This window comes from Erithacus rubecula, assembly GCF_903797595.1.
Source record: "Erithacus rubecula genome assembly, chromosome: 3".
In the NCBI taxonomy this organism is placed as follows: domain Eukaryota; kingdom Metazoa; phylum Chordata; class Aves; order Passeriformes; family Muscicapidae; genus Erithacus; species Erithacus rubecula.
This window is the reverse complement of record NC_136689.1, coordinates 46,631,210-46,703,298: the sequence shown is the minus strand read 5'-3', so window position 1 is coordinate 46,703,298 and position 72,089 is coordinate 46,631,210. Positions and strand designations below refer to the sequence as shown.

At 40.6% G+C, this 72,089-nt stretch overlaps 2 protein-coding genes across 2 annotated transcripts; one reads left to right on the top strand and one right to left on the bottom strand.

Annotated features, from left to right (window-relative positions):
• Positions 1-20,005: 20,005 nt before the first annotated feature.
• On the bottom strand, positions 20,006-54,534 carry EPDR1 (ependymin related 1). The gene is made up of 3 exons (XM_079302682.1): positions 54,206-54,534; positions 24,855-25,063; positions 20,006-22,828 (listed from the first exon to the last, which is right to left on the bottom strand). The coding sequence occupies exons 1-3, from the start codon at positions 54,511-54,513 to the stop codon at positions 22,638-22,640; spliced, it is 708 nt and encodes a 235-aa protein (XP_079158808.1). The 5' UTR covers positions 54,514-54,534; the 3' UTR covers positions 20,006-22,637.
• A 1,424-nt stretch (positions 54,535-55,958) lies between these two features.
• On the top strand, positions 55,959-66,941 carry SFRP4 (secreted frizzled related protein 4). Its single transcript, XM_079302659.1, has 6 exons — positions 55,959-56,589; positions 56,745-56,825; positions 56,917-56,982; positions 59,546-59,744; positions 63,009-63,072; positions 65,765-66,941. The coding sequence occupies exons 1-6, from the start codon at positions 55,998-56,000 to the stop codon at positions 65,951-65,953; spliced, it is 1,191 nt and encodes a 396-aa protein (XP_079158785.1). The 5' UTR covers positions 55,959-55,997; the 3' UTR covers positions 65,954-66,941.
• The last annotated feature ends 5,148 nt before the right edge of the window (positions 66,942-72,089 follow it).

Here is a 72,089-nt window from a genome sequence, read left to right as displayed (position 1 = left end):
CAACAGATGAGATTTGCATCAAGGCACATGCTAGTGTAAGGGGAGGGAAAACCCACCCGGTGAGTGGTGCAGCCCTGAGAGAAAGCTTCATCCTTGGAGATTAATTTTTTTTGGAGAAGCTCAAGACACAGCTGGATATGGCCCTGAGCAACTTGAATTCCTTTTGGAATTAGCCCTGAATTGAGCAAAACTTAACTTGAGGCCACCAGTAGTTGCTTCCAGCCTCAGCTATCCCATGGGAAAATGATTTTCATGTAAGACACCTAGGTAAGGGTGGATGTGCAAAGACTGAAAAAAACATCCTCATGCCCTTCAGGGAGATAAGGTGAAAAAAGAGAAATGCTTTCAAAAGAAAGGTAAATGACATAGAAATCTTGTTCTAATACTCCAGTTATAGAAAATAGCCTGTAAAGTTCTCTCAAGGATGCACATACAATGAGAAAACCATTGTCTTCTGAAAGGATTTAGTTCAAATCCTTAAGCCAGAAGCAAGCTGACAATAGTTAGTACCAAGCAGCTGAAAACTGTTGGATATTCTGGAAGGTAATCCTCTTCCAGTTCATTATGATATTGTGGATTTCATTTTCATTTAAGAGAAAGTTCTTGTTAGAAAACATTCACTATGTCTACAACAATGATACTGTAATAAGTTTAAATGAGTGCAGTTTTAAAAAATCCTCAAAAATGTACTACTTTTTTATTAGAGAAATTTTTCAAAAAAAAAAAAAGTAGCTTTGTCTTTACTTACTTTGTATGTTTTCTCACAGAGAAAAAAAGTCATTGTAGTGAAATAGAAAAACATAAATCTATTTTTAACTCCAGTGATGAACATTTTAAGGCTGAAAATATCTTGAAATCTTCTCCTAAGCAATACTATAAACAAAGCTGCCACAATCTTCAAATATAACAAAAGGTTAGGCTTTATGAACATCAGTGGAGGCTTTTTGCATATCTGCTAGATATGCAAACTTAAATTATCTGTTTTCTGAATTTAAAGTCTTACCTAGAAGACAATGCTTGGTAAAATCCTGACTTAAATGCAAATTAAAAACTTGACTCTATGGAAGAGTCCATGAGTAATGATTTTTTATACTGCTTAGATTTAAAATTCCTCAGAAACAGTGGTTAAAATGTTTTAAGTGCTAAATTACAAGATAGCTTTCCAATGTAAATCAACTGGATGGTACAGGAGATTGCAAATCAAAGTTTGCTTCTTTTGCTCGAGATACTGGTCTAAAGCCTATTGAAGTTAACTGGAATTTTTCAAGTAAATTCACTTTGGGCCTTGGAAGACAAACATTATGTAAACACTTTTGCCTTCACAGCCACCTTCTACTTCCATGTAAGATATGCAAACAAAGGGGGTAACTAATAATTGAATAAAAGCTTTTGAGTGTTGTGTCTGAGGGGAAGTAGTGACACATGCTAAATATCCCATTTCAGGGCTGTGGCAAACAAAAGTTCACAAAACCTGCAGACAAGCATGGACAGCCCACCTCTGCTGCTGTATGCATGGTCCACCCTTTCAGGCTGTAGATCTTACAGAGATACTGGGTCATCCTTTCAATAGTGAAGTCCTTCCTTGTGTCTGTCCCAAGCCTCCTGCAGCCCCCTCACTCCTACAGTTAGCATAGGAACATAGTTAACACAGTTAACACAGGAAATATCTGTGATGTGCCCAGGGTTTACTTTCTCTTACTGGTTCCTCTAGGTATCCGTGTGCTGAGTTTCATCTCTTTGCTTGGCATGTTTGCACTGCTAAACCTGATCCCAGTATTTCCAAGTCATTACAGTCCTACATCTTACCATAGAGCATGACATTCTTAGCTTCGTCTCATTCACCCACCTGCAATGTGCTTTAAAGTCAAAAGGCTACTTGAAATGAAGATATTTTTGGTGCTCATTTGTCTTGTAGGTACTGGTATCATACAACAATCAGCCAGACTTCCAATTCTTTTATTTTTGCACCAACACAGATCAATTTTCCACAGGCAAAATCATAAAGCATAAAGGGAAGCAGGACAGAACCTCTGGAGAAGCCAGATGCTGCTCTTGGGAGCAAGGAAGACAGGCAGGAGTGATGTTTATTGCTTTTGGGAGATGTTCTTCCTATCCACAGCCCAGGCACTGCAACCCCCACAGCTTGATCAGCACTTTGTATTTACACAGCAGTTTACATCAGGATGGAGCATGGTTGAGTGTACTTTGGGTGGCAAAGTCAGAATTTGGTGAAGAATTTGCATCAATTCCTGCCAAAACTTCGGCTAATCATTACAACCTCATAATGCTGAAAAGTGCATTAAATTGTTAAATATTTTGCAGGACTGGAGGCTACCAGACCCCATGCCAGGCATCTGAATCCTTTAATGGCAAATTTGCAAGTTTAGGCCTGTGCTCCTGTCTGCTCCTGTAACAATGAGATGGTTTCCCAATAGATTTCTAGGAATTTAGATCAAATTCAGTGGCAGTCTTGTTCAATAATTTTTGAAAACCTCTGCTGTGAAATGACTAGCTAAGGCACTGAAATACATGATACTGGTCCTGCTTCTTTCATAAGGAAACACTTGTGCAGCAAAGCCGGAGCCCTCCCTGCCACCTGCTGCTGAGCTAGCCCCTACTTGCTCTCTGTGAAAAACTTCTCCCCTCTTTCTTAATACAAAATTACTGGTTTGGTTCCTTTTGCTCACTTTGTTCTGAAGTTTAAACCAAGGGTTGGGGTGCAAAAGCACAAGAGTCCCTCAGAGCAAAATTTTGGTATAGTACTATTTGACTATTATCCATGATATCTAATTATTAAATACAATTCTTAGCTCAGTCTAAGGTTTATGGTTTTGTTATCATGGTTAACATTTTACTGTAGGAAACCTGAGCTTGGTACCTCAGTTGCAATGAAAGGATGTTTATGGCAAACTTCCCTTTCCCAGTTTCCTAATTTGCCCATTCTTAAAATGCCCAGACCTTTACAGACTAATGCTTTTGTGCAGACCTGGAAAAAATCTGTCACTGTAAAGCAACCTATATGATGAGAACTACGTAATTTATAGTTTGAAACTAAATTTATGTTGCTTAAAAAAACTATTTTCTAGCTTAGCTGTTGGAGAGGTAGAGGTGCTAATCTAACTACAGCCTAGTTTTGCTCATTATAAGAGGTTAAGACATGAGATAAACACAAGACTAATGTGGAAAAGTGCGGCTTTGACTTAACTAGAACTAGAAAGCTGGCCATAGTCAAGATGCTCTCTGGGCTAATAGCTCTTATGAGTTTCCTGTCATTGGACAAAATACCAAATCTAGATTAAAAGCTCCTCCTTGCTTCAGGAACACAGCCAGATATTAGGCTGTGTGTCAGGAACTACTCAACATCGCTCGAGGGAGCCACGTGGCAAATGCTCTTCTGCTGCAGGGTAAGATGTAGACCTCTCTGGGTAGAGATCAGTCTTTGGCAGTGAGACCTGGCCTAAATATTAGCTTAAGTATTAGCTATTTGCCAGTCATGCTCTTTGGAGCTGGCTTTTCAGGAAGATAAAGCATTCAAAGCACCAAAGAAAAATCTACACTCACTGACACTGGGCACATAGTCAGATGAATGCTGACTGGGCAAAATACAAAAAGCAGCAATAAAATGTCCTGCTGCTGTGAAAAGTTTTCCCATCTAGCCTCATGGAAACCAGCCTAAAGCCAGAGAACCCTGTCTGTGAAGGAGGTGGAAAATTTCACAAAGTGAGAAAAACTTGAACCTTTGTGAAGAATCTGGGTTTGTTCTCCCAAGCACTGCAATAGTTGATAGTCCTGCACATGGCATGGGACCTTGTCTCACTGATGTGGACCATGGGGTGTCTTGCAGCATCTTCACCACCCCACTTCCCTAGGCAAGTCTAAGGAAAGGAAAATCTGACCATGCATTGCAAAGAAACAATTGCATATCCACTGATAATCTAACACACTGTAATTTTAGGGGCGTTAACCCACTCTTATTATATCTAGGACCATTTTTCTTGACATTTAGATATTTGGGGCTGGTGAAACAGCCTCCGTGGATGATATTTGGCACATCCTGGATTTTCTATGCAAGGTAAGCCAACAATCCTGAAGCAGCTGGGGCTGGCCAAATCCTCTTCCCTGTTGTGCAGACTTATGATGTGCCAAGGAAGCTCCACAAGTGGAGGCTCAAAGGTGAGAAATCAGTGGGGGGAGATGAAGCTTTGGTTGCTCATTTCACATCACTTCAAATGACTCAACATCCAGCCTAAGAAAATACAGTGAAAATTTCTCCCTGCATGGGCAGGATGGTAAACACGAGACCTTTCTACTGAAGCCCCAACATGTGGTGGTCCTTTACTTGCAACTTATCTCCCACACCCTCACCACTGGTGATGAAATACCCTAAAATTTGTCCCTGAAGTGTTGTACCTGGCCATGCAGAAAAGGACAACTGTCTGCTGTGGAAAGAGCAGCAGACTGGGTTGTGGTTACTGATCCTGTCTGCAGCTGAGGGCTTGCTAATGGAGGAGCCTACATCCAGCCTTTAGCAATGCTCCTGCCTTCCAGAGGTGACTGGCAGAAGTTGCCAATCTCTTTGGCTGCCCTGCATGTCATTCAAGGTCCTGCATGGAATTCCCTCCTCTGCCAAGTGGAGAAAAAAAAGAAAAAAAAAAAAAGGAAAAAAGAAGAAAAAAATAATTAGATTTACACTTAAAAAAAAAACAGTTTGAAAAATATGTTGCTTAAAATCGATCCCCATTTAGGAAAATTATTCCAAGATGTTGTCACTTCCCAAGCCAGGAGACATTGGGAGCACAATTCAGGAAGCCTGTCCAGCCCCTACACTCCCGTCGGACAGGGACAAGTTATTACAGTGTGGGTGAGATTAAAAAAGGTTTTGAGCACCCAGACAAAATTTTCCTGTGCAGTGTGTGTGTAAGCCAGTCTGTGACCTGCACTGACCATGGGATGGAAAAGAGATTCCAGAGTTTTACCTCTATGAAGTCATTTGTTTCAGACAAATTGCAAACAGCAACACAGATCCATCTGTGGTCAAGACTATTTCTGCCATGTTGTCAGTGGGATGTTGCTAAACAGGGCTGCCCACCACAGACTTTCCTAACCCCACAAGCCAGGAGATAAAACTGCCAGGGAGAGATGCAGTACAATGCTGATGCCAAGCAATCACAGAATCACAGAATGCTTTTAGTTTGGAGGGGACATTAAAGATCATTTCATTCCAGTCCCCTACCTTGGGCAGAGAACCCCTTCCATTAGACAGGTTGCTCAAAGTCCCATCCAACCCAGTCTAGAACACTTCCAGTGATGGAGTGTCCACAGGTTCTCTGGCAACAGGTTCCAGAGTCCCAGCACTCTAACAGCAAAGAAATTCTTCCTAATATCTGACCTAAGTCTACCCTTACCCTAAAGCAGGAAGAGCATGAGTCAGCTATGAGAGACATAGGAATAATTAAATCATTTAAGTGAGCAAGAACTGTGCTAGGTGCGTCTATGTTTGTTAGGGTATGATACACACACTTAAAGCACTGAGGCATAAAGATACCTATTATCAGTTACTCTGTTACCACAGTATCTGTGTTCCTGCAATCACATGCAATCACATTCACAGTTTAGTTTAGAACTGGGAAAAGAGAGGAGGAATCACTTATTTTCTCTTTAGCACTTCAGGACCAGATCCAAATCTCTTTAAAATCAATGGGCACCTTTCCAATGATTTCAGTAGGTTTCAGCACACACCCTACCTACAGTAGAACAAATAGGGATCATTATTTAGGCTGACAAACCTTCCATTACCTTTAACTGTCAGTAAATTTCAGTGTGACAGAGACACATCATATTTGGGAGTCAATACATTGCTTGTTAACTAACAACACTGGGAGATGCATGTTTTTGGAATTGAACATTTCAAGGAGATATAAACTGGAATCTACAGTGCATCTACAATCTAGAGAAGCTGTTGCTTCCAGGAGCCCCTGAATTTACTTCTCTTTCTTTTTTTGTTCCTCATTTCTTTAGCTTCAGCTTCCCCTTTGTTAGATTTATCTTACACTCTTCACTTCAGTGATGCATTGCTCAGTGTACAGAAAGTGAACTCCAAATTGTGTTTCTTTAAGGCAACTATTAGAGTTATTATTTGACCTTTCTCCAAATTTTTAGCTTTGCAGCCCTTTTCAGCATCTTGTAAGTTAAAATATATGTTACTGTAGTGTGAAATAAAGGTTTAGAAGACACAAGAAAAAATTGAAAATTTCATATTCAATGTATATTATAGTAGACAGGATCACTGACAGTGGGATGCTAATGGCTGGATGCAATAATCTGAAGGTTTTTTCCGGCCTAAACAATTATCTGAGTCTATGAATAAGTTCAGTAAATATATCATTTAATACAATTTTGTAATTGCTTGTCTCTACAATCAGAATTTCCAGGATTTTTTTCTCAGTATACATTTCTGAAGAATAACAAAAAAGAAGTTTAAAGGGTCTAAAACATACTCTAAAGTATTTTCACCATAAAGTCTATCATAGCATTGAAGCTGGATCTTCTTGGATTGTCTGTAGAAAGCACTTTTTTCCTTTGATAAATGTTATCAAAGTCTTGACTCTAATTTTTGAAAGTGAATTTCAGAAGTTATGTTTCAAGAGAATTTACTAGCAATTGAAATTTTTTTTTTTGGTTTTTATTTCAGGGGTTGAATATTTAATAAACCAGTCTTTGGTAATATCTTTAAAGTGCTTAAATGTGAATTTAAGAAACTGAATTGTGAAAGTTGAGTTGGTTTTGTTTAACAATTTTTAAAGAATATTATTTTCTGTAAATTAAGATCTATACCTGTACACTGACAAGGTTTAATTTTATAAAGTGGCTTGAAAAAACAGAAGTATTTTTCTGCTCTCTCTTAGTGACAATACACTTCAGAGATTAGCAAATACATGTTATTTGCTTCCTCAGATTTTGGTAGAAAACATTTGTTTTTTCATCAAAGATATAGAAGTCCCATTTTATCATCAGCTGTAGGAGTATTTGATCCATATTTAAGTAAATGAAGAGCATGACTACAGATTTACAGGTCTGAATTCCAGATCCTTAATAATACTTAGTACTACTTAATAATCCTCCAAGAAATCAGTTATGTTATAAAGCAGAATAAAAAAATCTAGAAAATTATTCACTTCATTATATTTCTATCTAAAGGAAAAATTATAGCAACTTTTGTTAAAATTTGCAGTATAAGGCAATAATACTTGTAACAACAACAACTAAAATTTAGAAACCTGAATCTATGACTTCAGAGTTTTTCGGTTTTACAGATACTGAGTTTATTTTTTGTTTATTTTCATTAGAGAGATATGAAATGAGTCACTAAGTCTTTGGCATAAATGCCTGTTTGCCTGCATATGTTATTTCCAAAAGACAGAACAAAGTGTTATTGGGCTAGTTATTTTTCAATGTGTGGGTTACTTTCAAAATTAAATAAGAAAACATTTCTACTTGGTTATATATGTTCATTACCTAGTGTCACTTTGCCTTCTTTCATACATACATTTCTTACAACCAAATAAGATTCACTCCTGTCCAAAGTTTCTTCCTAAATTCAAAATATAAGAAAAGAAGGTCAGAAAATAGAGGTTAACCATAACTTCTAACACTATAAATTCATTCAAGCCATAAATAGAAAGACGATATAGTTTCTTAATGTTTACTCTGACTTTAAAACGAGCAGCAAGGAATTTCCAGTGCTGGAAAACTGAAGATTATTAAGGGTAATGAGTATCAACCAGAACTTAGATGTTAGAAATTGGGGCATAAAGCAGCCAAAGCTGTGCTGGCTCTGAAGAAGTAAGGGTTAGGAGCAAGACTCACTGAGTTTATGCCAGAGAAATTCTCATTTGAACAAAATACTCCACAAAATCCACTGTACCTTGTCTGTGTTCCAACAGCTTTCACAAAGGCAAGACGTCACAGTGAGCCATTTTCCTGGTCACCCCATGCAGCCTGATGCTAAGCATTTCAGACTTCCAGTTCAGACTTAGATGGTGGATGTTGGGTGTCACAATGCAAAAAAATGGATAGTCGTTACTTGATAAGGAGTTACCTTGATGGTCTTGAGTTAACCTTTGGGCTTGACTTTGAAAATGGCCATTTGCAGTCCTCCAGTGAGAGTTTGGGTCTTCTTTTGTGTTCATTTGCCTTGAATAGATGAGGAACTTGGTGTAATAATGTCCTGGAGTTAGCACAGCATTACACTGTGGATTTTTGAATAGTTTATCTCAGTTTTGCCCAGTTGTGTTCACATCTTCTCTTGGAATCCTTGCAAAGCCATGTGTGGCATAAATTTGAGTCCTCTCAAGGAATTTCATTCAAGTGGAACTGGCTATCCAGATTATTAGCAGAGGATGCCACAATCTACAATGTATGGAAACCTCAAGTAACAGGGACCTCTTGGAATTGCACACATGCTTGTATGTGTATTACAGCTTGGGAGGCCAAACCTTTAGTGTTCATCATGTCAGGACAACTTTTTGTGGTGCTCCAAGTGCACTGAGATTTGACCCATGAGCTCTGTGCATCAAACAGGACACCCAGACAACATCACAGAGCCTGTGAGTGAAGCTGACAAACACTGAGCTGGGCATGAGTAAAGAAAATCCAATTTGTGCTGAGGGCCTTATGAAATGCGCTTACTGGCAGAAGGCTGCTGTTTGCTTCCGCTTTCTTTTTCCCTGGAGCCAAGACTTTAATCTCAGTGAGTGTCACCCCTGAGCAGTCTGGCATGTGCTCTTTGGGGGCTGCTGAGATCCCAGCAGCCTCCTTCCAGTTCATTAATTACAAGAACAGGAGCGCTGCCTGTGTGCTGTGCCAGCATGTGGCTTCCAGGTCTTTGACGGTGTGGGTTTATGCAACTGCAGACAGTGCTGGCGTCTGCTGCGCCTTTCAGGGTGACAAGGAAATGACAGTAAATCCAAAACCATGCTCATTCATCACTTATGTGAAAATATGCTGCCTTCATCATGCCAGAAATGTGATGTCACTCCCCCAATATGATGTCACATGTTTCCTGGGGTACTTGCACAGACAGACCAGCAAAGTTGATGAGATTCACATTTTGTTTCAGAGGCAATTGACTATCACTCTGCTACTGAGGTCAGTGGAAATGAAGACAAGTCTGAGCCAGGCTGAGCCATGGAGCTCTCTTATATTGCCCTTGGAGCTGCCCAGCTCCAGAAGGGCTGCTTTCCTAGATTTCATAGACAGAAATTAGCATGCAGAAGTCAGTGACTCGCTCCGTGCCAAACAGAGTAGCTCCACTGGATGCTGTGGATTGACACTGTTTTGCACCACACTAAGATCTGGCACAAAGTCTTTTGCACTTCTCGATTGCTATGTGTCATCCAAATTCCAACTGAAATATAACCCCATTTTAAGACAGTTAAAAAATATAAAATTAATGCTTAGTTTCTTGATGGCTAGCATAAAATCTGGCCAAGGCAGCTATCTGTAATTTTAGAATATATCAAGAAGTTTTATAGATCTCATCAAAACATTCTTTTTAAACTCCCTGGTGATTTAGCATTCCACTTGTTTGCGTTGCTTGCACTTCAGTCCATCTTTAGATACTGTAGAAACAACACTAAATCTAAATGCAGAACAAAAATGAGCTCACACCATCTTTCTTGGAGAGGCTATGATTAACTTGAGAAGACCCCTACCAGGGTAGCCAGAGTTCAAATGAAAAGTTTTTTTGTAATGCATGTATTTTAAGGGTTTATACAGTGGTGCAGAGCATTACACTCTCTGATAACCTTGTCAGGATTTGCCATAAAGGAACATCAAAATAAAAATTAGTTTTGTGAGCAGATGTCAAGCCTTTTTGATGTTACACTGAAACAAAGAGTTTGAGGTATAGGAATAGCAGAAGATGAATAAGGCTGAAAAAACTTAATATAACAATTATAGAAGTGATGGAAACTTCCAAATATGGTGTTTTAACTATTGCATGTAAAATGAAGAGTAAATAAACACTGCAATTGTAACCAGTGTTTTTATATGTTATCCTTCTGTTGTGCATAAATGCATAACATACAAGTGAATACAATATGCCATTAAGAGCGAGGGGTGAGGTGTTCTCAATTTCCATCTGAAAAGGGATCAAGCATTCCATCAGGATGGAATAACTGGAAAAACAAAGTGATGTGAGAGAGCTTGGAGCAGAGGCCAGCCATAGGGCAGACAGAGGAGGAAAGACTTTTGACAGAAAAGTATAAGCAAAGCATAACTTAAATGGATGGCAGCTGACCCCTGCAGCTACTGCAGACAATTTGAAATAAAATACTAGGAGCTATAGAGTAAACTGGCCTGTGCTCTTCCAAGAACTGCATAAATTACAGACACTAATTTTCCTACTTAGAGTTTCTCAGTCTTTCATTAAGAAATTTCACAAGACGAACTAAAAAATGCAATGAACAATGAACAAATAAGGAGCCCAGATCATTGTCATACTGGACCTCGAACCAAAGATATTTGATAGGTTCTGTCATGATGCTCCTTCTTCTTCTATCTGCAGATTAGAGAAACATTGATGCCCCTGCTACTGAGCATTGCAATATCAGTCTTGAATTGTTTATTGGGATGCCTGCTTTCCTGTCATACTCCCAAAAAAAGTGTGGCTGAAAGTATGATCTGAAATGGAATACATTATTTCTGTTATCTGATGATATGCAAAGGGTGAGACTAATCTTTCATTGTCTGTCAGCAAAATAAAAATACGGACTCTCTGAGTACATCTCCCGCTGTCCTTGACTCCATATTTACAAACTCACAGAAAGTTTAAGTTTTCAGCTTTCTAAAAGATTAGTTGATGCAGTTGTGCAGATGTTCTTCACAGAAGGTTGTATTACAAGGACAGTGCCATTACAACCAATGAACAAGAATCTGTAGGCATTCTCAAGCGCCTTTTTTGTAGTGCAGTTGGTCAATTATGCTACTTCAGCAACTATGGTGATGGAACCTGCTGGTTTTGTTCAGCAGAGAATCTCACTGACTGGAAGGAAGACAATGTTATTCTGGTTTACAAGGGCACGAGGGAACAGTGGGAAACTACAGACATATTAGCCCAGCCTCAGTGCCTGGGAAAATTACAGAGAACATAATACTGGGTGCTATTGATAGGACATTAGAGGACAAGGCAATCATCAGGCACAGATAACATGCATTCACAAAGGGGAAATCCTGTATAACTTATTTCATAATGTTCTAGAATAAGGTCACCCACCTATTGGATGAAGGGAAGGCAATGGAGAAAAGTTTTTGGATTTAATTTTATTAAGGCTTTTGATTCTATCCCTCACAACATTCTTCTAGACAAGCGATCCAATTGAGAAGTGAACAGGTACGTGGTTCAGTGAGTGAAGAATTGAGTGAAGAGCAGGGGTCAAAATGTTGTAGGTAATCTGGCTGGAGGCCAGTCCGCAGCATTGCTCCTCAGGGCTCAGTTCTAAGGACAATCTGTTCAATATATTTATCAATGATCTGGAGATAGCAGTTGGAAGTTTGCTGGTGATGCTAAACTGGAATGTGCTGTTGACTCTTTTGAGGGACAAGAGGCCTTGCAGAGGGATCTGGATATATTGGAGCACTGAGAAATCATCAGTGGCATGAAACTGAACAAGAACAAACACTGGGATGGAGAAATACTTTCCCCAAGTATGAATTGGGACTGGCATGGCTGGAGAGCAGCCCCACAGGAAGGGGTCTGGGGCTGTAGGCTGAGAGCAGGCCCAACACAAATAAGCAGTGGCCTACTTGGGATGCATTAAATACACCACAACCAGCTGGTTAAAAGGGATGATTGTCCTGCTATATTCAGCACTAGTGCAGGGTCATCTTGAGTACTGTATCCCAAAATTTAACAGGGATGTGAAGGTCCTTGAATGTGTCCAGAGGAGGTCAACAAAATTGTGAAAGAGCTGGAAGCCACCTCCTCTGAGAAGCAGCAGAGGACAGGGGCTTAATCTAGTTTGAAGAGAAGGAGGTTGAGGCTCTCGGCAGTTTTATGAGAAGGGGAAGTGCAGAGGGTACCCATGGGTACCCAGCATGCAAGGGATGGTTAAAAAGCTGCTTCCAACAGAAAGGATATAACTGGAAACAGGATTTTAATTTATGTTTCTGACTCTCTTTTAGGGCAGAAGTTCACAAGCATTATCACAATGTAGCCAGGAGCAGGTTAATGTGATCCTCAGTTTAGCTTGATGTCACGGTGTGAATAAAGGGTTTGCCAATTTTAAATATTTAATTTTCTTTAGAAATAGGATTTAGGAGCAAAGACAATGCAGGCTCAAAACTTAAAAAGAAAGTACAACACAAGAAAAAAATTATTCAGAATAAGATTCCTAGATTATTCCCTCCTCCCTTCATTCCATATTTTTTACCAGCCACATACAGAGAACACTTCAGTCAGCTATCCACTCAAATAATAATTTCAGTTCACTTAAGAGAGAAAAGTTCCTTTTTCTGCTTTAGACTTAGAGTGTGTCTTCACCTTCACAGTCTGTATAAGCCAGGGAACTACAGAACTATGAATTTTCCTCGCATTCCCCACAGCCCTTCCAGAGCCATGTTATGGGTTACGATGCATACATGGGGTACTACTTTTAAAGGCAGGCTGCTGAAAAAACAAAATCCTCTTCATCTCCTTCTCTATCAAATGTCTCTGTTCATATTCCAGTCCCAAAACAGAGAGCTCAATTTCCCGAGGCAAGAAAGTCTTCAAGCACCCATCCTCCCCAAGTATATTTCACAGTTTAAAGGAATTTTAGTGAAGTCACAATCCCCTCATAGCCCCACAAAAAAAGGTTTTCTGCTACTTATCAGTTGCATCTTTTCAATCTCTTCCCATCAGGAACTTTATCTTCATTCCGCTGACTTCTGTGGACTCCATGCTTTATTCCTTCTCATAAAGGGGGTTCAGGAGATTGAGAATCTTATCCAGACATTAAGAAGTTAAAATTGTATCCAGATCGTGAAGAAGAAAGCATGCAGCCGGTGCCGGGCACCATGCGACCCCACCGAGCCAAGCCGGGGCTGGACTAAGAGCTCCCCACAGAGCCGGTGCTGGGCAGGGGTGCTGAGCCGGACCCTTCGCAGAGTCAGGGTCGGGCCCAGCTGGGGACCCCCACTCCTCCGGAGACTGGAAGCTGAAAGACCCACCAGAACTTCATCCACTGTGATTTGTGAAAGTGAAATAACTTTTCATTGGTTTCCCGAGCTGTCCATCACCAAATCAGCTCTCTGTTTGGTGCCAGCAGCTCACTGGAGAAGCCCCGGGAGACGGGACAGCCCCCTCCATTCCCGGACCACTTGGAGCTTTCCCTGAGGGGAAGCCAACCCTCCCCACAAGCACGTGAAACCAACACACTTGAAAAACCATCATTTGAAGTCTGGCAAAGTCAGAGCCAGAATTTTGCAAATCCCCTACATCCTGTGGAGAGCCATTTGCTGGTGGGACTGCATGGGGAGAACAGATTTATATCTCACTCATGTGTCTGTTGTGGCAAGGAGTTAATGGCACAGTTTGTATCCAACACAGCTGCTATTAACACGTCTCCAGGCAAATTTGCCCATAGAATTTCTCAGAATATTCTGAATTATGGGCTGACACCCAATGAGTGTCCTGCACCCAGGCTCTGCAGAAAATGAACATGCTGGTCTCTAAACATCACTTCTTCATATGTTGTGTTTGTTTTGACCACACATCCTTCCTGAATCCTACTGTATAGAATAACCCAAACTGCCTGGAGCTAAAAGGAGCCAGGTGAACCTAGTCTCCTTCAAATCAGAGGAAGACATTGGTCAAGCCACAGATAATATTACAGTCTTGAAAATATGTAACATATTGAAAAAAACCCTGAAAATTATCTAAAAACTATTAACCTTTACCAGAAACTTTTCTGTTGATAACTAACTGGTGAACAAAGAAGGCTCTTTCTAGGGAAAAAAAAAATCTCAAAAGTTTTAAGAAAGTGATTTTCTGTGTTTGGTAATGCATTTTTATACAAGAATTTGTATTTTGGCTTTCAAAAAAATCCAACCCCAAACATTCCTACTTTATTTTTTTTTTCTCTGTTTATAAATTATTTTGATTTTTAGTCTTTGAGGAGGAAGAAAAATAACCAAAGTCATGTGTTATTTTGGATGTAAAAGTTGAAACCATTTGGGTTTATGAATACAGGCCTAACAGTCCCTGTTTCCTGAAAAGCAAGAATAAGGATTGGTTACAGAGACACAGAAAAGAAGTAATGCTTGGTACTTTCCAACTTATGACACACCTTGATAACACACTTACAAACCACACTTTTTGCCTTCCTTTTTCTGCTGTGGTTCTTGAGTAGTGATGCATGAAAAGCACCCCTCTGCTTGCCTGTGCTTGCATTGCCCACATGGAGTGCTGAGAAGTGGCAGCTCCTCATGAGCCTGAAAGCCTGGAGCCCTTCCAAGCACAGGCTGCTTTGCATAAGCAAGAACCTCTGGAGAAACAGAGCCAAGGGAAGAGCAGAGCTCACTCCCACTCCAGGTTTAAAATGGACCAGAGAGAGCCAGGTCACGTGTAGTGCCTTGGAAACACAAGTGCAGCAGGAAGGAACAGAGTTGGAAAGGCCCAGAGAACCCTGGCAAAGGGCTTTGCCCAATGACCTACAGAACAAGAAACAACGCCAGGGGGCCACCCTCAGAGCCTAGAAAGTTGTCTTCTCCCAGATGTGAGACATGAGCATCAGGCAGCAACCTGGCCAAAAGGGACCCTAGAAGCCCTGACCAGTGGTCATGCTTTATGCTACAGAAGGCCAAAAAGCCATGGAACACTGTGCCAATCTCTCCTACAGGAAAACTCCTTCCTGATCTCAGCACTGCTATTCTCTACGCATGTGTCTATGACCTGTTTTGTTGTCTCACAGGTTGGTCAACACCTCCCAGAAGATGTCTAAACTCCTATTATCCTTCAGCCTGGAGCTATCTCAGGGCCTTGTGAAAGTGGTCACACTCAAATGGATGCTGAAATAACACATCCAGAACCAATTAGCTGTGGCTGTACTATTTGCATTCCCATACTGTGCTGTATCTAGCAATAATCTAGACAGGAAGTAACAACTTCCTATATAATTGGCACTTAGTGCCACATCAAAATAAAAAGTCACATCTTCTGGCCACCGTAGGTGGAATTTTTTTGGAAGTGCAAATGATACTTGGGTTTTTTCTTCTACTTTAGTTTTTAATTATGGCCACTGATGGCCTGATCAGAGGTTTATGTCTCATCCCAAACATTTTCCTATGGGCTGCTGTTACATAGCAGGGCACTTTAATGTGAGTGTTTTCAGTACAATGCCAGTGCTGCTTACAGCACTGGAGTGCAGCAATTCTGCTCATGCCCTCGGGTTCAGGTGGCCCAAAGTTCACTGTAGTGCTCAAGACACCTAATGAAATACACACCATGTATGTCTCCCTTCTCTACAGCCTTTTGCCATCCATGTTTCAGGCAGCCAGTGCAGAAATAAAGGAGCAAGTTTCAATGATGTATTGTACTTGCCCGCTCTTGCCTGGTGCTTTTGGTTGGTAGGCACGTTTCACCATCAAGGCAATATCCAACACTTTCTTCTGCACTTATAAAGATCCTCTGGAATGAGAGATTTTGTTAGTGAGCAACACATCTGACATCATGCCAGACCTGCTCTAATACAGCAACATTGAGCCCCAGTCTTTGAAGCACAATAATGCTTTGCTTGCTGTGACTTAGCTTTTGCAATTGCCTGTTTCATGACTCCAGCTCGGGGGGCTCTGTGATGGGAGAGGCAGCAGGTGTATGGGAACTTGTCCTGCCTTGCTTCATTCTGGACTTCGCCCTCTGATTATTACTCCTGATGTTTTCTGGGAGGATCATCAGTCTTTTTTATCCACATCTGTAAGACTGAGACTGTTGGAACAAATAATCCTAATAGCAATATCATTTTGGCAGTGTGAGCTAGCTCAAGGTGCAAATTAAATGGAAGGGAGTCAGGCACTTTCAGTGTCCAAATTCATCAGCTCTGTTAAGAAAACTTCTTGGAATTGAAAGAACAGGATTGTAAGTGCCAGCTGTTTATTTCCACCAGCTAGAGATTATTTCACACTTAATCTATTCACTTCAGTGGGAGGTGCAAATGTTTGGTACTTCCCTGAAGCAAGCATGAAAGGTCAAATCCATCCAAGGCCTCCTTCCTTCTGCAGGGCACCCAAAAGCCAATCACTGGTCCCTGCAGCACCATCAGACTAAGTGAACAGTGCTAGTGTGAGCAAACCACATGAGTGCTCTATGAGGCTGGTCTGGTCTTTCAGGGATTTGTATTGCCCAAAAATAAATGCTGATGTTTAGAAACGTTTTAATTTGGATTTGGGTCCCCATAATATCTTCCTCCCTTGCCCCCACTTCTTTTCTTTGGGGTGTGGTTGACTGGTTTTTTGACTACCACTTTGTTGGCATACTTTAATTCTGCCTTATCTTATTTATTTTTTCACCTTGCTCTATTATTGCTGTTTTTCTCCTCTTCTCACCTTCATGAAATATGAACTTCACAGATTTCTGAATGAGATTTCCAATCTAGGATGCCCCAGCAGGCTGGAAACAGGGGAAAATGTCATCATTTTAGGTAAGCTTTCTCCCATGGTAAGGGACACTGCCTGCTGCTCATAACCTTCTCTGTGTTCAAGCAAGAACATTTGACAAAACAAAAGATTCAGAACAGATCCTGTGCCAGCATAAAACATCACATTTCTTTGGAAATCTGCAGAGTACTAAGCCAACAGACAAGTAAAGAAACCTGATTCTTTGACAGGACTGGCTCTGCAGGAACAGGCAATGTCTTAAATTAGCTTAATTCGTATGCTTCCAAAAGTAGCCAGCTTTAGGCAAGAGCTTCAAGCCTACAACAGAAGCAGCTTCTTTCAAAGGTGAATGTCAGCTGAGAGGGATTATTCAGAGTTTAGTCCTTCTAACAAACTGTGTTATTTCTTCAAAGTTCTAAGTCTGAAAAACTTGAAAAAGCTACATATTGCTTTATAGATACAGCATTTGTTCCATGACAAATCTTTCTACGTACTGTATCTTTAATTCAAAAGTCTGAAAATTATTTTTACATCATTTCTGTAGAATGATGGGAGGAAACATCTTACTTTTTGTCTCTCTATGATGCAACTGCTCAAGAATGAATTATGGTCATGCATACAGGATTTAGTACAAGATCTTACTTTAATAAAATAAAAAGCAATGTGGGCTGCTCAGCATAGCTCCCCATCTCCTTTGGAGAAATGTGGTGTATTTCCTGGGGTTAAGTGTCTACAGACTGTGCAGAGCCCAGAGTTTTAACACTGTCGTCATAGTTGGTAATCACTTGGGCCACCAGTAAGGGTATCTCCACTGTCACTCATTATTTGCAGCACTTCCATCTCCTGTGCCCTTACCAGTGCAAACTGTTGCCATCATCAAGAGTGCCCTTTTTTATACAAGTCACTTGTTATGGAGTATTGCAGCATTAAACAGGGACTGCTACATGGTAAAAAATCTGTAGTAAAAGACCCCCAAACTTAACATCCATATGAAAAATTGCCCTATCAAATTAACAGAAGCAGGTCTCATACAAAAGTAAAGGAAATGGGTGAAGAAACCACATAAAAAATGAATTTCAAAACAGCATGGCAATGGAAAGACAGCAAAGGCTTTTCCCACAACTTTAAAAGCCCTATAGGAAAGCAGAGAAGATCTGCCTGCCCTGTGTGTGGGTACAGTGAGGTCCCTGACAGACCTGAAGAATGAAGATGGGACAGTGGGGACAGGCTAAAGGGCACTGTTTGGCCACACAGGGGGCTGTCACAAACTGCTGGACTGGGGCAGGAGGCATGAGCACAAACCCCTGCCAGACAGGCAGGAATGGCAGTGGCAGAGGTGATGAAAGCGGGCAGGCATTCTACATGGAAAACAAAACTGAGTCACTGGCCTGGCCTGAAAGATAATTTTAGTGCAGAGGGTGAAACCCAACCGTCTCTTTCAGTGTGACATGGGCTGTGATGTTGAGCTGGCAACTCAACTGCTGCTGTTTCAGGAACATCAAAGCTGTTTATCAGCCCTGAGCAAGTGTGGGAAAAACCTTGGCGGGGAGCAGGGTGAGTCCAGCAGGTTTTCCTTTCATTTCCTCTCCTTCCCTTTTGCTCACGAGCCCCTTTGCCTAGCATCATGGAAGCCAAATTAATGGTGATGGTCAGGTCTGAGGGCCTGAGCAACATCCCTGCACATAGAGTGAGTGTGCAGGGCACAAAGTGTAAGCCCAGATGTGTAACATGCACACATAATTTTATTCCATGTCTTAAAGCAGGGGCTGGGAACCCTCCATGACATTGGTACTATTGCCCCAATGCCTCCAGACCTTTGAGGGCCTCACTGGTGGAGGCAGTGATGTTGGCCCAGTATTATCACAATCAGGAAGGCAAAAGCAAGTGGAAAGCAGAATTACTGTTCCTACCTTGCAGGGTGAGAAAGAAAGGAGTCTGAAGTAGATTCCTACTGATGTAGTGGTGACAAGATTAATTCTTCAATCTTCAAAGACAGCACTCTTTTAAATACACACACATTCTTGTAGATAAACATGCAGGTCATCAGTCATGCACTCATGCCTGCAAAATGCACAGTGCTGGACGATTTGTCTTTGTTTCAAACAAAGTATCATAATGCAGCTATTTGCATCACTTCATCCAGGATGCAGTTTCAGGCTCTATGCTGAAATAACCATGCCAAACCACATGGATCTTTACCCTGGAGCATATTGAATCAGTAGGCACTGAAAGTAATGTTTGGAAATTTATGCTAACATCTTCAGAGCAGCATCTTGTCCTACCTTTCCAACAGTTTTCTGGGACTACTGACTGGACCATTAAGTTTTCTTTGTTCTCCTTTTACAAAGCAGTAAGTGCTCAGGATTGTTTAAAAAGTTTTCCAAGCTTGCTCCATTTGTTACTATAATTAACTGCAGATGTGAAGAACGAATCTGTGTCTGAGTCCATGCCATACATGCAAGCCTCCTGAAAAGACTGTGAACTCCAGATCCTTATAGCCAGGGACCTCTGTCTATTTGCGTGGGTACCCTTTTGAAATTTTTATTCCTTATAGTTGGGAATAAGCTACTGATGATCTTGTGATGTGCCTTTCTGTCATGTAGGAACATCCTGCAGTTTGCCTCCAGCATCAGTTTGTGGTCAAGATGTGATACAACAGACAGACAAGACCACTCATCAACTGGCATTTTGGGACATCAGCAATCGCACATGAGCCAACTCTGGCCTCGGTATTGGATACCCACATATAGTTCAGTGTATGTTGCTCACATATAGCTAGCATGCCCTTGCCCTTGAGAGAGAACTGCTGGGAAAATAAATAGGTCAAGTCTAGCTCACACCTATCAGGCATTTAGATGCTCAATTCTGACTGAAAAAAATGCAAGCGAGGGTTGCAAACACTGTTTGGAAGTGGACTTCACTGACGTTAAGAAGTAAAGGGTGGTGGGAAAAGAGATGCAAGTTTGCAAGGAGAAAATGTAAGCACTAAAATGAAATTAACTTCAAGGTGAGAAATACACTGATTTTATTAATGTCCCAAAATAAGAGTATCATACTGTTTATAGAGATTTCTTGACTAAAATTTACTTTGACAATGGATTATTGTGTTTCTTCCTATGTTCTTCATGATGGTTGGCATTCTCAGATAAACTTTCACAGTGTGCAGCATGGCTCAAAGCAAGAAAATCTGTCCCTAATACTAGAATGAAGCCAACTGTTAAAATAGGAACTGAACCAAATGCCCAGATCTCCTCCCCAAACCCAAATGAAACCTTCCTTTGAGGCTCAGGCATGTTTGGTTAATTTTATATTAAATAATGTTGTTTCTCTACACATCCTGCTTTCAGTGAAGAGTCCAAGCAGAAACACAAATATATGGCAGGCACATCTATGTTTACACTATTTCTAGACCAGCTGAAACCAGGAAACACTGGAAATCTCACAAAATCAGCTTTGCCTCACAGACTATTCAGCTACCAGGTTCTGTTGCTGTAATCGCACAGAATACAACATAATTCATGTACATACCAATTTATTATTAATTTTTCACCAAATAACTGTGATAAACAAGTTTCCCAGACTATCAGACATATGAACTCCCCATTTTTATTCAACTGCGGCAGCATACTATATAGCTACCTTATATTCCTTTTATGCTCCTTCTCATTGAGTCACTGGCTTAGTTGCCTAAAGACATACTGTCTCTTCTGGTACACAACAACAAACCAAACCACGTAACAAAGATAACAAGCCAGGCATATGCATGTTTGGCTTCATATTTGGTTTGTGGCTAATTCAAAATACATAAATCCTAAATTTTTTTGCTTGATATCTCTTGGACAACTCTCTGCATTGAATTTGTAGAGCACAAATATGAAGAAAACATTGTTTTAGAAGGAACATATTTAGACATATAAAATTGCCCTGAAAGTCAGGGCAAAATTTTTAAAGCTCTTTTGCATACCAGACTTTTACAAATTTTCAAATTCATATTTAAAGGAGTATTTAAGGTGATTGCTAGAAACTATATCACTATCAGCAGAACATAATACAGGGACCCTGATTACCCAGCTATCTGCTTGACCGCAATGCAGCCATCCCAAATGATTCAGTACCACAGCTTCATGCTTGTTAGCCAGACTGTTTTCCAGATTCTAACAAGACACATATTAAGAAATGCATGTTAATCATTGTCATAATGAGAACAATATGTAGTTAGCATTTAGAGTGTCACACAAGATACATATGCCTTCTTGACTACAGAAGGTGAGTACAGAATAAGGGCATTCTAAATTCAAGGAAACCCAATCCTTTTTTCCATCAGCGTGTTTCAGTGAAATGGCCATCTTCAAGAGAGATTTTTAATGAACTAGATAAATTTTAACCAGTATATATATATTCCTTCAGGCATGGGGCAAAGTAAAATGCCATTCTGAACCACGACTGTGAAAGAAAAACAACCACTGTCTCATTTGCTTATGTACAAAAAGCTATGAGTATGTAAAGCACTAAAAGCCTTCCCAGCACCTCTTCTCTGGAGAAACCAAACTTCTCAATGTTTACATCTGTTGACAGCCAGATGACTTCTGGAGCAAACAACTACTCAACATGTGTAAGAGGACAAGAATCTGCCTTTAAATTTATTTTCAAGTCATAAGCAAAATACATACCTTACAAAATAAATCAGTTAATCTAATTTGGTTAAAAGTGTAAAACTCATCACACTTCTGAGAGTCTCAAAGGTGCATGGTTTGGTTTGAATTTTCTAATGCAAAATATGTGCATTTCCTGTACTTTTTTGGTTATGTGATTATAATAAGATTGAGATGCTGATGAAACAGCAAATAAAACAGGCATCAATGGAGTGGGTGCAAAAGAAAGCAAGATTGTCACGTCTACTTAAATTTCGGTGTCTTAATGTCACACTGTACAGAGGACATCTAAAACCTGTCTCCCATTCCTCCCTCTCCCCTCTCTACACAGATCACAGGCTCTGTCTTTCCATCAGAACCAGCAGGCACTGTGTGAATGCTGATTCAGCCTTTACTAACTATGCATGAAGAACAGCTTTTCTTTTTTCAAACCTCCCTGGAACTATAAAGGTGTTTCCACACACTGACTTAAGACTGTTGAAAGTAGTTACAAAACATTAAAGCACTTTAGAGTGCAGTGCTGTTTAATCCCTTTGCATACTGCCTTGAAAAGTGAGTGCTGAACTAAAATGTGACTGAAAATTGTCTCATCGCACCCTACTGGAAGCCTTCTCCAAAAGGGAGATGCATAAAAACTTCAGCTTACTTCTTTTTGAGGATGTACCTCTCCCTCCTTCCCTTCCTTTCACACCATTCTCCCAAGAAACAGAAAAGTATTTCTTTTGCATGTCAGCAAGCATTACATGAAAGAACCTAGCTAAAAAATTGACTACCAGCTTCCTGAAGAGCAGAAAGAAAAAAACCAAAAACAACCAACCAACCAAAACAGAACACAAAGCAAAATAAAACCAAATGAACAAATTTACACAATTTTGATGCATGTAATTTAAAATTTTATTTTTTACTTAGAGATGAGGTTTTATGCAGGTCACCTTTCCCTTCAAGTCTCCAGAAGTAACAACAAAAAAGACAACAAAATTTAGCTTTTTTCTTCTAGACAGTTCCATTGCTGCTATCTGCTTATGCTTTGTCTTCTTGAAAAAATAAATGCAATCTTTGCAGAAGGAAAAATCAACCTTAAATAAATAGTATCTAGAAGTATTATCTTATTGGTAACTATATAATACTGCAAGTGCATCACTGAGCAGATTAATGTGATCAAAAGATATCTTTTGTTTTATATATTTAACTCAGTTATATGCTTATGTTCTCCCTCAAGTTTGTTCTCAAAACTTACAAATTCCAAAAAGAGCTACGATTAGCATGAAAAATCAGCTTAGATATCAACAACTGACTACTAATAACCATCCTCTTGGCTAATGTATGTTTGCATAGGGCAGCCAGTGTCCATAATCAGCATTCATCTTTCATCCTTGTCAGTTGGGCTGTCTGGCAGGTGCTGGGTGGGGTGAAGATGGAGGGGTCTGCAATGCCCAGATGGATGTCAAAGAAGCGAGTAGAGGTTGTCACGCTGTAGTTCTTGGTGTAGGTTTCCTGTACTGGGTAACAGTTTTTGACGGTGTAAATGCCGACCCAGGATTCCACTGCAACCAACCAGAAATGTGACAGCTTTAGGTGACAAGGTAAGATGAATGGGTCATGATGATGTTGCCTCTTTTAACTCATTTCTTCTCTTTAACATTGTTTAGATTCTCATTATATATATTTTTTTTTTAATTCTTATTCTTTTCAAGCACTTTTAGCAGTTCATTACCTCAAGAAAACACTCAATGCTGATCTCCTCCAGGACATGATGTAGCAAGTCTGTCCCTTTCTTAACTTCAGTTTAATTCCACAACATACTAACATCAGAGGTGTTCCTTTGCTCTCTTCCCCCCTTGCTCTCTGTAATCACTCTACCTTCTCCACTATGCTATTTAGGCAGTGGCACTAATACCATTGAAATGATTTCCTTTGAATACCCTTTGCTTTTATCTCTCTTTTAGTAACCTCACAGACACCTTTATCATTCTTTACCCATTCAACCATATTCCATCCTGTTTTTTTACACATTTCAGATCACTTGGTAGCAGAAACTCATGATGCTAAAATTACCTATCGTGATCATAAATCAGTTCCACTAAGGAATGCCTGTAACAAATTTTTCTAGTCCTGAGGACACTTATTTTCTCCCACCTAAGGCAATCACACACACTTATTTTCAGTACTTCTAGTTTTGTGTCATAGGCTGCACTAAAACCACATTATGAGAAATAAATAAATGATGACATGAAACATACATACACTGTATCCAAAGAAAGGGTGGCAAGCTAAGCAATATTTGAATATACCTCTTTTGAGCATGCTAATATACAAAAAACATTCTGACCTCAATTAACATGGTTTTGAGTACACAAAAATGAAGGCAACCTTTTACTGAACAAGTCTTCTCTCAGAATTTAAAATAAAAAATAATGGTTAAATATGATGCTACCAAAGTAGCCTGTATCTCCCCTAAAACTTTTATAATTGTAAAAGAAATATAAGGTTACAATCCAAACCAAATCTATCTGAAAAGTATATAGGTAGATAGTGACTTTCAGACATTATGTTGATGAATCATCATACAGAAAAGCACTGGAGATACAAAATAATACAGGATAAGAATCCAACATCACTAATAGAATGTATCTGGATATAAAGTTCCAAAAAAATTCCAAAAATATCAGATCTGAAAAAAAATTATTATTGGAGTGAGTGATAATTTGCCTTTTGCAGAACACCGGAGGATGTATCAACGTAGTTACAGAGGTCTAATGATCTTATCCTTTATTCTCATTTGTTCTACTTTTACTCAAGAAAGAAATATTTTCTTCTAGCTAAATGCTCAAGTTCGTAACCAGCCTATGTATTAGATGACCATAACCATAAGAGTTGCATTAGCAGAACAGTCCCATCAATTTCATGGAGGTTTTAAAATTATTTTTATAGTTTTCTGGGTCATTAATAAACCACAGATGAAGCTGAAGCCAAAGTGCTAATAAATTTATATGAATTCAAAATCTAACATACTATACCTTGGAAAATTCAATCTCCTTTCTTTTATGACGCAAGTGTTCAGCTGCCACATGCAGAACTAAGCCTTGTAAGCAGATATTTCTTACCAGTATAGAGGACAACAAAATATAGGCACATATTAAGGATTTCAGTGGCTGCAGGACTATGTGTAGATAAATACTGACAGAAAATCTGCTTTGTTTCTGTTACACAGACTCTAGTTTGAGTGTGCCCCTAAATATAGTACCAATTCTTCTCTAGATAAATTTGGGATACAGGCTGCCAGATTCAGACACAAAATTATGCTGTTCCATGCAAAACTGTGTATGATACCAAATACAACACAATCAAGTCCCCTGAACATATTTATACCTGCTGAAATATGACATTTTCCTAAAGAAATGCATTATTATTAAAATTATATTCTGTCCACAGGGCATTTCCATTACTTCTTCCAGAGAATTTTATAGAAATATGGAAAGCCAGGGGTGAAACACGAATAATTTTGTTTTTCCCTGTGCAGCAGAGACATTGATTATTATTACAATTAAACAAAAGCATGCATGCATGTACATTTCCTGGCTGGTTTTCTGTCAGACCATTCCTGTACCATAACTTCATCTCCAGGTCCCCCAATGTAGTACTGATCTTCATAAGTTGAATTGGCAGGAATATCATATGGATCCCATGGCTCTGTCAGAGCAATCTTCGAGCAAAGCTTTGTTACTTGCTCAATCTGAAACATCACCGCATCTTTGTAAAGCAATATATACTCAAAGAACCTGAAACATTAAGAAAAAGGAATTAATATATATAGTCTTTTCCTATCCTAAGAAAGGAACATTGCTGGTATGTAAGCTCGCCTTTGACTTCTCAGTATAAGAACATTTTCACTTGCATTAATGTTTGTCAAACTCTGAGAAACGCTAATCACTTGGGCTGAAATTTCCCATGCTGGAAGTGTGTTTCAGCTGATTCTTTCCAAAATAAATAAATCAGGCTGAACTGGTTCAGCTGTTTCTGAGAACAACAGAACAACTTTTCTGAGAACAACTGAGAGAAAAACATGTTATTATTCCTAGTTTTGGTTGGGGTTTTTTTGTTTGTTTGGTTGTTTTTTTCTTTAAATAGCTGTTTCATTAAAAAGCTCCAGTGCCTCCATGTTTTGCAAAAAGGAATTAAAGTTTTGGCAGGAGAAAAGTTTTTATTAAAAGTTGCCCAGATCTAGCTAAGTTATAAGCATTTTAAAGAAATCTGCTTGCATAGGCTGGATAGAATCACTTATCCACAAATGGGGTAGAGCCTCCCTCTGTACTGGTTAGATGTGGTATCTGCCATCCTCACAGATGTTTCTCCATGGCAACACACACAGCTTAAGTTGGACATGGTAATGAAGGGGGAAATACATGGTCCCAAGTGCAGAACTGAGAGGATCATCCTCATATGGCATGGTTTCTCTCTGGAAGCCACCAGACCCAAGAAGTAGTGAAAAGAAAAAGCAGAAGAGCAAATTAGTAAGGCAGAGATAAGAAGGGGTGTGGAACTCAATGAGCTTGAGAGGCTAGAAGATGAAGTCATCAGCACAAAAAATTAATAAGGATTTAAAACCGATCTTCTAATGAGTATGAAGTGTCCAAGCCATGCTCTGAGAAGAGATGATAAACATTTACATAGACACTTTCATCTAGTTTCTGTTTACAGTGGTCTGGTCTACCACCACTACTGTGACATTGCTTCCATACTTTGAAAAAGCAGGTGGTATGTCCTCACCTTTAAAATGGGCACAAAACCTGAGAGAAATAGAAAATCAAATTATCAGAAGCATCAGCTTGTCTTGAATACTCAATTTGAAATAGCAGAAACTCAATTTCTCCAGGGTGCTCTGCATTACCAGTCAGATGAGAAGTTGTTCAAAGCATGTCTCAAATCATCATCATGTGTGCTCTAAATCTTATGCGAAGGACTTACAAGGCTCACTTTGTAAATCCTCTAAAACCATGCACTCATTATTAGAAGCTTCCCTTGAATATCTCAGCTCAAATATTTGGCTAAAAGCTACACTTATGCAGTGACTCTAGAGAAAAGGAAAGGAACAGCTTCATCTTTCCATCTGTAATTCCTTGCTTCATTCATAATGCTGCCTCCATTTCCTGGAAAAAAAACCCCAAAACCTGGGTGACTTTGACACATGCATCTTCTACTTCACAAATCTGATGCTAGTCCCAAAGACTATTCATTCTGTGTCATCAGAAAGATGGGAAGCTAGTATAAAACACTGCATAATTAATGTAATTGAAGAGATTATGCACAAGAGCAATGGCAGACCTTTCTCTATTTACCAATTCCTTCATATTTCTCTTTGCAGTCCTCACATTCTTTTGGGGAGGATGCAAAGTTTACATAAAACCAAAACAATTTACAGTTTTGATTTTTGCACTACACAATTGTACCAGACAGCAAGAACTTAATCCTCCACTGACACTGTGGCATTTTAAGGTTGCATAATAAGAAGTGTCTCAGCATAGTTGAAAGCATCTGAGCAACATTCCCATCACTTCTTGAGAGCACCATTTACCCTGCATGCATGGAAACATTGTCATGGGATAAGAAAACTGACATGATGTAAACTGGGGTCCATCTCTCACTCATACCCTTATAAAACATGGGAGGTAGCTTGTCCTGCTTTCCAAGCGGGAAACTGGGAACTTCTCCCACACTGACAAGACTCATCCAAAGAGGCTGACAAACTGCAAGGCTACATATGACCTTCCCGACAGTAAATCATTCGCCTGCCCATATCTTAAAATATTCTTGCTCCTGCCATGATTTTCACCAACCTAAACTTGCCTGCCATTTTTTTAGTCAAAGGCAATGTTTCGGCAGTCATGACGTGCTATTGAACTACTCAGTATCTTTTTAAACTCTTTTCTTCCATAACACCAACCTGAGATTACATAAGGGCATACATAAATTTTATATCACATTTGGTGCAGAGAACACACAAGAACACTAAAATATATTTTTTATGTGTTTTCAATGGCAGTCTAATGACCCAACTACTCTTTGGCCGGCTGCCCAGCAGCTTCCGTAGAAGTAGGATGGGAAATGCCTTGCCGAAGAATCTATCACCATGTTTGAGACATCTGAGTGATAATACAGTGATTTTGTAAAATAACACAAAACTCCAATGTATTAGAAAAGCATTGCAAATTACTAGAAATACATTTCTTTTTTATTTAAAATCCTCACTTAAAACTTAATTCACACAGAAATTTTACTCACATTTGTAACAATCCTGCAAACAGCAAGATGGGCATTACGAAACTCCAAAGTAAATAAAAATGAGGAAAATCCAAACAAATGAAACTCAGCACCAGTCATCCCTCTGGCAGCCATTTTACAGAGAAAGAGGCTCCACCACTGGCATTTTTGGTTCTGGGAGAGGTGGGACTGAACATATGTGTAAGAGACTAGACCTCCATGGTGGCAGGCACATGAGAGGAGATCTGCAGAAAACGTAGTTCTGTGCATGACAGCCCTGGGTAAGCAGGGGCAAAATTTACACTGTCCTTGTTAAACTCAGATAAACTAACAAGTTTCACACAGAATTGCTCTGTGTTCTGGAAACAACCAGCACAGAAACCTAAGATTACACAGGATCTGAGTTTAAAGGCATATGAAAGGGGAATGGTTAAGTTGTTGCTTTATAAAGCAGCCAAAATTAATAACAAAATGTGCATGAGTATAAAAATGATAATTTAAAAAAAATTAAATAATAAATATTTCCCTCTTTTTGTTTTTAACCAGACAAGTCCTGAGTATACTGTCTCTATCTGTTATAGGTGCCTGAGATTTCATTGGATTCTTGAGGGGAAGCACAGTCCTGAAAATAGGTCTTAGCAAAGAAACAGGAGAGAAAATTATTTTTAATTAGCTCATTTTTTCAGAAAAATGCAACATATTTCCAGCCTGCGCCCACCTCTAATATTATTTTTTATAGCAATTTAATTACTTACACTGTAACTTCAAGAAAGCCTTAACCTAAACCCAAGTGCCCCAAGTAGGCCTCAATTAGGCACCTTGAAAAAGATTTGAAGAAGCTACTTGGACAATTATTTGCCTGAATGAGATTCTTTCCCTTCCTTTGCTATCCTATTCCACACTACCCTGTCCTATGCCTCACTCCCTTGTACACTATGGGACTTTCTCATGATCCTTAATACTCCCTTTGTCTGCATCTGAAAATGGATAAATTTCAGCATATAAAGACACTCATGTTTTTGCTCCCATGCTTTAAAGAATTTTTCTTAACTCTGGACCATATCCTGCACAAGTAATTCCACCGATTTTGCTGGAAGCAATCATGTCAGATAGGCTGAGTTCCATACTTTCTTCTCCCAAAGCTAAGCAAAGTATTTTTCTGAATAAGACCAAGCAAGTTAAATGCAAAGACAGAATGCTACACAATCACAAGGTGAAACACTTGTGTTAAGGACATACTGCAAGGGGTGAGTGTGCATTCAAATACTGTCCTACCTCAGAGATTCCTCATGAAATCTGGGGAGATAGCTAGAGGTCCCTCTCAGGACACAGCCCAGATAACATAAAGACACTCCTGGACCCTCACAAAGGCTTCAACTAATAAACATGTCTTCTGACTGGGTTATTTTTCTTTTTGCATGCTCATAATGCAATTCATAACAGTCAAGTATTTTTCAACATTCGTCAGGAAAAAACCCATTAATGTTAAGATCATGCTACCAGCTCCTTTTCAGGCATTCAGTCTGCATCTTGTGCTGGGTCCTCCCCAGTTCTGAAGCCTGCTAGCTTGCCCATCATTTAACACATTTGCCTAACTCCCAGGGTTGACTTCTGCACTTCCAAGGGTTTCCTTGTGACAACCAAACGGAGAAGAAACGAGCTGCTTGCTGTCGAACTGCCTTTGTGGTGACTCAGTGGAGCACAGGCATTATTAGTGGCATGGCAAGACCCATGTGATATATTGAAGAATATCAGACAAGGTCATTTGCTAGAGAGAAGCAAAATAATGGTCTGAGATTGAGACTGGGTAATACAAACACTTTCTGTGCTAAATCTGGCTCTGCATCATTTTGCTCTGTGGCTTTGGACAATCAACCTACAGTACCAGAGCCCTAAAATACTGTTTTACTATTTTCGTTTGATTGCTGTAGCACTGGAGAGACACATATCTGTGATCACAAACCAGTTGTGTGAGACATTGTATTAACAAAGAACAAAACCACAAATCCTGCCCAGAAAAAAAAACCCAAAACACTGAAACAATGCTAAAACAGACTTTCCTGCAAAGGTGTACTAGGGCTTTAACCTGTTGATTCAGATTTCCCAGATGTAACTATTTTAACCTTAAAACACTCATTCACATTACCCAGGACTTATATTACCTAGTAATATAAAGCTAGTGAAAAACAGCAGCAAAATTTTATGGATTATTTGTATCTAAGATACTGTATTACTCAGCAGGAAACAGTATTTGCTATTCAATATCTCAAGCTGAGGTCACTGCAATTATTTCCAAGCTAACTTTACTTTCTTTTTTGTGATTAAATTAATGCTTGAAGCGTCGGTCTGCCTTTGTGGTACTACTTAATTCTTTGCCAGTTCTCTTTGTAAAAATACATTTTGAAAGAAGTTAACCCCACATCTAACTAGAAGGAATTTCACTACAAATATCCCAAATTCTCTTGTTGTAATGTGCATGGATAGGTACATCTGAATATTTAATTCTTGAGGTATCTTGTATCCTCTTGTATCATTGTGGGATAAAATACCCCACAATGATACACTCTTTTTACACATTTTTTACTGAAGATGGATTGGGAAAAAGAGAACATTTACTAGAAGTGTGATTATACAACCTCATCTTCTCTGGTCCTCAGATCAATAGTTCAAGGGAGCAAAGCTGCCAAGCAGACATGCAGACAGTTGATAAACACTCATCAGGTCAAGAACATTCATCTGCTTCTGGAATAATCTGGCAAGCTCACTTCAGAAGGGAAAACCATTCATTTCTTATTATATTTCTGGGAAGTCCTTTCCTCTTTTCCATGAAGTTTTTGGTAATTTCAGACTTCTGTTTTTCTTCTGGTATATCAGACCTCAACAACAGTAATTTGCCATATTTGATCTCACATGTTTGGCAGTGGTGCAGAATTATGGTATATTGTACAAATACAGGGTTGTGCAAATACATGTGACAGGAAATGCAGAGTGACACTGTATAAAAGCATTATTTTTAATTGGACTTAAATCACTTACAGATTGTAACGGTTTTCTTTTTATTTATTCATTTTCAAGGAGATCAGGCCCCCTGTATCAGGGATCTAATTAACATGGCATATGATGAACTTTGACCACACCATCAGTTTCTGAAGCAGAGAGATTAGCCAATAGTATGTCCTGCTAATTATGCAGTTGGTATAGAAAGAAAACCTTAAATACAGGAATCAAAAGCTGCAATGTCAAAGCTACACCAGCTAAAGGATGACATACTTTTGTGACTGTAATTATGAAACACAAAAATTATTAATTTATTATATATTTATATATTGTTTTAAAATTAGTTATTTTTGGCAAATACTAAGAGAAAATCAGATCTTCAGCAAGAAGCCTGTTTCATTTGCTGTCCCTTTTTTTGGCTATTTGACACTTCTTAATAATCCACCAAGTTACACCCCTGAGAACAATGCACTGCAATTGAAGGTGAAATTCAGAAAAACAATAAAGCATTTTGTTTTAAGTGTTGCGTTTTGCAAGATGCTAAAATATGCACTTTGCTTAATAGAGACCATATGTATATTTCCGTAAGTAACGATATATTAGTAATTGGAGCCCTCAGTGGACAACACCACAGCATAAAATGAAAGGAATGGAAGATATGGCCAGCAGACCATAATGCTTTCAAATGAATCAATGGAATCATCTCCTGGGGAATATGGTATATACTAGCAGAACCACATGATATCAAAATATAGTTGAGGTCAGAGATAATTTTTCTGTTATGGGTTGTAAAAAAGTCTAGTACTATGACATTTCCATGACTAAGTTAATAACGTTTACTGGAAAATCACAGCAGGGCTTAAAAGAGACCAAAAACAGTGCGGAAGGCCAAGATTCACCTCTCAGTATATACAAAAGACCTTAGTAAAGATTAAATAAAGAGCGAAATGACAGAGGTGCACTATAATTTATGTATTACATTTCTCACCCTTCTTTGTGCTATATATAGAAAGGCAGTAAATAACTCAATTGGAAGACTCAGAGCTCAAAACTGAGACATGGAAACTCTTTTTTGAATGCAATTATTCTAAGGCACTCTGTGAGGTAAAGATGTAAGAAACAGGAAACAGAAATTTAACATGTAGAGAGAACCAGAAAAAACACAGTTACAAAAATGAAAAAAAAAAAAAAAAACATACCCAAACATAAGACATACCTGTGTTCCTGTTTTTAATTTTACCTCCAGAGACCAGCCAGGAGCCTGCAGCTCCTGTCACAACATCTGGCAGGACCTGGGCAGGGTCAGGAGCAATGGTGGCCAAGCCCCCCTAGCATGTATAAATGGAGCCAACAGGGAGCAGCAGAGCCCAGGGCAGGCCAACAGGGTGTGGGGGTTGCCCTTCCCGTGCAAGGTGAGGGCGCTGAACCTCTGCCAGGTTGACCAGGGAGCAACGGGATCCACCCAGCAGAAAGACATGACCTTCCTAAGCTCTGCAGTGGCTACAACTGATGCAGCTGCCCAGACAGAGTTCTAGTGGACCCAGGTATAATCTGCAGGGTGTGCCCTGCTTGGATAGTGGCAGTGAGCATCTCTGTTCGAGCTGAGCCAGGTACAGAACATCTCTGCTTAGAGACAGAGCTGTGAGAGCAGGTGAGTAGGCTGAGGAGTATCAGGGATTGCAAATTCATTTGAACTACACTGGAAATGGGAAAGAGATAAAAACTAGGTTTGCTAGAGATAAGACTAGGGGTGGCACACCAATGCTTGAGGAATAGTGTGCTAACAAGGTCCTTTGGTCTGCCCTCTCAGTGGAGGCAAAGACACAAGGGCTATTGATGTGTTAGAAACCATAGAAGTGCTTGAGAATAGTCAATAGTTGAGAAGACTTCTTCCCTTCATAGAACAGGTGGCAGGATCAACAGCCCAGCTGAAGAACATCTACAGGGATGCACACAGTAGAGACAGCTGGAACAGGGGAAGCTGGAAGCCATTCTGCAGCAGAAAACTGTGATACAGTTTGAAAGATGCCAGGATGACTTGCCAAGCTAGAGTGTTGTAAAGGATGACCATAAATGCCTCAGAAGAGATAGGAAAGGAAGTAGAGGTGGTGGAGTAGCCCTGTATGTCAAGATGTGTTTCGTTTGTCTGGAGCTTAGTGGCGGTGACAACAGGGTTGAAGAAGACCAGCAAGACAGATGTCATGTTACAGACCCTCAACCAGGATGAAGTAGCACATGAAATATTCCACAAGCAACTGGGAGAAGACTCACAATCACTTGCTCTTGCTCTCATGGGGGACTTCAACTTACCAGACGTCTGCTGGAAATATAACAGAGAAGAGAGAAAACAGTCTAGGAGGTGACTGCAATGTGTGGAAGATAACTTCCTGGCACAGCTGGTCAGAGACCAGCTAGGAAAGGTATCCCTCTAGACGTGTTTTTCATCAATAGTGACAAGCTCTTTGGTGATGTAATAGTTGGAGGCCATCTTGGGAACAGTGATTACAGAGTTTTAAATTACCAGAGAAGGACAGGGACATCAGCAGAACATCTTTGACTTCTGGAGGGCAAATTTTGGCCTATTCAGGATGAGAAGCAGGGCAAAGTACTTCAGGTCTTCTTTGCCTCAGTCTTTGAAGGTAAGACCAGTTGTTCTGGGTAGCAAACACCCTGAGCTGGAAGACAAAGACAGGAAGTGGAATGAAGCCCCCATAATCCAAGGGGAAATTGTTAGTGACTTGGCCATATTTGTGCATGACACACAGAAGTCCATGAGGCTGGATGGGATCCACCCGAGAGTATTCAGGGAGTGCACAGAATTGCTCACCAAGACACTTTCCATCACTTCCCAGCAGTCCTGGCTCACTCTGGTCTCAGCTGACCGGAAGTTAGCAAATGTGATGTTCATCTGCAAGAAGAGAAAGGAGGAAGATACAGAGAACTACAGGCCTTTCAGCCTGACGTCAGTGCCGTGAAATGGTCACAGAGCAGATCACTCCTTGAATGGTATTATGCAGTATGTGCAGAATTGGGTCTAGCCCACAGGGGTTTATGAAAGGCAGATCCTGCTTGGCAAACCCAGTCTCCTATGACAAGGTGACCCGCTCAGTAGATGAGGGAAAGGATGTTGATGCATTCCTGGGTTTTAGAGAAGTCTTTAGCACCATTATCCACAGCATTATCCTGAAGGAACTGTCTGCCTGTAGTTCATATGGGGCACTGTTCACTGGGTTAAACACTGTCTGAAAAGCCAAAAAAAGTGGTGGCGAATGGAGTTAAATCCAGCTAGTGCCTAGTCATGAGTGGTGTTCTCAAGGGCTCAGTACTGGGGCTAGTCCTGCTTAGTATCTTTATCCATGAACTGGATGAGGGGATCAAATGCACCCTCAATAAATCTGCAAATGACACCAAGTTGGGCAGCAGTGTTGGTGATCTGCTGGAGGGTACAATTGCTCTACAGAGGAATCCGGACAGGCTAATGGTATGAGGTCAACAAGGGCAAGAGCTGGGTCCTGCTCTTGGGTAACAACAACCATAGGGAGCACTTCACGCTGGGGAAGAATGGCTGGAAAGCTGCCCAGCAGAAAAAAGAGCAGAGGCTGCTGGTTGTCAGTCAGCTGAACATGAGTCAGGAGTGTGCCCAAGTGGCCAAGAAGTCCAATGGCACCCTAGCTTGTATCAACAAATGATACCTGGGCAGTGATTCTCCTCCTTGTACCCAGCCCTGGTGAGGCTGCATTTAAAGAAGTTCAGTTCGGGTCCTTCACTACAAGAAGAACATTAAGGTGCTGGAGCATGTTCAGAAAAGGGCAGTGGAGCTGGTGTAGTGTCTGGAGCACAAGACTGGTAAGGTGTGGCTGAGGGAGCTGGGTGTGTTTAGCCTGGAGAAAAGGAGGCTCAGGGGATACTTCATTGTTCTCTACAACTTCCTGTAATGAGGTTGTAGCCAGGTGGGTGCCAGTCTCTTTTCTCAATGAACAAATGATAAGACAAGACAAAATGGCCTGTAGTTGTGTCAGGGGAGGTTTAGATTAAGTATCTGGAAAAATTTCTTCAAGCATTGTAACAGGCTCAGTTGGGTGGTTGAGTCACAATCCCAGGAGACATTTAAAAGACCAGAAGATGTGGTGCTTAGGGACATGGTTTAGTGGTGGCCCTTGTTGTTAATTTAACTCTTGGACTCAATGATTCTAAAAGTAATTTGCAACAACAAAAATTTAATGATTCTGTCAGATTTATATGGAGTTATCACGCTTTTCTCTTAACTAGGGTCTGAAACAGGATATTAAATTGGATGTTATCTCTGCCCCCTATGAAAGTATCACATCAGAAAGGCACAGTAGAATGAGGTTCCTTAATTACAAATAACTACATTGAAATACTCTCCCTTTTCTAGACATGTATTTTAGAAAAAAAGAATAATAAAATATAAATATTTTTTTCAACTAGAACTGGGTACTACCACTTCTTACACATCTTAATTTCTGTTTATAATCAGAGAGGGAACTTCATATACCATGAACAGGGATGACACGCATTTCAGGAGCCCTGTAAAGATCTTCATCAAGATTGCAAATTCCGTCATGCATATACTTTACTAGTTAGTTGCTTTTCAGTATACATTCCTGCAGAAGAAGTAATCATGAAGAAGTCTGAGGAACAGATTGCCCTTTGGAACAGATAGGGAGGAGGTTCCTATTCTAATAGAGTAAACTTTTCTTTCATGATGGACTATGACCTGGAAAAATTTATGAGGACATGCCCTCGTACCAGATTGCTGTCTCAAGATGCAATGTTTTCCACCTTACATCTGCAATGATTTCCTGAAGAGGGATGATTCAGGTCTTTCTGACATCAACCCAATATTTTAAAAAAAACAAAAAACCCCCACAAAACCGAAAGACTGTGTCTGTTTTCAAGGGAGTTTGGAAGCCAGGCCAGATAATCAGATGCAACAGTTTGACAGCTAAGTACTCTTCAACTTTTCAACGTCCATCCAAAGTTCTGAGTATAGCTTACTGCTAAAGAAAATTTGTGAAAGATGGAAATTCACTTCACTGGAAATACATGCAACCTGAAATCATGGCACTGAACTGCATTCTTCCTCCCCACCTCCAACATAAAAATAACTTAATTTCAACTAGAAGTCTTTGTGCAGGTCTTTTTCTTCTTCCTTCAGCAGCTATCAATCAAAAGTAATATTGTTAGGTGAGTGCATAAACTGATGACTGGATTCAAATACAGTGTGTCAGTGTGTTAAAATTCCAGGTGGGACTGACTGAAAGTGTACAAAAAAGAATTATGGAAAAGAAGGCAATGTCTGTGTGAAAGAAAACTGTTGGGGGTTGAGTGTTTTTCTGTTACTGTGTCAATTGAAAGAATTTTTCCCATTATCATGCCAATGGAGCTGGCCGGGCTACACCCAGAGTGTCTGATGAGTCCAGACAAAGGGGTGGGTGGGGACGGCCCCCGGAGGGGCCTCTGAGGCTTCCGGGAGGGCACTCGCGTTTCCGGCGAGCTCGGAGGAGGACGCCTGGGATCTTCAGCCGCGTGGCCGAGCACAGGAGAGCCAAAGCCTCTGCGACCACCTGCCCTGCATCTGCCTCGTTCCAGCCTCCTGCCTCTGCAGACACAGCTGACCACCCGGACACACACGGTGAGCGAGGAGCCGCCGCTCCAGCCCGTTCCCGCCTGGGACCGGCGTGGCCGCTGCTGCCCCTCCCCCCTCCTTCCTGCCTCCGTTTCCCGCCTGCCCTTCTGCTGATCTGGGCTCTGGACTAAGCACAGAGACAGCGTGCTTGCATCTAAAGGGACTGACACCGAGTTACCTATTTCGTTCTGTTAGCAATTTTAACTGTTATTGTTTTCTGTTTGTATAGTTAGATATATTAGTAAAAGAGCTGTTATTCCCACCCCCCTTATCTCTGCCTCAGAGTCCTTGATTCAAACAATCATAATACTTGGGGGAGGGGAGTGGAACCAAAGTCTCTATTCCAAAGGGAAACTTCTGCCCTTACTGGCAGACACCTGTCCTTTCAAACCAGTACAAAAACATAATTAGGGAAGATGTTAATTGCAACATGGTTGTAAAGGAAACAGAATTTGGAGCACATATCCACTGAGAAGTCGTGCAGTGCACAGTAATGATTTAGAAAGGGAAGTTAGCAGTTCTGGGTCTATTATTTGTTCTGGGTCTATCATCTGTTCTGCTCTGCTTAGTCCTGATGAAACCAGAACACTGATGTTGCTCCTAGTTTTAGATGCCTCACTTCAGGGAACAGATAAACAGGCAGAATATAGTCCAGAGAACAGCAAGGACGGTGTGATGTTTTAGAAACAGGACCTACAAAGAAACTGATCATGTTTAATCTACAACAGCAAGACTGAGGTATGATGACAAGATGGTCAGTATATCAAAAGTTAAAAATTAATACCAACTTTTCTCCATGTCACCTGAAGCAAGGAGGGCTTAGGAGATACTCTGAAAATGTCTGTGTCTTCTTACAGCTCAGCTTTTACAAGAACTGGTAAGAAAACCAGAATCAGGGACAACCAAAGTAAAACTATTCTCCTCCAGGATGAAGGAACAGGTTATATGGCAACTTTCCCAGCCTTACATGTAAGTGATTGGAGAATACTGCTGGTCTTTCTTTTTTTTTGTAATAGACTAGCTCAATCAGTAAGTCCTGATATTACAAGACCTCGATTCTTGACAATACAACCTTCCTAGAGAACAACCTTTGGAGATTACTTCCTGAGACCTCCCAAATTCAATAGTGGCACTCTCTGAGGAGTCTCAGCAGAGGGCTCAATCTTAATTTCACATGGGAATTTGAGAGATGATGCCATCTCCTGCACATTTATGACCTTCAGCTCTGTTTGACTGCACATTTAACTCTAATTATACCATCACACTGTTTTTAGTGCCTGAATGAATTAAAGATAAATACTGTCTAAAATGAGGACTGGTGAGATAGAAGTCAAATGAAACATGTTCAACACTCACAGGGAATAATTAAATGTTGAACTATCTGTTAAACTTGCTCTTTACAGAACTGTTTTTCTTTGGTCCTCTATTGAGTTATTGTGCTTTTTGTTATGGCAACAACTTTTCCACCTTGGGGGATGGGGAGTGGCCTACCACTTGTAGGAATCCTCTGTAAGCAATAACCATGATGCAGCAAAAGAAACTGGCATGTCCTTAAAAATCAGCTGGGCTGAAAGTACATAAATAATTAGTAGATGAAAATTCAATTTAAAACCTTTATCTTCAAGATATTCGGCACACGTCAATGTGTTTGATACAGAACTATTTCACAGGTTATCTGTTAATCCATCACAGAAACAGTTGCTGAAGACACTGCAATCAGCTAAAGGAAGCATGGTTCAGCATACACTCTCTATATTTAAGAATATCTACAGCTATTTCAATTGCATTAAACCCCTGACACATTTATTTTTCGTTCAAGGACAGTTCTAAGAAGCAAGTAGCAGAAAGCAAGATGTGTAAATAATATTGGTATAAATATACTACACTGGCAGAGCTGAAAGTTTTCCATTACTCATGAAAAGGTCATTAGACCTACTGAACTATTTAGATTACTCATGCTGCTTAAAACATGACAAAAACAGCTTTACCATTTAGCATCTGACACAAATACAAACTGAAGTCTTTAGCAAACAGTATGTTTACTTAATTTTGGGGTGCTTTTCTGACATGGAGCCCAGGTATCCTACATAGACCCACAGGGATCCATCTCTGAACTTTGCCTAATCATATGAATTTAGAACTTTTGTGCATGCTGAAAGTCTTTTCCTTTACCATTCATATAATCATAACGGAAAGGACTGTAACTCTTGTTTTAAAAAGAGAAAATTACTTTATTTCAAAATTACACAATCTCATATTTGCATATTGCAGGGGTTTTTAGCTGTTCTAACTGCAGTATTTTATATATTTAATGTGTAAAATTTTCAAAACTGACTGGTGATTTTTAATAGCCTCCTATTTTGGGGATTCAACATGAAGGTACGTAAAAAGGGCAAATTTCAGAGGCACAGCATTCAGTATTTTCTAGAATTCAGTGTGTCAGAATAATAATTTCAAAATTGAGGTGCCTAATTTTACTAGACACCTTTTTTTTTTTGTAATCAAAGACTGCATAAGAAACTCCTGAATTCTCAAACCAGAGAAGCATATGAGCAGAAATCACTTTCTGCCCATCAGATTTTCTCTCTCATGTTTCCAATTGTCAAGAGACAACTGTTCTTCCACATCATAAGAGCAGATCGTCATGTAACTGCTGCTGTTTGCAATTTCCATCCATCAGCTATGTAATTAGAGAAAAATAAGGCTCTGTAACCCCATATCCAAAGTTATACATTAACCTGACCCAAAGTCCTGTGAAATCAGCCAGAAAAGTTTCACTGATTTTACAGATGCTATGTCAGGTGCTCCCTTTAGAAGAAAAAATAAGGTGAAAAATGTTTAAAACCTAACATGGCTACCAACTTATCTCAAATGGGCGACTTAAGGAGATGTTGAAAGGCAAACATAACATTTTTTACAATCTCAACTACACTAATATATATTTCCACAAGTTTTAGCCAACTTTTGCATATTCTATGCTCTGTGATATTTCTTCTTCTTCTCCCTTATAGTATTCTGGGCATTGTTTTTGTCATAAAACTCTCCTTTGGGAAGGTTTTTTTATGTAGTCTCCTGCTACAGCTAACTGGACAAAAATCCTACAACTTTGAGAGTATGGAAACTCAGAAAATTAATCTGCTTATGAGAAATCTTCGGAGCATTTTCATTTATCCATTTGTCTTCTGGCCTGCTGTATTGCTTGCAGTACTTGGTCTCTCACATTCTTTGAATTGCATTAACCATGCAGTTGGACTTATCCAGGGAATAAGAAAGTGGTTTCTAAGGGAAGGAGGTGCTACTGAAGCAACCAGGGCTAGAGAGGATGGATAAAAACTTCTGCACCAAACAAGCCTCATGTCGCTACTGCCTGTCCCAGAGCTCTGCCCTGCAGGTGTATCTCAAGGGCATTGTACCTGGAGGCTGCTATGATCAGGTCTCACAAAATTTAAGTTCTACATGTGCTACTTCAGTATTAACAGTTTGGTCTAGTGATTTTAGCTGACTTCATTCCTTCATTCATGCCTGTTCATACACTGTACTAAGATCCTGGTAAACATCATACACATACTGTAATGATGAGATGTTCTCTTACTTTTCATAGTACTTTAAGGGACATTAAAAAAATACAAAAATTATCTACAAAAATAATCTATAGAGTTTTACAGACTGAAACTGCATTCACATATTTGGGGGCATCAATCAGGCTTATAAGCCTTTTTTTTTCGTTCTTGCAGAGGAAGGAAATATGAATAAACAAATTGTGTTTCAGACGTTAGACTTCCAAAGTACAAGACAGAAGGTCCCACTTGACCCACTACGTATCCATCTACCAGGATCCAGCTAAGCTGCTGTGGTACCCACATTTTTGAGGCTATCATCTGACTGTACATCACTTTGACTTGGCTTGACTATGCTAGCACAACTTATTTGACAGACTGGGTACTCCGGACATCTCTAGTGACCAACTGTTTTCTTCCTCAAAAGACTAGATTACTTATTTTGGGAATTTAGGAATTTACAGTAACCTGGCTATATGTGTCTTGTGAAGTCACCTACTCTCACACTCAGTGAAACTAACAAAAAATCTAAGTATGTCACTAAACAAAGAATACACATAAATGTATTGAGAATCAGTATCTTCATGCTTACATTTGGTTTAGAGATAGGAAGAGCTGAAGTTAAAAAAATAGCAATTTTTTATCTTCTGCTATGTTGAAGCAATTACATGGTCTCTTACATTTCCCCTCTTCAACAGTAACAAAATAAATTTAATGCAGTAGGGTGCTTCTAGCCTCATACCCTTATCTCCTTTTATTCTCCCTAATCATATTTTTCATCTATAAAAGAAGTACATGAAATACCTCACCTTCACCCTTTATCAAGCACATTATCCAAATCTGTGCCTTCTTCTGTTTTCTGGAAGAGACATGGTAACAAGCCAGCCTGGCTTTGCAAATTCTGTGTGGTTTTGGGCACAGGTACTTAAAATGATACAAGGAAGTGTCTAAACAATCACAGAATGCTTTGGGTTGGAGGTGACTTTAAAGACCTCCTAGTTCCAACCCCCTGCTATGGGCAAGGACATCTTCCACTAGACTAGGTTGCTCAAAGTCCCCAGGTACTCGCACAGATAAGAAGAAATTAATTTCTTGTACAGAAGATGTACGTTAACAGATCTGGATGTAATTATATAGTGATACATTAATTTGGAAACTAATTCTAATAATAATTCTTCAATCTGTACAGAAATCTGCTCTACAAATAAGCATCCTCTGTGAAATACTGGAACTGCACAGCATGAGTAAACTTTCCAGTACTGACTGACTAAAGTAGGGCAGAATCATAAGTTTCCTGGCAAGAAAAGTATCTGAATATGACAAAACCACAGTTGCAAACAGTATTAAGAAATACTGAAAGAATGAAAAATGAGATTTTTTTTCACTGTGTTCACAGGTTTAAAAACCTTTAGCACGGCCATGCACAAAACTGTCCTTTGAAAACTCTGGGGAAAATCTGGCCATTACCCATCAGAAAAATTAATTTCTGAAATGACAGGTACCCATACAAACAGTAGGTTTCCATGCAGACAGACTACTTAAGGAGAAATTTTCAGCTATTTGACATCTACATAGGTCTCACACCTGCTTTCCTGTGTAAGGTTTCACCAAAATAAATGGCAAAGCATGACACATTTTTAGAAGCACTCATATCTACTGGGCCATCTAATTTTCAGATGAAGTAGCAACTGTGACTTCCCATAAAGAACTGACAAAAGGACAGCAAATTAATTCTTGCTAAGTGTGAAAATATCAGAACTGACAAGAGTAAGGGACGGGTAACATCAGAGACCAAAACTTCAGCAGAAAGTCTTAATCGTGGTTTATCTTTCTTGCCATCTTATACCACTTTCTTTTTTTTTTAACTGAAGTTGGTCCCAAGGTCCAAATAAGAACAGAGTAGAATAAAGACAGATGTTTTTGTTCTTTATCTTGCTGATAAGAAGGGCTACATTATCTGATAAGAAGGGCTACATTATATGGAGGTGTTTTGAGGGCCTTTTCATCTTACTCCATTAAAGCCTTAAGAAAATGTACATTAGAAAATTGTTTGTTCCAAACAGACAACCTGAAAAATTAGTTACAGACATCACAAACCTTTTCCTGCTAAAGCAGTTGAGCGTGTGTTTTGAACATACACTCTAAAGTATGAAATAATATTTGGCAACAGCTAAAAAGGAGCAGATTCTGAAGAACACATTACTGCACTAGAAGTCAATCATTAAGGGTCAGTGAAGATGTTTTTGGAATGATTTACTTATGTAGTATTCAACTGACCAAAATAATAAATACGCAGGGTATTATTACAGTGTTATATTTTAAATTAAGCAAAGAAGTAAGTAACCTTAATAAGAGATGTTACAATACATGTGGTAATATTGGTCTTCCACGTTATTTGCTGTCTATCACATTATCACATTCCATTATGAACTGTCCTCAGGAAAAATAATACATATAGAAAATAGGATAACAAGTATACAATATCACTTTCCATTTAAGACGGGCAAATGAGTTTAATGAACTTAAGGATAAGCCACATCTTAGATGCTTCATATTAAAAAATAATTTCAACTGCAATGAAGAGATTGCTTTTGTTTATAATTTAGGGAGAAGCTAGAACAAAGAATGTTAAGGAAGATCAAAGAAAGTTTCAGTCTTCTAATATACAAAAGAAGGCAGCAATTGAGATTTTTACTACTATTTTAGAATTCCATAAATCTTATGTGTTTTTATACTTGTAGCTTTTAGATCACTCTTTGAGGACAGTTGGGCTGAATTAGACAGTTATGCAGTCCTACATGTATTTCTATTAAGCTTTGAAACATGTTCTTTTTTAGTTACAAAAACAAATAAACAAACAAACAAAAATAAAAAAATGCAGACAGAGCTCCAGAATCAGCATATTTCTCAATGATATCTGATAATTTAAACCTTCTTCACTGCTGGAATCTTACAGATTATTTATGTCAGAAAGAAATTAGTAATGCTCACCTTCACATGCAGAAGAATAAGCTACACACATGCAGTGTGGCATCTGCACACATATTAACCATGAATTTTCAATCACTCCTTCAATATGGCAGTGTATACCACTGACCTTCAGCCACAGGGCTGACTGACTGAGGTAATTTCCAACCTACGTATCCAGTCTCTTCTGTTCCTCCCACATGTACAGAAGGCCAGCAACTCAGAGGGATCCAAATTTCAGAAGACCACTAAACCAACAACGAGCTATTGAGTGGGGAAAGGAGAAGGCTGAATCAAAGTTCCCTCTGGGCTGAATGTAGCCCACAAAAAATAGTCTGGATAATGCCAGGATGGAAAGGTAAATTTCGTAAGGAATGGAAGGGAGAAAATAAGCTTTCATGGTATGAATAGCTAAGTAGCTCCTCAGACATATGAACTCTATGTAGCTAGAGACTGAAAAATTGTAGCAACTACAGTGTGAGCACTGTACAGAAGAAAATGCCTGCCAAATTAAAGTTCTGATGCCAGAAATGTTTAAAATAATGAAAACACATAAACAAAAATCTTCAAAAGCATAAATATGGTCATTGCTAAGTTATGGGAACAACCTTATTGACCATAAGAATATTGTTAATAAAATTCTCAGAGCAAAAACAAGAATTGCAGAAGTTACCTTACCTTTTTTACTTCTTGTGATACCTGGGAAGCATCTTTTAATAACTGAGTGGGACACAAAGCCAAACATCTGCACATAACCCTCAAAAACAATGATTAAACTGATTTGCAAATAGATGTTAGGCAGAGATATTTATTAATTAAAAAAAGGATGAGTTCACATGAAAACAAATGATTCCTTCTTTCTTCTTCTTTCTTCCTTCTTCTTTCACCTGTTATATGTTAGGTTTTGGACAAGGACATTTAGGCTGCTGTTGAAAACCCTTAATTTACTCCTGGATATTAAAGTGTAAGAGGTACTAGGTCCAGAAATTATACACTACTTAAAACCAAGACTGTCTCACATGCTGAACCATCCATACTTTCACACATGGGAGCAAATTCTTGGCAGATAATCCTGTCCTTGGCCCATGACTCTTGGCACAATACAAAATTTCCCTGTGGAATCTAAGATCTCTAGTCAACAAACATACATCTCCCCTGGGGCCATGAAAGTGAGGCAGTAAACAAAAGCAACTGAAAGAACAGGGTGCTTGGCAGAGATAAGAAGTTTCACTGGCCACCGGTACCTTCACACCATGCCGGGCATAATATTCTTTATTTTAGAAGAGCCAAAATATTGCACAAAGTGGCCCTATTTTACCTAAACATCATCCCCTCCCTAGCACATCAGATACTATATCATGCCTTGAAAACACTCTGGAGGAGAAAATAATTTCCCTTTTGAATAAATAAGAGCAACAGGTAAAAATACTTCAGGGGAGAGAACTCATAAAGTTTCTGAGCATGTGATTCCCTGCAAATCTAAAGGTAAGGCCAAAATGAAAGTCATCTGAAGACAGGGATGAGGCTGACCAAGATGAGGTTCAGGAATTACATTGCTGGTGCTGCATCTACACAGATTCACAGCTGGATGGCCTCAAGTCTGAATAGCTCACTATTATTATGCCATGTCAAGGCTAGCCACCAGTTAGTTTATAGCAAAATTGAGAGGACAGAACGATACCTGAACCACAGCTTTTAATGTAGAAACAACTAATGACTTGGCATACCAAAAAAGGCATAATAAGGTTCCACCTCACTGACTTCACTCTGGGAAAATGTCATCCAGTTGAAAACCTGTCCCATGCAGGTAATAAATGGATAAGCCTGTTGCTATGCAACAAATATCTATCTGGAAATATTTTTTTTTACATCACAGAAGCCCTATATTAGAAAACTCTTAAAAAATTTAACCTTCAGAGGAGATACTGTTCAGATGAATGACCTTTGGTCATAGGTGTGATGTTGTCAGTTGTGACATCCTAATTGTGTCAGGCCTCAAGATGAATGGACCCCAAATTAAGATCATGAATATAAAAATGTCTTTCATTGTGCTTGTTCAGCTGTGCAGTCATGTCACCATCAGCTGTCTGTGACCAGAGAACACTGAATCTCCTTCTATTCATGTCCACCGTAAATTTTTAGCAAACAAAAACCAAGAAACAAAACAAAAAAAAAACCAAAAAACCCAAACCTAAACAAAAAAAGCAAACCACCAAACAAACAAAAAACACCAACCCCCCTCCACCAAAGTAAAAAAAATTTACAGTTATTTATCTTTTGAAAACATTGGTCCAAGTTACAGAGATATAGGCATATTATATTTTCAGTGCAATCCTTTTGCCTTAAGTTTTTGCCATAATGTCCAACAGTACAAAACGAGCTGTTTCAATGAAAAAACACATTATTTCAAAAAGTTCAAAAGACAAGCAAGATATGATAAAATGGAAAAAAGAAGTAATTCCCTAGATTTAAAGGGTTCAGATGCACAAGACAATATCCACTAGCACCACATACAACATGGTGTCAGTGACTATCATTTAAAGCCTTCTAGAAAAACAAAACTTTTAATGAGAAAGTTTTTTTAAGAACATCCAGTAAACAGTATCTATAACTTACGTGGTACTAATGACCCCAGTGAGTGTATGACAGTGGTTTTTAAGTACACCAACCAGCACTCTAGCAAATGATCAATTTGGGGTCACTGGACACTTTATATTTTTTATCTAGCTTTAAAGGGTTTTGTGGATCTTGCTATTTTGAATTTAAGATTCAGTTTATTTTGCTCAGTTTGGATGTGTGCTGTGTTTTGGTATTGTATGAAATGGCTCCAGAGCACCTAGCATAAACAATAGTTTCAAGAACACTACAGTGAACAGAACTGCCATCTCAAAGCAATGGATTTGCTTACTCATACTCAGGTGTTCTATTCTGGTTTTTTTTTTTTTTTTCAGAACTAACAAAGATGCTGTTGTTCAAGAAACCATAGCACACAGGACAGAGAAAGCTTTGCTAGGCTAACAGTTTCCAATTTCCTCTAACAGAGTCCATTTGTTTGTAACTGCTGCAGTCTGATGGCTGAAGAATTTAAACTGCCTCCTCTGAGGAGTTTTAATCTCTTCCCAACCAGTTCACCTGTAACAACAAAAGAAATTAGTTCCTTCCTGAACTGTATAGCCTGGCTGACTTTCAACAAGATCAAGAATTTGGAAAAGAGAATGATTGCTGCTGCCTGTGGGCAGAAAAAGAATCAACAGTTGAAGTGAGACAAAATGCTCCTCCACACAGCCATCATGGACTACAGTTCCTCCTTGTACAGCGCTCTTCTCCAAGGAAACAGCTGTCTTGGCAGGGTGCATCACTGAGGGACTCAGTAAGCTGACTCATAAACAGGCTAATGATGGAAATGCAGGACTTGAGACTTGCACAGCCAACAATCCACATCCCTTCAGAACTCTCACTAGAACAAATGAGTCCTGCTTCAGGATATTGCCTGGCATCTGACTGTCCATGTGCATCCAGCACTGCAGCTTTCCAAAGCCACCTTTCCAAACTCACAGTCATGAGGCAGCAGACAACTGAAAGAACTTGACACCTATAAGAGGCAAGTAAATGCAGGAGGTCTAAGTACCTTCACTCAGTTCTTGTTCTCAGAAGTGAGTTACATACATAGCAGCTTATAAAGAATCTTACTTATTATAAAAATTAGTCCAAATCACTCAGGTTACATTTAAAGAAACTGAAAATTCATTTGTGTTTCACTGCAAATTAAAGGTCTCACAAGTCTGCACCCTATACATAATCTTAAAAAGTGGAGCGTGGGTTCCTGGGCAACTTGGCCAATTCTGAAAATTTTACCCGTGACAGCCTTTCATTTCCCAAAACAGTGAACCGCAGAAACCACTCCCAAAACCAAGTCTGGGAAACGAATTTGCAGTTGCTCAGGGTAGCTCAATTCTTAGCCTATTGAGTCACCACAATGACCACAGAACTGATGGATTATATGATTTTAATAGCTCAGACACCGCTGTTTTTTTCCTTTACAATCACACATCCTAAACCAACTAAAAAGTACTTAAATCAGGCATGTGCTCACACTCACTTTATTTTGCAAAGTCATCACCTCTTCTTCAGATGAATGTTATTCCTAACCTTATGCTGTGTCTCTTCAGTCAAGGACAGGGATTGACACACACAGGCAAAGAGCTTGCCAGAATAAGAGACTTACTTCTCTAAACATAGCTTTGTCACTCCTCTATCACATCAGCCGTTTGTGTTGCCAGGTGAGGAGTTTATCATCCCCTTAACTGTGCCTATCTTTTGCATATAAGGTTGAACTAAAGAAATTTAACATGCAGCTCTGTTTTCAAATTAATAGGGTACCTCCTGATTGTTTTTCTGCTGTGCAGGTACAGTTTTTAAGACACTAACCCTAACAGCTGCAAATACACAGGCTGAGTACTGTACAATAGGCCAAGGAGGTTACAGTTAAAATATATGCATGGAAGAAAAGAAAAACCAAAAAAACCAAACAAAAAACTAAACAAAAAACAAACAAACAAAAAATTTTTCTTCCTCCTACTAACTGTGTTGACCACATGGAAAGTTTTTTTTTCTTCCCACCATCACATTTCACACCAAGGGGCATTGCAGGTGAAGCCTGCCTGCAGTGTGAATAGGTGAATGATCTCCTTTTGCTGGTGGCCAAGCTCAGGGAGGAAGTTGAAAGACTAAGGAGCATTAGGGAAAGTGAAAGGGAAATAAGACTGGGAGAGCTTCAGCCTCCCATCCTTGAGGGAGGCCCACCAGGAGTCCAAGTATTCCCAAACCTCCCACTGTCAGGCAATAGAAGGACACTTGGTTGATGAAGGGGAGTGGAAGTCGGTCTCTGACTGGGGAGGCCATAATAAAAATTCCTCCTGACCTCCATCCCCCAGCCAAGTGCCACTTCAGAATAGGTACAAAATCATTGATTTAGACAGTCAGCCAGATTATTTAGAAGTAAATTATCTGAACAGTGAGCCTCCTACTTATGCTTCATCTGTGAGATGGATCACCACTTCTTACATAAAAAAGAAAAGGGTAGTCATGCTGGGTGACTCCCTTCAGACGGGAACAGAGGACCCCATATGGGTTGACAAGACCCATTCCAGAGAGAGGTGTGCTGCCTCCCTGGGGCCTGGGTAAGGGACATCACTGAGAGACTTCCTGTGCTGATATAGCCCACTGATTATTATCCACTGTTGATACTCCAGGCTGACAGTGAGGAGACTGAAAAGAGGAGTGTTAGGGCAATTAAAAACGACTTTAGGGCCCTGGGTCAAGTGGTTGACAGGGCAGGGGAACAGGTAGTCTTTTATTCAGTCCCCTTGGTGGCTGAGATAAACAGTGAAAGAAATAGGAGAACTTACATCATTAAAAAGTGGCTCAAGGGTTGATGTCATCAGCAAAATTTCAGATTTTTTGATCATAGGACAACTTTTACAGCATCTGCCTGCTGGAACCAGATGGGATCCATCTCTCAGTTAAGGGCAAAATATTTTTAGCTCTTGAACTGGTGCACCTTGTTGAGAGGGCTTTAAACTAGGTTTGAAGGGGAAAGGGGACGCAGTTGGGCTGTCTGAAAGCAGACCCAGGGGTGGTAAGCCTGAGCTAGGGGTGAAATCAGCAGCCCAGCTGAGGCACATGTATACCAATACACACAGCATGGGTAATAAACAAAGAGCTGGAAGCCATGGTGCAACAGCAGAGCTATGATGTAGTCACTATCATGGAAACATGGTGGCACGACTCACATAGCTAGAGCACTGCACTGGATGGCTACAAGCTCTTCAGAAAATATAGGAAAGGGAGAAGAGGTGGAGGGGTAGCTCTTTACATTAGGGAGGCTTTAGATGCCATAGGTATTGAAACTAATGATGATGGAGCTGAATGCCTATGGGTAAGAATTAAGGGTAAGACTAACAAGGCTGATATCCTACTGGGAGTTTTTTATCGTCCACCTAATCAGAAAGAAGAAGCGCACAACCTATTCTTGTAGGTGAACTGAACCTGCCAGACATCTGCTGGGAACTTATTACAGCAGAAAAAAGGCAGTTTAGGAAGTTTTTAAAGTATGTTGAGGATAATTTTGTTGCAGCTGGTGAGTGAGCCCACCAGAGGAGAGACTATGTTAGGCCTGTTGTTTGTAAATAGCGATTGGCTGGTGGGAGATGTGGTGGCCAGAGGCTGCTTGGGGTATAGTGATCATGAAATTATAGAGTCCTCGATATTTAGTGAGATCAGGAAGAACATTAGTAAGACTTTTATACTGGGTTTCCAGAGGGCAGACTTTGGCCTATTTAGGAGACTTATTCAAAGAGTTCCCTGGGAAGAAGCCCTTAAAAACAAATGAGTTCAGGAAAGGTAGGTGTGCTTCAAAACAGAGGTCTTGAGGGCACAGGAAGAAACTGTCCCTGTGTGCTGAAAGGTTGAAAGGACGAGGTAAAAGTCCAGCCTGGATGGGAAGTTTTTGGAGATACTTAGGAATCATAAGAGGATGCATCATCTTTGGAAGGAGGGTCAGCTGTCTCAGGAAGTATTTAAGGGGGCTACTAGGGCATGTAGGAAAAAAATAGGGAGGGTAGAGCTCCGTTTGAACTTAAAATGGCGACTTCTGTAAAAAACAATAAAAAATGTTTCTACAAATATATTAAGGGTAAAAGGAAGGATAAGACCAACCTTTGCTCTCTATTGGATGAGAGAGGGAACTTAGTAACTATGGATGAGAAGAAGGCAGAGGTGTTAATGCCTTAGTCTCAATTTTTAGTGGGAATTTGGTTTGACCTTAGAATAACTGTCCTCCTGGATCGGCAGATGAATGGTCGCCTTGTTATCCAGGAGGAGGCAGTCAGAGAACTGCTGAGATGCTTGGATATTCATAAATCTATGGGACCAGATGGGATCCACCCAAGGGTGATGAGGGAGCTGGCAGATGAGCTTGCAAAGGCACTGTCCATCATGGGTTTAGGAAGGGCAGGTTGTGTTCAACCAACCTGGTCTCTTTTTACGACCAGGTGACCCGCCTGGTGGATGCGGGAAAGGCTGTGGATGTTGTGTACCTGGACTTCAGCAAGGCCTTTTGACACTGTCTCCCACAGCATACTCCTGGAAAAGCTGGCAGCCCATGGCTTGGACAGGAACACTCTTTGCTGGGTTAAGAACTGGCTGAATAGCCATACCCAGAGTATGGTGGTGAATGGTGCTGCATCCAGCTGGTGTCCGGTCACCAGTGGTATCCCCCAGGGGTCTGTGCTGAGGCCTGTTCTGTTTAGTATCTTTATTGATGACATGGATGAGGATATTGAGTCCTTTATTAGCAAATTTGCAGATGACACTAATCTGGGAGCATGTGTCAATTTGTTGGAAGGTAGGAGGGTCCTGCAGAGAGACCTGGTATGGTTAGATGGATGGGCAGAGTTCAATAAAATGAAGTTTAACAAGTTCAAGTGCCAAGTCCTCTGTTATGGCCACAATAACCCCCTGCAACATTATAGGCTGGGAACAGTGCGGCTGGACAGTGCCCAAACAGAAAGGGACCTGGGGGTACTGGTCGACAGCTTACTGAACATGAGCCAGCAGTGTGCCCTGGTGGCCAAGAAGACCAATGGCATCCTGGCCTGTATCAGGAATAGTGTGGCCAGCAGGAGCAGGGAAGTCATTCTCGCCCTGTATTCTGCACTGGTGAGGCCACACCTTGAGTACTGTGTCCAGTTCTGGGCCCCTCATTTAGGAAGGATGTTGAGATGCTTGAGCATGTCCAGAGAAGGGCAACAAGCCTGGTGAAGGGCTTGGAACACAAGCCCTATGGGGAACAACTAAGGGAGCTGGAGTTGTTTAGCCTGAAGAAAAGGAGACTCAGAGGTGACCTTATCACTTTCTACAACTTTCTGAAAGTCGTTGTAGTCAGGAGGGACTTGGTCTCTTTCACCAGGCTGCAACTGACAGAACCAGAGGACATAGTCTCAAGCTGCACCAGGGGAGATACAGTTTGGATATTAGGAAAAAGTTTTCCACTGAAAGAATAATAAAGTATTGGAATGCTTTGCCTGGGGAGGTGGTGGAGTCACCATCCCTGAATGTATTTTAAAAAAGATGGGATGTGGCACTTGGTGCCATGGTCTAGTTGAGGTGTTAGGGCATAGGTTGGACTTGATGACCTTGGAGGTCTCATCCAGCCTTGTTATTCTGTGATTCTCACAGGACAATCTATTATTGGGCCTGCCCTGAAAATCATTCTGTGGAAAACAATATGGAAAAGAAGGGTGAAACTCTGTGAACATAGCATGCGGCAAGTAACACTCCAGCTTCCAAACATCACCTGTACTATTCCTGCTCTGCTCTGTACTTCATGCTTTTCTTTCTTCATAACTGAGCACTAACACCTATTGAGTGGCTTCAGCAGTGCCAAAGAATACAACCCTTGCTCCGTTTCTCCAAGAAAATGAAAGGTGATGGATCACATGAGGTTCTGGCCACAATGTAGTCAATAGGATTTTTTGTTTGGACTTTGTGCCAGGATTTCTCACCAGTATGAAAAGATGTCATACTCAAATCCACACCATTTGAAGTTACTTTAAAAAGAAACTCGTCCCAACTGCAAACTACGGTAATAACTGCTACCTATTTCGTGAAGTGTCCTGAGATAGAGATCAACAGGGGGTTGAGTAAGAGTGAGGAAGGTTTAACATCCAAAGAGCACAACAGGAAGACACTTCACATAGTACGCAATAATGGATTAAAACACATGTTCTGTGTATAACAGCATTAACACAGCTTTACCTCAAGCTCTAGGGAGCTTTGACATTTTATCTGGAATGATCTAGTCCAAATGAGAAACAGCTCAATATACTCAGTGTTTGTTTTCTCCTCTTCTGCTATCAGTAGCAGCTGAGCACTATGCAAAACTTCAAGACTGTCCCTGCTCACCTTGTCTATCCCCAAAAATTTGATCCTGAAGCCGGAAGAAGCAGTAGGGCAAGGCATGCTGGCAAAAACAAAAGAAGCAGAGTGTAGCAAAGGCTGGGCCTGTAAAGGAAGTTAAAAAGAAAGCCCAGAAATTAATCCAATTGGAATAGGTGCTCCTTGAAAAATCTCAGCCTAGAATCACTGTTGGTAGTTTTTACACTCTGAGCCCGAATGGAGGAGCCCACTATGTGACCTGGAGAAACACATACCTAAGAAGCTGGTTGAAACCACTTCTATGACTTCTCTAATGGGCTAGCTCTGTTGGTTGCCTGGCAAGCAAGGTGTGTGCCCAGGTGGCAGGTGACAGTGCAGCTGGACAATAGGGAATGGGCAGTCTGTACCAATGTGGTCACTGCATCCTTGAAACAACTGATGAGCAAAGAAGTGATGTTAACAAAGCAGCAACTGGGTGGTTACTTTTCTGAAGTTGAGGTAGGTGTGTTTTACCAGGCTGATGTAGGTAGAAAATGCCAAATAGCAGAATACATGAATTTGAAACATACATCTACCTCATAAAACCTGAAAGTTTCATGTTTTCCTGCAGTTATGAGCCTGCAAGCCTTTCCACAAAGGCAAATATTTGTGTCCTTGATTAACGTCAGCCAATAACTCAAGCAAAGCTGTGTCTAATTAAGGTTCACATTTGCAAGCTTCAGAAAATGTTTTGTAGAAAAATGTGGTTGTTGGCCAATTCTGACTGCTGCACATAAGTTACATCTGATAGGCACAAAATGTTGAGAATTTAGACTGAAATTTCCTTAGAGACCAGGGCAGCACTATTTTTCTTGTTGATTTTGTAATCACTACCTCCCCCTTTATTGTAAACGTCAAAACTTAGTGAGTAGTAAACTGAAGCCTTCAGAAGTTAGAGACAAAGGGATTTATCCTGTCTTTTGAAAAATAACCTCTCCTCTCCTCCACCACGTCCACAGTGAAATGAAGTTGTGATCGCAATTCTAGACCTGCTCCAACACATACTGAAACCCATGGGAGACTTTCTGTTGACTTAAATGGAAGCTGGGTCACACCCTGAGCAGACACTACTGCACATATAACAAAATCCCTCTCCAGTTATTTTCTGCCAATTTTGGATGGCAAAAAACATGGACATGGAAACATTAAAGACCCCGGAGATCAGATATTGTCTAGAACAAAAATCTAATACAGGAAAAACCAAGAGGCACACCTGTCTGCACTCTGTCTCTTTCTAGCCCTACAAAACCAGACAAAACTGTATCCAGAGCAGGTATTTATCAAAAATGTAAAAAGATAAGATCTTGGCAAAAGGCAATCTCTGGCCCAGAGTCTAAAATGTAGAATAATTATTCAATAAAAGTTTTCAAATAAAATAAACAGAAGCTTGAAGAAATTAGTGTAGTACAACTTAGAAGCTAGAAAAAACTTGCATCAGACATGAAATGCATTAGGTATGAAAATGACTGTCAGGAAAAAGAGACAGCAGCAAAAAGGAATATTGATCTTTCAACAGGAGAGACAATTAATTTTGATGATACAGCATTTGTAGGCTGCTCTTTACCTTGTCTCACAGATGCTAAGGATGGACACACTATTTATTGAATAATTAATAGGTGGGAGAGGTCAAGGCATGGACAGACCAGCTACCCCCGCACTGGCAGGTATGACGTTGTCTGAAAGTGATTGACACTCAGTCAGAAATGTCTCACCAGGAAGGCCTCTCTAGGCCGATCAGCTCTTCCACCCAACCTGACATTGGCAGGCTGGGGAAAAAGAAAAGAGGCTCGTTAGTCAGTATTTTTCTACATTTGCTTTTCAGCAAATCAAGAAACAGACAATGATACGGAGATTTTTAGGATTAGTTATAGACTTAAGAGATACATCCTGTATAAATGAAAAACACGAAGATCCTGCAAGGCTGTGCAATAGGAATGAATACACTGTACCACAGAAAATGGATGGATCGTTACACCCTGACTTAGGACCAAACCCTGGCAAGGACCAAGAAGGCCCAGAGAACTTGTAACTTAAACTTGTTAGCAAATTACTGAGCTAGAACGTTCTCCCTTGTCTCATAACATTATTCACATGTTTGAGTATATCTTCATAATACTTCACCTTTCTGGATTAGCTTCCAACTCCATTTTAATAACAAAAGAGCTGGGAGAGAGAGAATATCTCCGAAGACAAAAAGGTGACACTGTTGACCTTAAATCTCTCGATATATATGTACACAGATAGACATACATTGGATAAATCCAAGCCATGCTGGTGACAGATTTCCTAGCGCCAGCAGTTCCCAGCACGCCAGTGCCTCGCCTCCGCTGTCCCCGCACTTTCCCGACTCACGCAGGGGAGGTGCCGCCGGCAACGCGGGGCCGAGAATATCCCCCCGCCCTCCCGGCCTGCTTCCCGGCTTCGCATTACCCCATACACCCCGGGAGGCGCCTTCGGGCTCCGCGCAGACTCTCTCCACCCCGCCCGGCCCTGCCGCAGGTCCCGCTGCTACCTACTTCTTGCACGGGATGAGCGCCTTCCTCTCCTCCAGGACGCGGAGGCGCTGGTTGGGGCCGTCGTAGGAGACAGCGGCCCGCGTGTTGCGGCCAGAGCCATGCTCGTAGAACACGGTGCGCCCTTCCCACTGGCGCGGCGCCTGGCACGGCTCGGCCGCCGCAGCCGCTCCACCGTGCAGCAGGAGGACGCCCAGCAGCAAGAGCAGCCGCAGCCGTGGTCCTGGCCCCAGGCGCAGCTGCCGCCTGGCCGCCGGCCGCGCCATACTCTGTTCCGCGCCGCGCTCCCTCGGCGCACGGCTGCTCCGCATGGCGCGCAGGCGGGCGGGCAGGTTGTGCCGGGGGGCGGGGGCGGCCCGCCTCCAAACCCGCATCATTTCGGCGGCGATAGATAGCTGCCGCCATATCGCCCGGACGCCAGGGGCACGAGACAGCGCAGGGACAGGCGACGGGGACACTCGTCCTCCCACGCCTGCCTCCCCGCAGCCAGGAGGGTCTCGGGCGCCCTGGCCGTGCCCACTACTCCGCGAGGGCTGCCCCAGAGGGGCAGCTCGAGCTCTAAGCACTGAGCGCTCTACGTGACCTCGGGGAGGGAGGGTATAGGCGAACAGGAGTGACCTGCTGGGACAAACTGCTTTAGTGTTGCTCTCGAGGGGGGGGGCATTTCAGTGTCTCCCCACGGACAGTGGCGCCAAGATTCCTTCACCACTTGCATTCATTCATCTTCCACTGCCTTCTTAGGTGTATCAGCTAGGTTTCCTGCCTGATCTGGATGTGCTTTCCTCACCCATTACAGGAAGGGGAGGTCCGTGCCCCACAGATGCTCTGTCTCTGCAGCTCTGCTCTATCTGCAGAGCGCAACACCGGTGGCACCAGGGTACCTGGCCGGGGCAGGTGCCCTAAGCCACGCTGGGGTTCTCTCAGGTCACTGCAATAACCTGAATTGAGGTAATCTTATCTCAGCGGGTCCTGAAAGACTGGGGGAGTGGCATGTCCCACAGTGAAGAACGGGCCCGGAGGTGCAAGGGGGCAAGATGGCTGTGAGGGAGCCCTTTGTTCCCGCACACCAATCCGCTGCAACAGGGGTGCGTGGCCATGGAGCACCAAGGGAAGGAAAATAAGAAACAGCTTGGCCAAAGTCTGAAAGCCCTTCTTCCAGTCGTGTGCAAATGCGATTGGGGTACAGAAGCCCGCACAGCAGCTTCACACCGGCCCCGCTTCCGTCTCGGCTCGGTCACCGGCGCATCCCCTGTGCCGAGCAAACCGCGCCACAATCCACAATCTCGTCTGTCCGCTCGTCCCCTTCACGCCTTTCCCTGTCCGTGCGGAGCTCATGGAGGGAATTCTGCAAACCTCTGAAGGCGTCGGGAACAGCCGCCGGAGCTCGCTCAAGCCCGCAAAAAGTTTCTTCTCCCTTGAGAAAACGCGGTGCATAAAGTTCAGCCGGGAAGAAGTCGCGGTTCGTACGGTCGCCTTCCCTCTCCCCGCGCCGGAGCGCAGAGGCCCGCCGCAGAGCTGTGTGGTTTGTGTTTCCTTCCCCTCCCGTCGCCCCCCTTCCACCTGAAGGAATTTATGACACAGATGAAAACTGAAACGGAGCTGGAGCGGCGGCTGAGAGACGCAGTGATGTCGCCCGGGGATTAAACGGGGTGGAGGTGATGTCACCGTGCCTGCACAGCAAAACGCACACATACACGCACAGACACCCCCCCCCCTCCCCCCCCACCACCCCCCGGAGGAACGGGGCTGCCAAAGCAGAGCGATCAGCTCCACGTCACTCGTGCCACTGATATAAATGCGGTCCTGCGATGTCCATGGCTGTCGGCGCGGCGGCTCCCGCGACTTGACTGCAGCAGGGCTCCGGGAGGCAGCGCCACTCCGCTCCCTTCCGCCGCCGGGACCCGCGGTGCGGCGGCGAACAAGGAGAAGAAGGAGGAGGAAAAGGATGCTGCGCGCCTTGGTGGCGGTGTCTCTGTGGCTGCGGGTGAGCCCGCGGGCACAGGGCGCGCCGTGCGAGGCGGTGCGCATCCCCATGTGTCGCCCCATGCCTTGGAATATCACCCGCATGCCCAACCACCTCCACCACAGCACCCAGGAAAACGCCGTCCTCGCAATCGAACAGTATGAGGAGCTGGTGGCCATCGACTGCAGTCCGGTCCTGCCCTTCTTCCTCTGCGCCATGTACGCGCCCATCTGCACTCTGGAGTTCCTCTACGACCCCATCAAGCCGTGCCGCTCCGTCTGCCAGCGCGCCCGCGACGACTGCGAGCCCATCATGCGCCGCTACAACCACAGCTGGCCCGAGAGTTTGGCTTGCGACGACCTCCCCGTCTACGACCGCGGCGTCTGCATCTCCCCAGAGGCTATCGTCACCGGCGTGCCGGAGGGTGAGAACCCTAGGGGCAGCAAGAGATGGGAGGGAGGACTCCTTCCACCCCCGCGGGACGCCCCGGGGTAGGACGGGGGCGCTGCGGGAACCCCACGCTCCAGTCCTGGAGCCTCTACGGACAGTTTTCACTCCCTGACACACCTCTGTTTGCAGATGTGAAGTGGACGGACTTCACACAGGGCTTTATGATGCCGGACAGACCCCTGGAGCCTGACTGCAGGAGCCGCGGCCAGGGTGAGCCTAGGACAAGCCCCCGCCTCCACCTCCCCGGGAGACTGGGTCCCTCTGACACCCCTCAACCTTTCTCTCTTCTCTTTCTTTGAAGAGCGGTGCAGGTGCAAAAAACCAAAACCTACGCTGTCAACCTACTTGGTCAAGAACTACAGCTACAGTAAGTGCGTGGGGGAAATGTTTCACTTTGCCTGTCCCACACCCTCCTTGAGTCCCTGCAAATTAGGCAACTCTGTGTGGGTGCTGAACCCACACCAGGCCTATCCAACAAGTATAACATCAGAAGACTGCTCCAACACAGCATTTCCAAGTGGGTGTTTGCCTGGGGATACTTAGCTGTCTTCTTCAAAATCCAGCTATAGCACCCTGTGCTGGCAGTAGTAGTAACTGCATAGATGATAGTGTGTTTCTGACAAAAGCAGTAAAATGTCACTAATGTGCACCCTTCTGCTCTGCAGAAAGGGTGCTTGCTGCTGCAATGGTTACTTGTCTGATGTGATTGTGATAACTTGGCCAGCTCCTGTTTTCATCCAGCATGTAGAATAACAGGAGTTTGTTATCCAAATAAAACTTCTAAATGTAAACCCGCTGCAGCAAAGTAAAATGTTTTTAGAAGGTTATATATGCTTTCACTTACTAGCCAGAGTTCTGTCTGGTGCAAAATGTCAAGAGATTTACTGAATTCAGTGACAAATTGCACCATCCAGCCAAGGAGATAGTTAATAGTTTTATTATATGATGCATGACATACTGGCAATAAAACTAAGTATTTATTCCTCTTCTCTCTTGGCTTCCCCCTGCTTCAGATTTCTGATGGTGTGAGTCAGGAAAAACTCTACTTAAGATTAGATAAATGCCAGATTAAACCTAGTGTCAATTACAAAGCCCCTGCTAACTATGATTTTAATATAAACTACTGCTTCATTTTGCATTTTGTGGGCATTTTCTCACATGGCAGGTTTTTTCCAAGTCATTTATCCAGTTCTTCTGCAGTAGGGTTATAATACAATTAAATTCCTATTTATTTGATATAAAATGAAAGTAAGTATGTAGCTATTTGCTTATTTCTTAGTATGTTTGGTGGGAATAATCAAGCTGAACCTCTAGCTTAGATAATTGTACAGTTTTTTGTTCATTATGTTATTTTGGTGCTTGTACACCACATACTCTGTTTATATAATTCTTTGATCTGCATCAGTACAACATAGAGATAGGTTTAGGTGGAGTAATGAACTTCCACAGTTGCCTGAAACATATGAAGTAGTGATATCAAATGACTGTTCCGAAATGAAAGACAGGTGTTAGCCATGTAAATTCTGATTCCAGTGATTTCTGTGGTAGTGTTCCTTGAATAAAGCCTGTATGTTGGAGTCCAAAATTAAATTCCATTGAATTTGTGAAATCAAGATCTTGTTTTTGAGATGTAAATTTTTATTCAACACCCTCTGAGATAAATATGGAAAATATTTATATGGAAAATGAATTGAGGGCAAGATGCATTGAATGGAAAGTCAATCAAATTTTTCCTGAAAATCTTTAAAATAAGACATACAGCCAAATTGTAGTTTTAGCTATCAGAACCAATCAAACTTTAAAATGGATTTGAGTCTCCAAAACTGAAATTCCTCATGTTTTGTGTCTGTTACACATGTCCTGATAGAGGTCGCACAAAAACCCCAGACTACATTAAAAGTGCTCGTCTCCTGTTTTCTATATGTGAAGTTTATTTCAAATGTTATGAGGTTTGTGTGAAGGCTTTTGACCCGGTAACTGGTAAGGGCAGGCTGATCACCCTGTGGTCTATACACTTCTAATGCTTTTTTCACTGAAGAGTGTTTGGACAGTAGAACCCTTTTCATTTTGACATTTCCTAGAGACAAAGTTCTTCATGTAAAAATTATACTTAATTTATTAGATCTGGTATTTCTCACAAGAGAGAAGAGATGAAATGCTGGAGTGGTAGGTAATGCCAGGATTTGTAGGTACAAAGTTATCCAGGGATAATTTCAGGACAATCTGTAGCATTTCACATTCTTGCATCCATGCAGACATGCAGTTTTCCTCAATGAAAGATAAAAATACAATGATTGTATATTCAGAGTCAGAAGAATCTGTTTCATTGTCTCATTTATATGAGGATCTCACCATTGGTAGAATATCCAAAGGCAAAAGATGAAAAAAGGTATAGCTCAAGTAAATCATGGCAATCCTAAGCTTCTTAGTTTTTTGACTATTGTTTCTAACCTTCTCTTGTTTCTTATATTTAAGAAAAGACTATTTCCTGGTTGCAATCTGCAGGAAGTTATTTTATTATTGAAAAGACTGAATTCAATACGACTGTCTGTGAGGTAAATTGTTCATTACTTAATTGGAAAAAGCCAGATGTGGCTGGAGAATGGGTTAGATTTATGCAAAGGGTAGTTCAAGTCTGAGTTGAAGGAGCTGTTTTTGTGTGTGATTCCAGGTGAGATTGGTTGGCCTGTTCTAGCAAAGATTTAAGCACATGTTTAATTTCACAGTTGTCAACAGTTCTACTGGGAACCAAATTGAGATCAGACCTCTGTTATTGTAAGCCACTGTTCATGCCCACACAGGCAGAAGTAGTTCTAGTTTCACAACCGAAACAACAGCTTCCAGTTCAATATATTTTATTTAATTCTGGGATGTGTTTAAATTTTTAAGACTGTTCTATTGTTCTCACTCCTCTATTATTTTATTTGCAGTCATTCATGCTCAAGTAAAAAGTATAGAAAGAGGGAACTGCAATGAGATAACAACTGTAGTTGAAGTCAAAGATGTACTCAAGTCTTCAATACCAATTCCTCTGTCCCAAGTGCCTCTTCTTACAAATTCCTCTTGCCAGTGCCCGCCTCTTCAACCAAAGCAGGATGTTCTCATCATGTGCTATGAGTGGCACTCAAGGTGAGCTGTGATGCAAAAAAGTGTTAGAGCTGGCAATATGATAGAGGGAAAGGAGGACCAACAAAGCTCTCTTCCTCATCATAGGCTTGTTTGGCTGATAGTTTTTCTTAGTGTCACTCATACATACACGTACGTGTTTCCATTACCTTCACATCTGACTTTCTTCACTTCATCAGCCTCAGCTCTGTGCCGTGATGTGGTGTTTACAAAACTTGGCTCACGCAAAGAGCATAAAATTTGTTGGCATTAGGTGCTGACAACATATTGATAAGGCATCATGCAACAGTTCAGTCGCCTCCATCTTGGGAGTGTTTTTCCAGTACCACTTTCCATAGGGTTGAGCTGCTTTGTGTGCAACAAGCTGAATGGTGGCTGTGTTTGCAGGCCCATGTGGAAAGCATTGTTCTGTCTCACCAAGGGAGGGGGCGGGGGATGATACACATCTGTCAACAGACCTGCTGGAGTCAGAGCCAGGCCTTCTCCACTGGCCTGTCCATACTTTGGACCAATGATATCAACAAGATATTTCTGATCCCACAGCCATACCATACAGCTGCAGACACTGGAGATACATCTCCCAGATTGCAGATGAAAAGCAAATACTCTCAGAGCAGTTGACCAATCCTGCTGTATGATTAAAAGAAAAAATAAAACAAAACTAACTTTACCAGACCTTTCATCTGGCAGTCAGCCTAGCCCCAGGCATGGAAGGAAATCCAGCATGCTGGTCTGGAAGGAAAGGAGTGGTGAATCACAGCTCCTTTTCTCCCTGGTTCCTTAAGACAGAAGGGATCATCCCATCCCCATTAGCACCCTAAGCGCACCAGTAGATGCCAGCACAGTAGGTTGTGCTGTTTTAGGTTCTGTGTAGGCCTGTGTGTTGCAGTTTGGAGATAAGGCTGTCTCTAAAATGTGCAGGCTGGTTTTACATATTGTGAGGTTGCTGTTAATTGATCACACAAACTTGTAAGGACCACACAACATCCACGAATGAGATATGATGAGCCATGTCCATATTTTTATGAGTTTTATGTTGGTATTTTGGTACCATTTTATAGGTGTTTCTAAAATTTGCCATCTGATATCTTGTTTTAACTTGTCTTTTGTTGAGCTAGCAAACACAGTATTTTATTACTATCCAGCTCTTTACCCCTCCAGGTCTGGAAGTGTTTCACAAATATTAATGTAGAGTCCTCAGTTTGTTAGCCATTTTAGGGATACATGCTCTGACTCATGTAGAAGGACTATGACCAGAATAGCAATGGAGGAGCTCTGGGTTGCAGAGGATCCTCTGGAGGCTGTTAGGTGTGGGAGTTATTGTCAGTGGGATGGTCGTCAGGACAAACTCAGGAGCTCTCTATATTTTGGTCTTGAAGTTTGCAGTTTATTGTAAGGGCATGGCTATACAGGGTCCTGCTAAGAGCTGCCAGCCACAACTCAGAGCAGGACAGAGAGAGAGGTATGAGAGAGAGAGAATAATAAAGAGAGCAATTTTCCTGTTTACAATACAATAAGTCTTCTTCTGTGTTGAATATTATAATTTCCACTAACCAATCTACTACAAGATACAAATTTCCTAATATTTGCATGCAGCCTATAGGAATTGCTATATTACTATGTTTTACTGCTTTGTTATCTCTAAACCTTAACTCTAAACCTTTCCTGCCATACTTGGAAGAGGGAGTCTATTTGCTTCTTTGGTATTTGTGGCATTTGGCATTACTTAAACAAAGGAAGGAGGTCTCAAACATTTACATTGTTGCTCTCAGCCCCACAGTGAAAAACTGCTATCTTTTCTATTTTGCTTATGGTTTCAAAATCTTTTTCTAAGCACTCATATTTATAAGGTTTTCCTATTTCATCATTCCCAACAGTTAGAAAAGGGAGATGTCATAGGTCGAAGATCACAATTAGCATCTCCATTATTATGGAAAAACACATGATTCACTAAATATCTTGTGATGGATTTTAAAGGCCATTGAGGTTTTTAATTTCATTTTAGTGTACTAAAATTGACTTGAAAAATAAACATAAACTATTATATGTGTTTCTTGTTGAACTCAGTGGCAGGCAAACAGAAGGTTTGGAGTTACAGCAGGTTTTTTTTTAAATGACAGAGGCAGAATGAGTAGAAGCTGTACCTCCTCTGTACTCAATGACAGAATACCTATTGCCTGTTAATGGGGTTAGAACCTCACTGGATAATTTGACCTGAATCAAAGCTGTGCCAGATGTACCCCATGTTTGGTTTCACTCATGGCTGTGTGGCCTTGGTGTCAATCCTGTACATTAATCTTCTAACTTCTCTTTGGAAAGAAAGCATACAACATATTGGTCCTGATTCTCTGAGGTTTGCACTCACATTTATGTTTGGTCAAACTGGATGCACAGTGGTTAGTGACTATGAGAGGCAGCATTTTATACTGTGTTTGAGCTGCTAAGAGAAGCAGCACTGTTTATGGAAACTGGAGGTCAGGCCCTGCTACAGTGTTTAGCCTTCACCAGCCAGAACAGTGCTGTGTGATGTTTATGCATTTATAATGATGTCTACATGTTTCCAGACAACACTGGTATCTCAATAAAAACCCCAGAATTTTAGTGAAATTTACATTAGGGAGTGTTAAGGCCTGGTATCTCAACCAACCAAACAAAAAACTCCAAAAAGTTGCCTCTAGGTTGGGAAGGTGTGGTATCAGACTGCTTTAGAATAAGCTGCTTTAGGAACTGTTTAAGGCATATATATTTAATCACTACTTTTTTTTTTTTTAATTAATTTCATAGCACCTAGCATGTTTTCATAACACCTCAATGTTTTCATGCAGGAGCTAGCCAGATTTCACTGGTAGGCAAGTATGGCAAGTAGCACAAATCATACATCTTCCAAATTCACCTTAAAGTACTCATTAAGGAGTTAGATGTAGGAAACACATATTGCCATCTTCGTGTATTTATAGGTAGAAATACATGATACAGGATACAATTGTAAGTGATCATATATTACTATATTGCAGATAAGCTGTATTAGCTGGTGCATGTGAAACAGCTTCTTTTTTAAAGTCAGTGGTAAAATGCATCAGTTTAATCTATTCTTCACACAAACACACAGAGAAACATATGGTATCCCATTATCCCATACATAAAAACTGTCAGTACCAGTACTTATGGGTGCATTTCAACCCCAATCTGTGTTAAAACATCTGGAATGGCATCTCAGGAATTAAAATCAGAAATATCTATAACTTGTGTATATTTCTTAATTTTCAGGTTGATGCTTCTTGATGGATGTCTAGTTGAAAAATGGAAGGACCAACTAAGCAGAAGATTTAAGGTAAATGTAAACAAAGAAAAAAGTGCTGATGTTCTTAATAAAAAGTTAAACACCTTTGTTTTACTTCAGTATTGATTAACTTTCATGACTTTCAGATATATGTAACTCCTCTGAGTATCACTATTTTCACTTGAACATTTTCAGCCCTGATAGTTACCCAATTATAAGTGAAAATTTGAATACTTTAGTCTTGTGTTTTAGGGTTTCTAAAATTTTATTTGTATTTAATTTTAACCTGCGGGGTGATCTTTGTGTGAACTCTGGTTTTGTACAATAATGTCTCTTAAGAATTTCTTTCATATCCCTGCTACCACAAGGAGTGATGATACAAAAGTGAAGGTGATATGCACATGAGTACATAGTCCACATTAGATAAGAAAGGAAGTTAAAATCCTCTGCACTGGATTAATGTTTTTTGCTGCATTGAAGATTGCAGGCTGGAGACACACACTTCTCACCAGGTACTCCCTACTAAGACCCACCCAAAGGATTTGGTATTTTCTCTCTGGATTCAGGAAACACTGGAAGGAAAGGTCCAATATAGGGACATGGGTGGCAGGCACAGCAGGTGCCACTGCTTTTTGGGGCTTCAGGATAGCACTTGATATCACTCTCTACTTTTAAATTCCTCTTTTTAATGGAAAGAAAGGATGGATTGAGAGAAGGTCTGATTCTTCCTCCCACTTTTAGAGATGGAAGAAAGTTATTTTTGGAATTCAGAAAAATTTTCAGAGCATTAAGGCCATACATGTATGTTTGTTTTAATTATTACTTGACTGGCAATTGATAGGGAGGAGGAAAAGAGATGTAGGAATCCATAAGCAGAAGCTTTTAGATTACAGACCAACTTCTTGCAGGAAATTGCATTCAATCTTCTCTCATAGCTTCTTCACTTACTAATGTGAAACCTATGTGTGGAAAAAAACCCCATGGATTAAATCTTAAAAAAATAAATGCATGACAATTGCAAAGGGTGCCATATGGGATTTAGAAGAATATTGACATATGACTTGGATTCCTGAAATCCTTTGGCTGTCAACTGAGTGGCCTGTTACTGACGCAGTGTGTTTTAGTCACTTCCTCACACTCTTGTCATTTTTAATTGTGTCTTGAATCATGTTTGGGCGATAGTTTTCAAATTGTCAAATAGATGCATGACTGCCAAGCAAAATACCCTTCAAAGCATATGTCATTTCCTCTTGTATTAATAGTTTCAGAAACTAAATCCTCATTTAAGCATGTTTGAGTGGGACACAACTAAATGTCTGTGGATAGTTAGGGAAGGGAAGGGAAGGGAAGGGAAGGGAAGGGAAGGGAAGGGAAGGGAAGGGAAGGGAAGGGAAGGGAAGGGAAGGGAAGGGAAGGGAAGGGAAGGGAAGGGAAGGGAAGGAAGGGAAGGGAAGGGAAGGGAAGGGAAGGGAAGGGAAGGGAAGGGAAGGGAAGGGAAGGGAAGGGAAGGGAAGGGAAGGGAAGGGAAGGGAAGGGAAGGGAAGGGAAGGGAAGGGAAGGGAAGAGTGGGATGTGGATTCAGTGTTCTGGATGTTCTGGGTCTTTATTCAGATCTGACCACACAAAGCCAGTATGGAGCTAGATATCACAGTGGCTTCATTTTAATGCCCATCATTCATCTCTGAAGACTTGCATCCAAATTTTCTCTTGTGTTACTATTTAAAATGGATGTTTTGAGCTGTCCGTCAACCACAGAAGACAGTTGTTAACATAACCACAACATGGCTGGTCTTTTCTCCAGCCAGGGCAAGTGTCTGAATTGCAACAAAGTCAGTGCAGAGATAATAGGGAAGCTAAAGAGCATTTCTTTTGCTCTAATCACTGGGTAAATACCCTGCCTTTAGGACTTTTAGAAGGGAAAGATAATAGAGGTGAGATCCTTTCTGGGTTCTACTACCTACTTTGTTTTCCTTAAAATATGTATTTCTGTTCCTAGAGGTGAAAATCCACAGTCTCTGTTGCTGTTTTATGGATCCCTCCACATTTGGGAGAGCTGACCAGTTAAACTTACTGTAAAAGCCTATTTTGTAACTACTGCACTATTGGGTATAAAAATCTGACAGCTGTTATCTTTGGTAGGCTTGTTGCTTTTCAAAATTTCTTGGGGGTGCTGCTGAATAAAGCTGCAGGTACATTACTCAAACCATGCCATTGCAACTCTCATCACTGTGATTTCACTGTGATCATCGCTATTGTCTGTCCATAACATAAGCTGGTTCACGCCCAGTCCTCTCCATCCCAAGGAAAAGCAGAAGCAGAAAGTAAATACCAGCTTCCCTTGTAGCTGTGTGCTTATATATATATTGTGAAAGGGTAGTTGGATTCAAGACAGCAAAGAAGGGCCTTGGAAAGGAGTTCCAGTGTTCTGGTCCTGACCTTTTGATGGCATGGTACCAGCTCCCCTCTATTTCTGAACAGGCACTCATGTGCAACATGAACCCGAGATGGGCAATCATCATTTCCATCCACTGGTATTGTGGAAATTCCCTCTAACCTAGTACATGTGTAAGGTTCTGCCTGCAAATAATCATAACATGCTGACACCCATGGCCTTGCAAAATAGAGCATTAAACTCTTAAAGGCAGCACTAGCATCAGTGGTTCAGGATAGCTTGATTAAGATGTAATTATTTATGATTATGTCCTTCCCTAATTCATCCTCTTTGTCTTCTGCATTTCTACAGAGGTGGGAGCAGCGACTGCAAGAACAAAAGAGGCGAACTGCCCACAATAAGAACCAGAACTCAGGACGGAGTGGCCAAAGTGGAGCCCTGAAACCGCAAACCAAGAACACCAATCCACTGATCAGTGGCCCCAAAAAGGCCATTAAAATAAGACATGTCCAGAAAGAAATCAACCCCAAAAAAGTATGAGTGTGAAATTCCTGAAAGGAAGGACTTCCCCTGAATGAAAGGGTCATAATCTAGCTTGGTCAGCATGTTTTATTAGTCTGGAACTCATCGACTTAAAAAATCATGTCAGTTTTTACGTAGACATTTTTTGTTGCACTTTACTGTTACAAGGTTTGCTTATCCTTTCAAGTCACTGCAAGCCAAAGAGCATAGATTTGCACTAATATGAGGTAGGCATATTCCAGCTGACTGAGCTGTATCTTTGGGCTCTGATTTCCCATCTAGATACAACTAGCCTTGGCTGTCAGAGGTTTTCACTCCTTGTACTAATTGCCTGCTCTGCTTCCCTGCCAGATGTTGGAGAGCTGCATGGAGTTTCTCCTCAGCTGGTGCAGTAATTGGTGAGTTAGTCTGTAAATTAGCTGAGAGCTCACTAGCCTTGGCAGTTGAGGAAGTAGCAGAAGGATGGTAACCTCTGGCAGATATTTCAGGTAGCAATGACTGCAGCTGCTGGAGCTGAACCTATCTTCTATTTGGAAGCACAGCCCTTGTTCAGAGTGTTCAAAAGCATAGTTTACTATTAACTGTCTGGCTATGCATTATATGATTATTTTAATGTGTGTGCCAAAAATATGCTTGCAGTGGTAGTATTTAATCTCGTGGGTTTGTGTAGTAAAAGTGCATTCACAGCAGACATTCAATTTTTTTATTGTACTTCAGGCTGGCTTCTGTTCTAATTTCGAATATATTTAAACATGTAATTGAAAAATCTGGTTTTTTGAAAGGACAGATTAAAGTGAACAGATCTGTAGGATTCTTTAACACATTTGCTGTAATATAGCTTTGCTATAAAAATTGGAATAGAAGCTTTATTCTAAAGATAACTGACAGCTACTGTACAGTATTAAGGATAAGATAGGGCTTAAGTGGCTCAGTAATCATTTGCATAATTTTTTGTCTTTGATACTGTATTTGTAAACTTTCTCTGATCTTAAATAAATAAATAAATCAGTCTTGTCCCTATTAATGAGCTTCTCAAAGCAACTGGCTATCTGGAGTTTTTCTTATCAGAAAGTACCATTTACCCTGGAAAGGATGACAGGAAAGTAGATGTTTTTATTTACACAGGTAAGTTTACTGACTTAACATTTCCTGTGTGAGGTATTAGAGCAGCAGAGGTGATATAAATCTGATCGACATAACTCCAAGATGGCATTTATACTCTTCCTTTCAAGGTGTACTTGGATGAGGCAGTATAGATAACACATTCTGATTTCAATTTCATGTAATACACAGGAAGATCACCCGCATTAAGATCAGAAGAGCTCATGATAGATGCCTGAAAGACTTTCAAGATTTCCTGCAGGAAGACTAAGGACTAGACTGGTCAACACTGGTAAAACAAGGATTTCTATAAAAGAGAAATTCTATGTCAGAAAAAAAAAAGGAGTTCTCTGTAGATTATCATAAGGAGTAATAATTGGTCATGTCAGTATTTAGATCTTTACCACAACAAGAATTCCAATGAAATTTGCATGTCTGACATTCACAATAGATTACGTTGAAGTGATTTTAGTAGCAGCAGTTATATATTTGGTAATTTGCTCAAACAAATTTGAGACATAGATGCCAATTTACTATGTTTAAAACAAATGGACAGATGTGTTACATGAAAATGAAATTTTGTAGTTCATTATAGAATTAGGTAGTGCAAAGAGTTAATTATAATTCTCCCAAGACTAACAATAGATAATATAATTATTCTTCTGATATTTGTCCCAGCAGGAGATAAATAGAACCACAGGACATGTTTATTTGTACCACAGACCACATATTTCCTTGTTTAGGAACTTTAATGAAATTGTAATCGGACACTAAAGACTATATTAAACATCCGTTTCAGTTTAGAATTATAAACAAGAGAGTTATAAATCTCAAAATACTGTTTTAGAAAAATAAGTATGTCTGATTGTACTGCATTTTTGTACTGAAATACTACATTAAAAAATAAGGCAAGTAGAGAAAAAGCTTTTTTTCTCTGCTGAGAAGATGGAGTCAATCATCTTGTGGCTCTGTACCACTGCACTGTTTTTTCTTTGCTCTGACCACTGAATCAACTACACTGGCAAGTCAGTTTATCCTCAGTTCTTTGTGAGCAAATTACCAACTTTCTGGTTAGCTTGCTCAGAGAACACATACTGAAGTTCTCTAAGTATCTGCAAATTAAAGTTTTCATCTCATTGTAACCACAAGAATCAAAATACTTAGAGTGTTTTGTTTGGGGTATCTCTTGGTTACTCTGATAAAACCATTAATAAATACCAAATGGCACTTCTAACTAAACTGAGCAGTGTATGGGCAGTAGTAAGAAACTCACTAGAAGCATATGTTTGGTGTTCCAGGCAATTTTTATTTTGTATTAAAAAAAGGCCAAGCCCCTCAGTAAGAAGGTAGCTGCAACACTGAGGAAAAAATAAAAAATGAAACACTTCAAGAATTTGGTCTGTTAATTTTTCATCTTTAAGTAGTTACAATAATTATATTAATCCACCAGCAAATCATTTGTCCCCCTTTGCTTAATCGAGGTTTCATTACTCCAGTGCTGGAGTACACTAGCACAGCAATGGCTACACCTGGTCATGGATGTGCACGAGAAGAGATGAGTCTGACCTTTTGCCACATGCCAAGGTGCAGAGGTGGAGAGTGGACCCTCCGGAGAGGAATTTGCCTGTTCAAATAGCCCTGAACTGCTCCAACACCTATTTCATGACATGGGAAGGGAGGCGAGAGGGGAGGGGATTCATTCTTCTGGATGTTCTGGGTCTGGATTCAGCTGGCAATTGATGTCAGAAGGAGTTAATAATTGTAGGGGATTTTCAAAATGGAATGACTTGCATTAGTGCTGAATTGGTTTGACTCATGGTTTCTTAAAATACAGGAAAATGGGTTTGGAAAAACACACAAACTAATTTATACCTTGCATTCTTTGTACTACGATATCCCCTGCTTTTTGTATGCAACTTTGTTGTATTGTCTTTCCTTCTTCCATATTTTTACCATATCAGATTGAAAGTTAGTCAGCATAAAGGGTACATAAAAACGTTAAGGAGTTTGGAAACACCTGGCTCTGTGCATCTATGTCTATTCCAGCGTACCGGAATGGTCAATCTAATGACAGCAACCTGGAGAAGGAATGATGACAAGTCTCTGGAGAAAACAATTTGTATGTTTTTACCCCTGCCAAAATGAAAAAAAGTTTGACTTTAACAGTTGTAAAATAATATGTGATGTTGCTGTGGAGTCTAGGTAGCTGTTCCAAAGGTTTTATTTAATAAACCTATGTTCACAATAAAATTTCTTTAAGTGATATTTGTTATTTCAACATCACATTGAAGTAACTGTCACTCATTTTTTAATGGCTAACCATATATACATTTATTGGGGTGCTTTCAATTTGAATCATTAGGTAATCAAAGCTTAAGAATTCCTGCTACAGAGTACATAAAACTATTTTAGAAGTTTTCTAAACATACTGATCTTTTAGATCGTGCCTACCTAAGTCAGCATTTTTAAACTCATATAAATTAGTCACCTGCAAATGAAATTCTGTCTCCTTTGATTTCTATTTAAGTTTTTCCATTTCACTAAACATAATTAAGATTCCACCTATAGGCTGTATTTAAGCACCTAAGTTTGTAGTCTCTTTTTTTCGACATGTCAAGCACACGTCATTCCTACTAAAGTCAATAGATGCTATATATGCTCAGCATTCCTGGCACTTGGAATTAATTTTAAATCTAGTTCTGCTGGGTTCCATGTCAACAAAGTACTGCACCTGCCCAGAATTACCAGTAGGGCTACACTCAACTGCTGACCTTTGTATATTTTAAGCAGTTGCTCAAAGATCAACAACTACCACTTAGGTTGGTTTTTCCCTCCTAAACTATTCTATATGCTATTCTATATTCTATTCCATTTTCTAAACAAGGAAATATGTGGTCTGTAGTATAAATAAACATGTCCTGTGGTTCTATTTATCTCCTGCTGGGACAAAAATCAGAAGAATAATTATGTTATCTTTTATTAGTTTTGGAAGAATTATAATTAAACTTTTTGCATCACCTAATTCTATAACGAACTACAAGATGTTTTCTAAATAAATAGTCATAAAAGCCACATTTTCTTTTGAACTGGCATTTAAATATGAAATAAACAGAGATTTTCTGTAAGTTTTATATGCAGAAGTTTTGTGTATATTTAATTTCAGGAAGATTTTAATCTGTGAGACTCCATGGAGTTTATGTTGCAACAGAGTCCTCCTGACTCTAGAAATCAAATGATTGCTGATCCCACCATAAATGTTAAAATTCTTAAAAATTGTATACATGTCAATGTCACAGTAATATAATTTTCAAAGAAGAGTGGATGGCAGTATAAATAATATAATAACTCACCTACAGGGTGAGTTAAACTTTTGAAGAGATAAAGAAATCTCTTAAAATACTGACAGTGTTTTTTGATTGCCGTTCTTTTGAATGCATATTTTGATAATTGTAGAAAAGTCTGCTTCTCAGAGATATAAAAGCTTTGCAAATCTGAATCTCTTCATTGTCTGAACAAAACAGCTATGTTTGATGTTTTAGGATGTATCTGTTTAATTTCTCCTTTCCAAAGCTGCTAGAAGACTTTAAGATCAAGAACATGTTTAGGAGTAGATGATGAGCATTAATAAATGTAATGTTCCCACATTTCAATTTGGGTTTGGATATGTAGGCAACATGAAGAAAAAAACTGCCATAGCACAGCACTTTAATGGAATCTACTGGATCACTTTAACCAAGCACAAAACAGGAATTGTAAAAGACACACATGAATATGAAAACCCAAATAGACAAAATCCTTCAAGATCCAGTAGTTAAAACAAACTGACAAAATTGTTATATTAAGAATGATGTGATGCAATATGAAGGATAATGGTTAAGCAAGAGCAAATACTCAGTATACAAAACTTTACCATACATAAATAGGCAGAGGCAGAGCTACTGTACCTTCAGCAAATTGAAATTTCTCAATCCAGAGCAATAAGTGCTTCACAGTAGTCATAACCCCTGTATGATACTTATTAAGCTCTTTTATTGTGAACTTCCACCAGACATGTTATGGACTCTTAATAAGACATAAAAGCAATTTTCTGTTTTCAACATTTCTCCTCCTGTCAAAAAAAACCCAACAAAACAAACCCCACCTAAACTTTCAACTTTGTATTTGTCCCACTAGTTGAGAAGATATTTACTCCAGCAGAGATCTGAAAAATTAGCTGAATTGATGTATGTGAAATTGCTGTGCTCAAGAAAACTACTCTTTTCTGAGACTGCTTCTTGGTTTAAATGTGTTTCTCAGAACTGACATCACTGGGGTGACATAAATTCTGCACTAATTACAACCTCCTACTGTTGTAATCCTAGATGTATTGGAAATGGTTTATCCCAAGCCCCCTGTAAATGTCCCATGGAATGACCTTTCCCCTTTGCTACTACCCTATTGGCAGGATGCCAATTCTCCCCCCGCCCCCCCTCCCTGACCCTAGAAAATACCTGTATCCCCTAACCTTATCCTCTTTTTGCTCCTGGAGGCCATCATGAAATAAACATCGAATCCCCAGGAAGGGCAAAGAACCTCTTTTGTAATCCTTTACTCTGTCCTTGCGGGAGGGGCCAGGCTGCTTCCTACAAACTAAGCTGGTCTGAGCCCAGGAAGAAGCTTCAGCACCCTCGCATTCTACAGGCTAGCGAACCTCAAGCTGAGTTTGTGGCAGTAAAGCAGCTGTAGGGGAAAAGGGGCCACTAGGCGAATGCTCAGTCTGACATCTGCTGAAGGAATATCTATAGTAACAAATGCCCCATCACAAAAGAAATATTTGTCCGGAAGCTCTTTATAGCAGCTAGATGTATTAAATACAATAGGAACAATAAAGAAAATATGAGAAGGACTTCCTTCTTTCTAGACTTCCCGCTTAAAATCAACAAGGTAAATAAATTGCTTTAAGTGAATGCCATTCTTTAGAATCACAACCTTCAACAGACTCAGACAGCAAAAGTGAGACTACATCAGCTACAGAATAATATTTGTGTTCTTCATGAAGGCCAGCCAAGTTAGA

Coding starts and splice junctions, on each gene's coding strand:
- EPDR1 (XM_079302682.1), bottom strand. CDS start 54,513: ATGCGGAGCAGCCGTGCGCCGAGGGAGCGCGGCGCGGAACAGAGTATG. Junction 25,064..54,205: donor GCGCTCATCCCGTGCAAGAA/GTAGGTAGCAGC, acceptor TTAATGTTTCAG/GTTCTTTGAGTATATATTGC. Junction 22,829..24,854: donor CAGAAAACCAGCCAGGAAAT/GTACATGCATGC, acceptor GGTTGGTTGCAG/TGGAATCCTGGGTCGGCATT.
- SFRP4 (XM_079302659.1), top strand. CDS start 55,998: ATGCGGTCCTGCGATGTCCATGGCTGTCGGCGCGGCGGCTCCCGCGAC. Junction 56,590..56,744: donor CGTCACCGGCGTGCCGGAGG/GTGAGAACCCTA, acceptor CTCTGTTTGCAG/ATGTGAAGTGGACGGACTTC. Junction 63,073..65,764: donor AACTAAGCAGAAGATTTAAG/GTAAATGTAAAC, acceptor GCATTTCTACAG/AGGTGGGAGCAGCGACTGCA.